Source organism: Aquarana catesbeiana, linkage group LG03 (genome assembly GCF_042186555.1).
Source record: "Aquarana catesbeiana isolate 2022-GZ linkage group LG03, ASM4218655v1, whole genome shotgun sequence".
In the NCBI taxonomy this organism is placed as follows: Eukaryota; Metazoa; Chordata; class Amphibia; order Anura; family Ranidae; genus Aquarana; species Aquarana catesbeiana.
Genome location: NC_133326.1, coordinates 681400467 through 681456877, shown reverse-complemented (window position 1 = coordinate 681456877; position 56411 = coordinate 681400467). Strand labels below are relative to the sequence as shown.

General features: G+C 43.0%; 1 protein-coding gene across 1 annotated transcript; it reads right to left on the bottom strand.

Moving 5' to 3' along the window:
- Positions 1–7882: 7882 nt before the first annotated feature.
- LOC141134113 (extracellular calcium-sensing receptor-like) lies at positions 7883–52696 on the bottom strand. Its single transcript, XM_073623698.1, has 8 exons — positions 52604–52696; positions 51856–52083; positions 36668–36765; positions 32570–32861; positions 29670–30494; positions 19163–19258; positions 12417–12540; positions 7883–8826 (listed from the first exon to the last, which is right to left on the bottom strand). The coding sequence occupies exons 1-8, from the start codon at positions 52694–52696 to the stop codon at positions 7883–7885; spliced, it is 2700 nt and encodes an 899-aa protein (XP_073479799.1).
- Between the last annotated feature and the right edge of the window lie 3715 nt (positions 52697–56411).

Sequence of the window (56411 nt, the reverse complement as noted above, 5' to 3'; positions counted from 1 at the left end):
TCACCCTGTTGCTGCCACACACGCTTGATGCCATCTGAACCAAATAAGTTTATCTTGGTCTCATCAGACCACAGGACATGGTTCCTGTAATCCATGTCCTTAGTCTGCTTGTCTTCAGCAAACTGTTTGTGGGCTTTTTTTGCATCATCTTTAGAAGAGGCTTCCTTCTGGGATGACAGCCATGCAGACCAATTTTATGCAGTGTGCTGTGTATGGTCTGAGCACTGTCAGGCTGACCCCCCCCACCCCTTCAATCTTTGCAGCAATGCTGGCAGCACTCATACGTCTATTTCTCAAAGACAACCTCTGGATATGATGCTGAGCACGTGCACTCAACTTCTTTGGTCGACCATGGCAAGGCCTGTTCTGAGTGGAACCTGTCCTGTTAAACTGCTGTATGGTCTTGACCACCGTGCTACAGCTCAGTTTCAGGGTCTTGGCAATCTTCTTATAGCCTAGGCCATCTTTATGTAGAGCAACAATTCTTTTTTTCAGATCCTCAGAGAGTTCTTTGCCACGAGGTGCCATGTTGAACTTCCAGTGACCAGTATGAGAGAGTGAGAGTTATAACACCAAATTTAACACACCTGCTCCCCATTCACACCTGAGACCTTGTAACACGAATGAGTCACGTGACACCGGGGAGGGAAAATGGCTAATTGGGCCCAATTTGGACATTTTCACTTAGGGGTGTACTCACTTTTGTTGCCAGCGGTTTAGACATTAATGGCTGTGTGTTGAGTTGTTTTGAGGGGACAGCAAATTTACACTGTTATACAAGCTGTACACTCACTACTTTACATTGTAGCAAAGTGTCATTTCTTTAGTGTTGTCACAGAAAAATACATAATAAAATATTTACAAAAATGTGAGGTGTGCACACTTTTGTGAGATACTGTATATATATATATATATATATATATATATATATATATATATATATATATATATACATATACATATACATATACATATACAGGGGGTCCCCTAGTTACAAGCATCCGACTTACAAACGACTCCTACTTACAAAGGAGGGAGACAACAGGAAGTGAGAGGAAATCTACCCCTAGGAAGGGGAATTCACTCCTGTAAGAGCTATTATGGGGAAAGGGTACCTCCACTGATGCTTTATCACCAAGGCTTGTTTCCACAACAACCCAAAATTTTCAAAATCCATTTGTCATTGGGACAGAAAGTGAGGTGAAATCTTCTGAACAGGGGCACAGACAGCAAAACAAATGTTACAGGGGTGTTAACCCTTCCCTATGCTATCCAAAAAGCTTAAAAATCGTTTTTTTGGCTGAAGCTACACCTAAAAAATGTACCTGTTCTGACTTACAAACAGATTCAACTTAAGAACAAACCTACAGTCCCTAACTTGTTTGTGACCCGGGACCCCCTGTGTATATATATATATATATATATATATATATATATATATATATATATATATATATATATATTTGTAAGAAAGAAAAAAGTTTGTGAAAATTCCAGCAAGCTAAATACACAGTTGACATGCATATGCAGCATGTGCACTATTTTACCTTTCCATATATTTTAATACTGTTCAGCCAGTTTTTTTTGAATGTCACATGTCCTTGTTCAGTTCTGCAGCTTTTTTTATGTCGCCTGCCCTCTCACAGGACAACTAATGTATCATTGCATCAAGCAGGTCCCTGATGTGCTCTCTTCCTGCTTAAATCTGCCCAAGCACATCTATCTGCAGCTGCCAGTGCCTGAAAAATCTTAGACTCAAAGCCTGAGTAGCCTAAAGGTTCATCTACTCAGCTCTGCAAACAGTCAACTTTCCCCAGCAGAACAGTGAAAGTGGTTGTAAACCTCTAAAATGAAAAATGAACAAAGCATATCCTTTCTATAGTATGTACTTGCCTCAATACAAAGTGCAGGGTGTCATTTCTGTCTGCTCTATCACTCCTCTTTCATCTGATTCATTCTGAATGATACACCACAGAATCTCAGGAGATCCCCCCCCCCCCAGCACACAGAGGGTGATTGACAGCCTCAGCTATGCATGTTTCCCTGTGAGACCGTGTAGAGGGAGAGTGTCAATTTCCTCCACTCAGGTCTCAGATCACACTCAGCTCTATGCTCTATGCTGTGCACTGTGTGGCATCAGATCCCACCCCCTGCCTTATGGAGCAAAAACATGCTGTGTAAATTCTGTTCTTTGAATGGTTGTGGAGAGGAGCTGGCTGCAGATAAACAGGTACACTGTAGGAGGATTTGAGATTTCATCTCTGTGTATCACCTGAGGCCAGTCACTTCACTGGGTATATGCAAGCCTTTACAACCACCTTAACATATGAAGAGGAGCCCATGGCACTGGTCCCACTGGCTAAACAGCTTGTCTGCCCTGTGGGAGCCATCTGTGATGGTAGGAAGCAGGGAGGATGGCTGGAGCACGCATGGAACGCAGCTGCATCTGACGTCACCGGAGATGATGTGATGCATTTCTGAGCATGCGCACTGTAGATGGAAAGAACAGGCATGCTCCTTTTTCAAGCTAAGGGATTGCAGGGGCAAGCATGCCTTATATAGTCCACCATCTAGTGGAAATAGTGGGGGATGACAGGAAATGGAAGCAATAATGAAAAAAGGGGGGAGAGGTAGTACAAGTTGGATGCCATCTAGTGAATAAACTATAAAATGTTGACAGCTATTGTAATGGAGTAGTAAATTGCCTGCCGTTGGCTTGCTATAGTTTTTGGCTTGGATAGTTCCTTTGTCATGATTGATAAGGGATAGTGATGGGCGCAAATTTTGCACCATCGTATGCTTTAACATCGTATGCTAACTTAGCGATAGGTCTATGGGAGTCCAAGTACATCTGGAATAACAATCCCTTTGCCAAAAACCTAGTGTTTTTTGGGCGCTATATTGACAACATCATAATCATTTGAGATGGCTCCCCAGACCTCATCACAGACCTTGTACAACACTGAAATGATAATCCTTTTGGACTGTCATTTAGCTTTGTCCGAGATCGCGACAAATTAGCTTTTCCTGATCTTGAAGTCATTCATGACAAAGGAACTATCAAAGCCAAAAACTATAACAAAGCCAACGGCAGGTTGCGATCGCGACAGATTTGTACCAATACCAAGGATTACATTGAACAAAGTGCCTTACTTACCACTAACTTAATAGACAAGGGTTACCCCAATACCCTAGTTCAGGAAGCGCAGACCTTTTACCTTCACGGTAAACCTGCAAGTAATGAAAGGGAAGCTTTTGACAATTCGACTCGATTTGTGACAAAGTTCCATCACAAATATTGGAATATGGAACATATTCTTGAGAAACACTGGAATATACTTACAGAGGACCCATATCTCAAAACTGTCTTTCCCACCAAACCTCGCGTCACATATTGTACAGCCCCCAACTTAAAGAAACAAGATTGCCCCAAGTAAATGACCCCCCAAAAAACCACTTAGCTCACTCAATTATGTCTCATCCCCCTCATAGGCATGTTCCAATGCAAAAAGGCTCTCTGCAAAACATGCACCTTTGTTACCCATAGGAAAAAAAACATTTCTACCAAAGGCAAAACGTACAAATTCAGCGACTATTCGCCCTCTCAGAACACGATTTGATGCCGACTAGTTGAAGAGGGATTAGACCAACACAGTACCCCTCGCCATTTCACACAGTGTCACCAAAAATCCACCAAATGCCTTGACGTTTGGGTGGTAGAACAGATCCCAAAGAGTCTCCCAGAAGCAGAGAGGTTTCATCGACTCTGTGAAAGTGATACATTTTGGATATACTCTCTTGATACCCTCTCGCCAGGAGCGTGCTCGGATGAGGGTCTGGTATGGATTTTTGGGTGGACCCCCACGCCATTTTTTTAAAAATGTTGGCGCGGGGTTCCCCTTAAAATCAGGTCTGGTATGGATTTTGAGGGGGACCCCTACGCCATTTTTTTAAAAATTTTGGTTCAGGTTTCCCCTTAATATTTCATACCAGGCCCTTTGGGGGGACCCCCATGCCATTTTTTTTAATGACTTTTATCTGTATTGCTGAGACCAGACAATTCACAAGTAATTTTAAATGACTTTTTTTCCTTTAGAAATGTCATTTTGTGCAGGGACTGTTCTAAACACGGAAAAAATATGCCACTTTACAGGCATACTATAGACACCCCCCAGGTATGAAATTTAAAGGAATATTTCACTTTTATTGTTTCACTTTAAGCATTATTAAAATCACTGCTCCTGGAAAAATGAACGTTTTTAAAACTTTTTTTTCCATTGATACATGTCCCCTGGGGCAGGACCCAGGTCCCCAAACACTTTTTATGACAATACCAAGCATATAAGCCTTTAAAATTAGCGCTTTTGATTTCTCCCATAGACTTTTAAGGGGTGTTCCGCAACTTTCGAATTTGCCGCAAACACTCAAACTTGTTCGCTTATCGGCGAACAGGCGAACACTCGACTCGAACATCGGGCTCATTCCTATCTGCCACGAGATGCAATGCCACTTGCCACCCAGAGCCTGCCGCCAAATGCAGTGTGTCACTTGCCCCCCGCAGAGGTTCATGCTGGGACCTGTAGTTCTTCACTTTTGGGGGTCACATCCCCAAAAGTAAAGGACTACAAGTCCCAGCATGAACCCCTGATATCATTAAGGATGAAGAGCACTGGTGTAGGAAACCAAGTGATTTGGAACAGATTCACAATAGTGATGATTTTTTGGGGGGGCAACAAAGGGGAAAGACTGAAACAACATTTCTTTACAGACTTTTATTGAAAGACCTTCTTGATTGAAATTGTTTATAGATACAGAGTATTTAATATTATAATTTACAGTTGAGATTGTTCATAGACAAATTGTACATACATAGTGTGATACATATGATGAATGGTTGTAATGGAAATTATATTTAAATTGTTTGTAGTATTATGTATAACGAGTAAGGATGGGCTCAAGCGTGTTTGCAACTGCATGTGTGTAGCCCGCAAGGAAGTCGGCACTGCACAGCGCTTATCACAGGCAGTGAGACAATTTCCTGATCTGCGGCTGCAGAGATCTGGAAATGTCTCATTGCTTGAGATAAGTGCTGTGCAGTGCTGACTTCCTGGCGGGCTACGCATGTGCGGTTGCGAACACTCCTGACCCCATCCTTAATAACGAGCACTGGGAATTGTGATTCTTAAGGGCTTTGGCACTAATTGCTCTATATTCAGAACATAACTAGTGTATATTTATACATATTTATATATAATATATATGTTTATATTATATTTATATAGTGTATATATATATGTGTGTGTGTATATATATATATATATACACATACAGACAGGTCCATAAATATTGGGACATCGACACAATTCTAATCTTTTTGGCTCTATACACCACCACGATGGATTTGAAATGAAACAAACAAGATGCACTTTAACTGCAGACTTTCAGCTTTAATTTGAGGGTATTTACATCCAAATCAGGTGAACGGTGTAGGAATTACAACAGTTTGTATATGTGCCTCCCACTTTTTAAGGGACCAAAAGTAATGGGACAATTGGCTGCTCAGCTGTTCCACGGTCAGGTGTGTGCTATTCCCTCATTATCCCAATAACAAGGAGCAGATAAAAGGTCCAGAGTTCATTTCAAGTGTGCTATTTGCATTTGGAATCTGTTGCTGTCAACTCTCAATATAAGATCCAAAGAGCTGTCACTATCAGTGAAGCAAGCCATCATTAGGCTGAAAAAACAAAACAAACCCATCAGAGAGCTAGCAAAAACATTAGGTGTGGCCAAATCAACTGTTTGAAACCTCCTTAAAAAGAAAGAACGCACCGGTGAGCTCAGCAACACCAAAAGACTTGGAAGACCACGGAAAACAACTGTGGTGGATAACCGAAGAATTCTTTCCCTGGTGAAGAAAACACCCTTCACAACAGTTGGCCAGATCAAGAACACTCTCCAGGTGGTAGGTGTATGTGTATCAAAGTCAACAATCAATAGAAGACTTCACCAGAGTGAATACAGAGGGTTCACCACAAGATGTAAACCATTGGTAAACCTCAAAAACAGAAAGGCCAGATTAGAGTTTGCCAAACATCAAAAAAAGCCTTCACAGTTCTGGAACAACATCCTATGGACAGATGAGACCAAGATCAACTTGTACCTTGAGTGATGGGAAGAGAAGAGTATGGAGAAGGAAATGAACTGCTCATGATCCAAAGCATACCACCTCATCAGTGAAGCATGGTGGTGGTAGTGTCATGGCGTGGGCATGTATGGCTGCCAATGGAACTGGTTCTCTTGTATTTATTGATGATGTGACTGCTGACATAAGCAGCAGGATGAATTCTAAAGTGTGTCGGGCAAAATGATCTGCTCATATTCAGCAGAATGCTTCAGAACTCATTGGACGGCTCTTCACAATGCAGATGGACAATGACCCGAAGCATACTGCGAAAGTAAAGAGTTTTTTAAGGGAAAGAAGTGGAATGTTATGCAATGGCCAAGTCAATCACCTGACCTGAATCCGATTGAGCATGCATTTCACTTGCTGAAAACAAAACTGAAGGGAAAATGCCCCAAGAACAAGCAGGAACTGAAGACAGTTGCAGTAGAGGCCTGGCAGAGCACCACCAGGGATGAAACCCAGCGTCTGGTGATGTCTATGCGTTCCAGACTTCAGGCTTTAATTGATTGCAAAGGATTTGCAACCAAGTATTAAAAAGTGAATGTTTGATGGATGATTGTTAATCTGTCCCATTACTTTTGGTCCCTTAAAAAATGGGAGGCACATATATAAACTGTTGTAATTCCTACACCGTTCACCTGATTTGGATGTAAATACCCTCAAATTAAATCTGAAAGTCTGCAGTTAAAGCACATCTTGTTCGTTTCATTTCAAATCCATTGTGGTGGTGTATAGACCCAAAAAGATTAGAATTGTGTCGATGTCCCAATATTTATGGACCTGACTGTATATATATTGTGTATATTGCACTTGATTAGAGCAGCATTTGGTGTTTGGAACAGCAGGATAGTGAAAAAAAACAACTTTTATTTTAAAGAGATTTTCCATCACTTCCTGTCCTGTCAGTTTCTTCTTCTGAGTAGAAAAGACCCCAAAATGGATATAGACAGCTGTAAAAACCTAACAGAGGCTCTAGGCCTTCCCTGCTCTATTCAAAACAAAATAAAAAGCTTTAGGCTGTGTTGGGATTTCATAACCAAATGTAGATACATCTCTAGATTTCTTCAGACTCCCACAGACTCCCTTCATTTATGACAGGGGATGTTTTGCCTTTCTTTGAGCCAAAATTGTGAAAGGTTAAAATAGATGGACATTTTACTTTTCTAAGTGGTATTAAAGGAGAAGTATGGCCAAAGATTTTTTGGCCATACTTCTGCTATGGATCACAGGAGTGCGGTGCGTTCTGCACTCCTGTGATCCATTTTTAGCCGACAGCAGGCTGAAGCCTGCTGTCAGCTGAAGTCACAGAGCCGGCCCAGGCTCTAAAAAGATCCTGATCATATGGTCGGGAGCCACCCAGAAGCCTGGACTGGCAGCTGGCTCAGCCTCTCAACGATCTGCTGAGAGGCTGAGCCAGCCCCTCACGACCCCTCCACAGCCCATTGTGCCAGTGATAGCTGGAAGAGAGAGCAGTGAGCCGGAGTTTGACAGTCCCGGCTCTCTGCTCAGAGTGGAGGGGGAGAAGTGAGCGATCATTGGTGTTTAATTGCTCAGTTCTCACTGCAGAGCCGACAGGGGACAAATGCAGCTTCGGATCGCATTCACTTATATATTTATGACTGTTTGTTTTCTTTAAACCCCAAACTTCTCTTTTAACTTAACAGATTCAATACAACCCAACTAAAAAAAAAAGACCAGTCACTGATGCAATGTACATATTTTGGAAGCTGTTGGGGTGTTAGCCCTATCTTTCCTCATTAGCATTTCCCTGGAGTTCATGTGTGGTCTAAACAATATGATGAAACATTTAGGAAGGAACATGCAGAAGACTAGAGCCCAGCTGGAAGCCAATATGGCAAAGATCTCCATTGCCACTGTGTATTTGCCCTGAGCACTGAGGGTTGCTGGGATATAAGATATCCAGACACTCAGGAAGGCCAGCATACTGAATGTGATAAACTGGGCCTCGTTAAAGCTGTCAGGAAGTCTCCGAGCCAGGAAAGCAACCATAAAACTTATAGTGGCCAGAAGAAATAGGTAACCCAACATGGTCCAAAAAGCAAAAGTAGAGCCCTCATTGCACTCAGTAATAATGAGTTCTGGGTAAACATGAGTGTTGTACTGTGGATATAGTGGAGCTAGAGACAGCCAAGTAATGCACAAGATGACCTGTACTAAGAAACAAAGTGTTGTAATTGCATAGGCCACCCGGATATTAGTCCATTTTTTCAGCCTACTTAATGGTTTGACAGCCAAGAAAGCAAGCAACACCATGATTGTCTTGGCCAAGATACACGATATGCAGAGAACAAAAGTCAAGCCAAATGTAGTCTGACGTAACAGACAGCTTTCCCTGTTGGGGGACCCAATGAAAATCAAGGCGCTGAGAAAGCACAGTGTTAAAGATCCAAGAAGAAGGCAACTTAGAGAATAATTGCTGGCTTTAACTATGGCACTATGCTTGTTCTTTGTGAAAATTTTTAGAATCATGGTTGGAACAAAAGAGGACCCAATGCTGATGATCGCCAAAGAAAGTCCAAGAAGATCATCATAAGAAAGGTAATCTATACTCTTTTGAAGACATTTTGTTTTCTGATGGTCTGGCCACTTATCCCAAGGACACTTGTAGCACTCAAAAGAATCTGCAACATGAAACAAAAGAGCATGTGTCATTTGGACTGACAGTGTACTTTAGTGTTTTGTTACTGGTCTCTATACATTGTGACAGATTAAAACCTTGTGAAAAATGAATTGATTAACTTTTCACAAGAACAGCACTGTGTTTCCAATACAGTTGCTGTTAAAAAAAACTCTAAAAAAAACTCTAAAAAAAAAAAAAAACTCTAAAATTAAAAAAAATATAAAGGGGGTAGCTTACCCTTTTTTTACTTTCAAAAGTTTTATTTATTTATGGTAGAGCAGAATTTTAACAACATGTGGGCCTCGCAGTGCCAAGTATGGAAGTACAAAATACAAATATGTAGTTCAAGAGAATAAACCTTCAATATTTATAGCAATCCAGCAATCACATTATGTAGGATGTACCACTAAAATAAAACGTGGTAACCTATAAAGTGGTAGGGCTTTAACTTATAGTAACATAAACATATGAAAGAAGGTATCATCTTGGTAATATAATTCACATATAGGCAGGCCTAGTACATACCAAGAGTTACGCCAAAATAACATTACTAGCACATGCGACCCAAAATCACATAAACTAAAAAAAACCCGAAAGAACTGCACAATAGATGAAAGAAAAGAAAGAAGGGAAAAAGAAATAGTAGACAAGAGGAAAGAGAGACCTCTAAGGGAAGAGCTAGATCTAGGTTAATTGAGTGGGTTAGGCCGGGGAAGAGGAGCTCAGGGACCCTACTACATTAATAGTCTGAGAAAGAGGACTATGGATATACGTTGCCCAAGGTTCCCAAGTTCTTTCAAAGACAGACTGACGATCAATAATAATACTTGCACCTTTTTCATGAATCATAATCTATGATACTTTATGCTTCAACCTTCTAAAGGACACTGAGGGTGTCTTCCATGCTCCAGCTATAACAGTCTTAGCAGCTAATGAAACAAAGTACACCAGGCGCTTTAATGGATGAGGCCACCCGGATGGGAAATCATTGAGCAGTGCCAAACACAGTCAACTTCTGGAGCATCTAAAACACCCTATTCCGAAAATCCCTAAGCCGAGGACACTCCCACCACATGTGCAAAATAGAACCTCTTAGTTTGCAATTGCAGAAACATTCTGCGGGAGTCGTAGCATACATCCTGGCTAGGCGAGCAGGGACCAAATACCATCTGGACAGAATTTTAAGACTAGCTTCTATTAGTGAAACATTCATGACCCCCTTGTAGGAGATCTGGGGTCTGGAGTCCAGATCAACCTCAACATTAAGGTCCCTTTCCTAAGCCAGCATGTATGGCTGTTTCTGAAAGGGGGTGAGCAGTGACCTATACACCCTAGCTATACCACCTCTTGTACCCTGGTCATTAGTAGACCATTATTCATAATCTGTCACTGAGGGGGGTTCTCCGGAGGGCCCGATAGATCGTAAAAAGTTGGATATTTGAAAAAAGCAGAATGTCTCAGAAGAGGGCATCTCTAAGACCGAACGACAATGAGATAAGGTGAATGGCCCACAGTGAGTGAAAAAGTGACCGATGAGGTACAGACCTTTGTCTGTCCACCATTTAAATGCCTTAATATCTATACCTGTAAGAAAATTGGGATTATGAAATATGTGTGCCAATGGGGAATATTCGGAAATCAACAGAGGATTGGGCTTCAATCGGTCCCAGAGAGCCAAAGAATGAGATAGTGTAGGTGATTGAATTAAGGTTCTATCTTTAGGGGATCAATTGTATAGGACAAAACGGCCTGATGCTCCAATTGTACACAGTCTGGTCTCTTGTGGCGGGAATAAACAATGGATAATTGCATCAATTGTGCTGCCTTGTAATAGGCGTAGAAATCAGGAACGCCTAAACCCCCTTTGGATCTAGGTGTATACAAAGTGGAGCAAGCCAATCTAGGACCCTTGGGACTCCAGATAAATTTCAACACTTTGGTTTGAGGGTGCAGGAGATCCGTCATAGAAACGGCAACCGGCAGGGACCGAAAACAATACATGCGTTTAGGTAATAGGGTAATTTTGACTGCGTGAATCCTACCCAGCCACGAGAGATCATAAAGGGTCCAACTAGAAAGCAAGCGCTCCAAACGTTTATAGCAAAAGGATAATTAGCCACATATAACAATGCATAAGAGGGAGAAAGATTACCTCCTAGGTATGGGAGGGCATCAGCCTGAAGGAATATTAATGTTCATAGCAGAGGACTTTGTCTCGATTACCCTGAGCAAAGATACCCTACCGAAATCACGTAGTATTCAGAGTATATTCGGAATCGAGGTACAGTAAGGGAGCCTGGTTACCCATTTGGAGACCACACAAAAGGTGACAGGTATAAAGATAGATCATGTAAAACCGAAGTATCTAACTAAAAACTATTTTAGCTGTCGCAGTCACAGATCTCGTGGTCGGCGGCGGGCGAGAGCGGCTCGTTGGCCATACGATGAGTGGGGGACCAGGAGCTGTGACAGCCTAATGTGCCCAGGATGTGTGCCTCTGGGGTCACTTACAGAGTGTTCCACGGCCGGCCGGGTGAGTAGCTCAAGCCTTAATTGGCCATCTTGGGTCCCGCGCACATGCGCACTCCACCTTACCCTTTTTTATGTTTGGCGGGTCGCCTTCTTTTTCTCTGTGTGCCTTTTTTTCTTTTTGGACTGCCTTACTATGTCTATAAAGGCTTATGCCCTGTACACACAATAGGATTTTCCGACAACAAAACCGTCGATTTTTTTACGAAGGATGTTGGCTCAAACTTGTCTTGCATACACATGGTCACACAAATGTTGTGGGAAATTCCGAATGTCAAGAACGCGGTGACGTACAACACGTACGATGAGCCGAGAAAAATTAAGTTCAATAGCCAGTGTGGCTCTTCTGCTTGATTCTGAGCATGCGTAGACTTTTGCGCATCGTACTTATGTACACACGCTTGGAATTTCCTGCAACAAGTTTTGTTGTCGGAAAATCTGAGAACCTGCTCTCAAACATTTGTTGGCGGAAATTCTGACAACAAATGTTCTATGGAGCATATACACGGTCGGACTTTCCGACAACAAGCTCACATCCAACATTTGTTGTCGGAAAATCCCATCGTGTGTACAGGGCATTAGTGTTGTCACCCTAGCACAAACAGTAAAAGCTGACATGTCAGCGCTCAGTGGGCTGGCACGTGTTCATTTTGATTGACACCATTGCCAGACACTTTTCAGTGCAACCACAGCACCAAGATCACCCCCAGCTCAGCTGACTTGAGTTGGTCATCCCTGATAATATAGTTGGTCAAGAAAACCCCATGAAAGCCCTACTTAGTAACAAGGAATCAAAAGTATTATACAGTACAAGCAGCTGATTCATCATGGGCGCCTTTTTTGGATTTTCCCTATAATTTTTTTGTGACTGACAACATGAAACCTGTGTTGTTTTAACTCATCACAAGTCTATGGGATATGAAGCAATTGTAGCTGGTGCTGCATGCAGCCAGATTCCCAGAGATATAAGATAATGTTAACAAGGAGCCTTTTTTTAAATTAATTTTGACAGAAATAGGTAGGGATAGATGACAGCGATCCAATACCAGAGGTGAAACTTACCTGACTGGTTGGAAATCTCTCCTTGTGCACAAGGGACACATTGAAGGCAGCAGGGTGGTCCTCTAGGTTTGGAAGCCTTCCGAAATCCTGGAGGACAACTTTGACTGCAGACAGAGATGGGGACCTGCAATTAAAGTGAGCATTTAAAGTTGAGTTTCAGCTAAAGTAATTTGAGAGATTGTATAAGTATTTGAATCTCTGTCATATTTTATTGCTGTCTGCAACCCAATTTCGGAGATTTTTCATTACTTCCTATCTTTTTGATGTTTGCCAAATAGTAGGCTGAAATCACCTGGAGGTGGAAATGCTTTTTTTTAGCAGAATTGGAAAAGCGTAGAAACTGGTGTGTTTGGATTGCTTCTGTCCAGACTTCCCCTCATGCCACGTACACAGGAGCGGAATTTCCAACAGAAAGAGTCCGATGGGAGCTTTTCATCGTATATTCCAACCGCGTGTATGCCCCATCTGACTTTTTCCGTCGAAAATTCATACAGGCTTAGATAGAGAACATGTTCTATATTTTTCCAACGGAACAAATTACTATCAGTACAAGGAAAAACACCCCCTAAATGGGACTTTGACAGACCACCAACTCTATGATAACAAAATATCTTTAATAACATAAGATAAAAAGACGTAAAGACGTCTACACAATGCATGAATACATTACATGAAAAACAGAACAAAAAATGCACAAATACAGATCATCATATCATATGTACTCTCCAAGGGGTGGTGTACCCTGATACTCAACGCGTTTCCAGAATTCTGATACCTTCATCAGGGGTTGAGTATATTTACATATGTATAAATTCCGATGGAATGATTCTATGTTCAAAGAGCATCAAGTAGAATGTTCCATGGATGCCAGACCATAATGATGGAAGAATTATAGGTGTACTCTGTTTCCAGCATCAGTGAATGTTGTTCAGAACTGCTTAGGAAGGATGGTCGTTAGAGCTTTTAGTATGGGCTACATAACGGGTGGATGGATATCCAGACGTCCCTATGTGAATGTGTCCTGTGGGTGCCCTAAGGGCACTGACAGACGGGAGGCACGCCATATACTGGACTTGGACACCCACAGGACACATCCACATAGGGACGTCTGGACATTCATCATTCATTATGTAGCCCATACTAAAAGCTCTAACGACCATCCGTCCTATGCAGTTCTGAACAACATTCACTGATGCTGGAAACAGAGTACACCTATAACTCTTCCATCATTATGGTCTGGCGTCCATGGAACATTCTACTTTATTTAATCGCCTTCGATGCTCTTTGAACATAGAATCATTCCATCAGAATTTATACATATGTAAATATACTCAACTCTCAACCCCTGATGAAGGTATCAGAATACTGGAAACGCATCGGGTATCAGGGTACATCACCCCTTGGAGAGTACATATGATATGATGATCTGCATTTTTTGTTCTGTTTTTCATGTAATGTATTCATGCATTGTGTAGACGTCTTTACGTCTTTTTATCTTATATTATTAAAGATATTTTTTTATCATAGAGTTCGTGGTCTGTCAAAGTCCCATTTATGCAGTGTTTTTCCTTGTTCTATCACACCAGGGATGGGACCACCACACTCTACATTTGACATGGTGGAGGTCTCTCTTTTCTCTAATTACTATCGGAAAAACTGCTTGTCTGTATGCTGTTCCGACGCACCAAAAACGGCGCATGCTCTGAAGCAAGTACAAGACGGAAGCTATTGGCTACTGGCTATTGAACTTCCGTTTTCTAGTCCCGTCATACGTGTTGTACGTCACCGCATTCTGGACGGTCAGAATTTGGTGTGACCGTGTGTATGCAAGACAGCTTGAGCGGAATTCCGTCGGAGCTCCGTCGGAAAAACCTTCAGAGTTTATTCCGATGGCAAAACCGGTCATGTGTACAGGGCATCACTTTCTGTCTGGGTAGCAGCAGACAAGACAGAAAGTAAGGAGAAATCTCCAAATTAGCTCAAAGTGAAAGGAGATTGAAGCCCTTTTCACGTTATCCAAAAGTCATGAGACTGACTGTCATGGACTCTCAAGCCAATAGTTTATTCACAGTAAGTATTGTCATGCCTCCTATTATTTATTTACATAAAGGGAGTTTTTCAACTTATCCATTAAGCTTGCCTTTCATTGGAGTGCTGCACTCATGCCCCTATTTCATGGACTTCCAGTCTGTGATTAAAACATATCCAATATAGATTCCACAATGTGGCCTATGTAGGGTGATATCTCTGATTTGACATGCTGCATAAGGAAGTATGCAAACCAGGTAACTGAGTTTAGATTGTAAGCTCCATGAGGAGGGGCCCTCCTATTCCTTCTGTGCTGAACTGTATTGTAATTGTACTGTCCCCTTTTTTATTGTAAAGCGCTGGGTGAACTGTTGACGCTATATAAATCCTGTATAATTATAATAATAGTAGGATTTCCAATGAAATCTGCACACGCATAACAGGAGATCTCATACATGGACTGCAAAGCAGTTCAAAATGACCTTTTACCGGTCCACAGAGTGCATTTATGCCTGTTTAGTGAGCAGAGATGACCGCTCCATTAGGTGCGCAGGGTCAGCCCCCCCAATCCATATGACCGGCCCTTAATCTACATGCAGGGCGCCGGACGCATGGATTTCAATGTTTTTTCTCTAATTGGCTTCAAAAAAGGGTGTGCTTCGGGAACAGAGCACTGCTCCCTGAGCCCACACAGTTGTGTGACATTAGCAAATTAATATTCGCTAATGTCTTCCTGCTCCTCCTCCCGGCCAATCAGGAAACAGGTCCTGAGACTCTATTTGGCCAGGGAGTCTTAGAAGAAGAGAAGCACTGGCCTGAATCTTCCCTTGACAAGCTGCAGCAGGTGGAGGGGCGGAGGGGCAGCTTGCAGGAGCCCTAACCCGGATCCAGCACCACCTCCTAAGGTAAGGGCATGGATGGCCGCCTTCCTGTCTGACCCGTCTGGGTGGAGGGGTGCTAGTGCGAGTGAGGGGGCCAGGGGCAGCTTCCAGGAGCCCGCACCACCTCTGATCATGACCCACCGTCCGATCGCTGCCTTCCTATCCGTCTCCCATGGGGGGGTTTGTGGTTGGCGGTTGTGCGCAGTGAGGGGGGCAGGCTTGTTTGCTGCCACCCCCCAAATATTAAGCACCAGCCTCCACTGTTGGTGAGGAACATTTGATCTGCATTGTCCTTATTCACTACAACTTTGAGTTCAGGTAATTCAGGGGCTCATCGCACATATACAAAAATTTATTTTAATAGCAATTTATAAAACCAGAAACATTTCCAAGAAACATATTTTAAAACTTTGCACTTGCCTTGAAATCAAGAATATTTGGCAAGTAAGGGAACTGTGCACAAGTATGCACAGAAATCGCCAATACATTAAATTACTCATATTTTAAAACTTGGTAGTTGGTCATAAATGAATTATAATGGTCACACCTGGCTCTCTCCATCCACCCAGAAAATTGCACTTTTGTTAATAGTGAACATTTGACTAGGGGGTGCCACAGTGTCATAGCTGCCAATCTTAAGGTGGTATATCATGCCATCTGAGTCCAGCCAGGGCCGGATTAACATAGGGGCTGGTGGAGCTGCAGCTCCAGGCCCCTCCCTCAATATAGGCCCATGGCAGTGGCTTATGAATATCTGTGTGCCTTCCTGAAGGAAGAGGAGCCCTCTGTGCACACATGGAGGAGACAAGTGTTAGTCACTGCAGCCGAGTCCTGTCTCTGTCGATGCTTGACTCCTATCACAGGATCTGTTACACTCACACAGATCCTCAGTGTCTGGGAGCTGTCTGGGGAAGGGGCGCTGATGTCCTAACCAGCAGGAGCCCGGGAGGAAGGACATCTCCCATGCTGTTGAGATAAGGTTAGTACATTTGTTAGGGAGGTGTTTTATTGTGCTAGGGGAAAGACTGCTGCTTCCCCCCATGTAATGTGCTCTCTTGTGCCCAGTGCCCACCATGTCATGTGCATTGCAGTGCCCCCATGTAATGTGCTGTGCCCACCATGTCATGTGCATTGCAGTGCCCCCATGTAATGTGCTGTGCCCACTATGTCATGTGCATTGCAGTGCCCCCCATGTAATGTGCTGTGCCCACCATGTCATGTCATGTGCATTGCAGTGCCCCCATGTAATGTGCTGTGCCCACTATGTCATGTCATGTGCATTGCAGTGCCCCCCCATGTAATGTGCTGTGCCCACTATGTCATGTGCTGTGCATTGCGGTGCCCCCCATGTAATGTGCTGTGCCCACTATGTCATGTGCTGTGCATTGCAGTGCCCCCCATGTAATGTGCTGTGCCAACTATGTCATGTGCTGTGCATTGCAGTGCCCCCCATGTAATGTGCTGTGCCCAGTATGTAATTTGCTGTGCATTGCAGTGCTCACTATGTAATGTACAGTGCCCACCATGTCATGTGCTGTACATTGCAGTGCCCACCATGTCATGTGCTGTACATTGCAGTGCCCACCATGTCATGTGCTGTACATTGCAGTGCCCACCATGTAATGTGCTGTGCCAACTATGTCATGTGCTGTGCATTGCAGTGCCCCCATGTAATGTGCTGTGCCCAGTATGTAATTTGCTGTGCATTGCAGTGCTCACTATGTAATGTACAGTGCCCACCATGTCATGTGCTGTACATTGCAGTGCCGCCATGTCATGTGCTGTACATTGCAGTGCCCACCATGTCATGTACTATACATTGCAGTGCCCACCATGTCATGTGCTGTACATTGCAGTGCCCACCATGTAATGTGCAGTGTCCACCATGTAATGTGCTGTGCCATACAGTGATCCCACCAAGTAATGTACAGTGCCCACCATGTAATGTGCTGTGCCATGCAGTGATCCCACCAAGTAATGTACAGTGCCCACCATGTAATGTGATGTGCCATGCAGTGCCCACCATGTCATGTGCAGTTCCCACCATGTCATGTGCTGTGCCCACCCTGCCATGTGTTGTGCCCAGCATGTAGTGTGTTGTGCCCACTGTGCAATGTGCTGGGCTGTTCAGCAGTGCCCACCATGTCATGTGCAGTTCCTAACATGTAATGTGCAGTTGCATTGCCCACCATGAAATGTGCTATGCCATGCAGTGCCCACCATGTAATGTGTTGTGCCATTCAGTGCCCACCATGTAATGCGCTGTGCCCACCACGTCATGTGCTGTGCCATGCAGTGCCCACCATGTAATGCGCTGTACCCACCATGTAATGTGCTGTGCAGTGCCCACCATGTAAATTACTGTGCAGTGCCCACCCTGTCGTGCTGTGCTGTGCCCACCATGTCATGTGCTGCGCCATGCAGTGCTTACCATGTAATGTGCTGTACCCAGCATGTAATGTGCTGTACATTGTCCACCATGGCATGTGCCGTGCAGTACCCACAATGGAATGCGCTATGCAGGGCTCACCATGTCATGTGCGGTGTCCACCAATGAATGTGCTGTGCTCACAATGTAATGTGCTGTGCTGTGTCATGCAGTGCCCACCATATCATGTGGTGTCATGCAGTGCCCACCATGCCATGTGCAGTACCCACCATATAATATGCTGTGCCCACCATATAATGTGCTGTGCAGTGCCCACTTGTAATGTGCAGTGCCCACCATGCAGAGGCGGCTCTAGGCTTTGTGAGGCCTTAGGCAAAACTTACACATGAGGCCCCACGGACTGGGACGCTCCATGATGAGGCCACTATTCCTCAGGCTGCGGGCACTATCTGATTTGTCCATCAGCTCCTAAGCCACAGAGTCCCAGTGGGGGTAGGCGGAGCCGCCGGCTTCAACTTCAGTGATTGAGAACAGGCAAATTAGGAGGCCGCGAGGCCCCTGTGAGTGCGAGGCCTTAGGCGACCGCCTAATTTGCCTAATTAGAGAGCCGCCTCTGCCACCATGTAATGTGCTCAGCTGTGCCCACCATGTCATGTGCTGTGCCCACCATATAAGGTCCTGTGCCCACCGTGTGCATGTGCTGTGTTGTGCCCACCATGCAATGTGCTGTGTTGTGCAGTACCAACCATGTCATGTGCTGTGCCCACCATATAATGTACTGTGCCTACCTTGTAATGTGCTGTATTGGGCAGTGCCAACAGTGTAATGTGCTTCGCCCGCCATGTAATGTGCTATGCTTCGCCCACCATTAAATGTGCTGTATCCATGTATCCACCATGTAATGTGTAGTGCCAACCATGTAATGTACTGTGCTATCCCCCCCCCCCCGTGTAATGTACTATGCTGTGCCCCCCACAGACTCACCCCCTCACCCTCACCCCCTCTCTCTCTCTCTTTCACCCCCTCTCTCTCTCTCATCCCCTCTCTTTCACCCTGTTCTCTCTCTCACCCCCTTCATCCCCCATTCTCTCTCTCTCGCCCCTTCAACCCCCTTTTTCCTACCACCCTCTCTCTCTTTCACCCTCTCTCTATTCCCCTTTTTCTCACCCCCTCTCTCTCGTCCCCATCTCTCTCATTCAGTGCCTTTCTCTCTCTTTTCCCCTCCCTCTCATCCCCTCTTTTTCAGCCCCCTATCTCGCTATCACCCCCCCCTCTCTCTCTCTCTCTCTCTCAAACACTCTCTCAAACCCCTCTCTCTCTTTAATTTAATTCAACAAAAAATTGTTTGCATTTTCATTTTATTTATTTTCATAAAAAGGCCCACCAAAATCCTTAGCACCAGGCCTATGTTGCTCTTAATCTGGCCCTGAGTCCAGCTGCCAGTTTACGATGTCATATAATGCTGGTGGGTCTCCATTTTCATCAAAGTAAAGCTCTTCGCCATTGTTTAGAGTGAGGCTGGCCTTCTTCATGTAGTACAAGAGCTGTAAAGTAGAAAAGTTTTACAATTTACTGCCTGAAATGTTTTCCCAAATTAAATAAAGGGATTTTATGGTCACCAGTTATAACCTTTTTTAAGTTGGGCATAAAACCAGTAAGGCACCAAACCTCTACTGAGTTGTAAATGCTCTCTATGTCCATATTGTGGATTTATCTACAGTACACTTGCGGTTCTAGCACTCAGCACTAGGGATGAGCCGAACACCCCCTGGTTCGGTTCGCATCCAAAACATGCGAACAGGCAAAAAACGTGGTCGAACACCGTTAAAGTCTATGGGACACGAACATGCATAATCAAAAGTGCTCATTTTAAAGGCTTATATGCAAGTTATTGTCATAAAAAGTGTTCTTGGGACCGCGGTCCTGCCCCAGGGGACATGTATCAATGCAAAAAGAAGTTTTAAAAATGGACGTTTTTTCGGGAGCAGTGATTTTAATAATGCTTAAAGTGAAACAATAAAAGTGTAATATTCATTTAAATTTCATACCTGGGGGGTGTCTATAGTATGCCTGTAAAGGGGCGCATGCTTCCCATGTTTAGAACAGTCTAACAGCAAAACTACATTTCTAAAGGAAAAAAGTAATTTAAAACTACTATCGCTAGTGCCGGCTATAATGAATTGTGGGTCTGGCAATACACATAAAAGTTCATTGATAAAAACAGCATAGAATTTCCCCACAGGGGAACCCGAACCAATATTTTTAAAAAAATGGCGTGGGGGTCCCCCTCAAAATCCATACCAGACCCTTATCCGAGCACCCCGCCCGCAGACCCCCACAACCACCGGGCAAGGGTTGTGGGGATAAGGCCCTTCTCTCCATCAACATGGGGACAAGGTGCTTTGGGGGGCTACCCCAAAGCACCCTCCCAATGTTGAGGGCATGTGGCCTGGTACGGTTCAGGAGGGGGGCCCTCTCTCGTCCCCCCTCTTTTCCCGCAGCTTGCCAGATTGTGTGCTCGGATAAGGGTCTACTGTGGATTTTTGGGGGGCCCACATGCCATTTTTTTTTTAAATTTGGCACAGGGTTCCTCTTAAAATCGGACCCCCCACGCCATTTTTTAAAAAATTTTGGTTCGGGGTTCCCCTGTGGGGAAATTCCTTGTCATTTTTATCAATGAACTTTTATGTGTATTGCTGGACCGACAATTCATTATAGCCGGCGCTAGCGATAGTAGTTTTACATGACTTTTTTTCCTTTAGAAATGTAATTTGCTGTCAGACTGTTCTAAACACGGGAAACATGCGCCCCTTTACAGGCATACTACAGACACCCCCCCAGGTCCGAAATTTAACCGGTTCAATACCGGGCATTTTCACCCCCTTCCTTCCCAGACCAATTTTTAGTTTTCAGCGATGTCGCATTTTAAACGACAATTGCGCGGTCGTGCGGCATTGTACCCAAACAAAATTGACGTCCTTTTTTCCCCACAAATAGAGCTTTCTTTTGGTGGTATTTGATCACCTCTGCAGTTTTTATTTTATGCGCTATAAACAAAAGAAGAGCGACAATTTTGAAAAAAACACACAGTTTTTGCTATAATAAATATCCCAATTTTTTAAAAAAAAAACTAATTTTTTCCTCAGTTTCGGCCGATACATATTCTTCTACATATTTTTGGTAAAAAAAATCGCAATAAGCGTATATTGATTGGTTTGCGCAAAAGTTATAGCGTCTATAAAATACGGGATAGATTTATGGCATTTAAAAAAAAAAAAAAATTATTTATTTTTTTTTTACTAGTAATAGCGGTGATCGCGATTTTTTTTCGTGACTGCAACATTATGGCGGACACATCGGACACTTTTGACACATTTTTGGGACCATTCACATTTATACAGCGATCAATGCTATAAAATTGCATTGATTACTGTGTAAATGTGACAGGCAGTGAAGGGGTTAACCACTAGGGGGCAGGGAGGGGTTAAATGTGTTTCCTAGGGAATGCTTCTAACTGTAGGGGACGCACAAGGGGAGGAGACTGATCGGTGTCCCTCTGTTCTGGGAACACAGATCGGTCTCCTCTGAGCTGACAGGACGTGGATCTGTGTGTTTACACACACAGATCCACGGTCCGGCCCGGTTAATGGGCAATCGCGGGTGCCCGGCGGACATTGCGGCCGCGGGGACGCGCACCGGGTCTTGAGCAACGCGGCGGGCGCATGCGCGCGCGCCCCCTAGGCGGCCGGGAACCCGAGGCCGTCATATGACGTCCACGCAGGATGGGAGATCCCATCTGTGGACGTCATTTGACTATAGGCCGGTGCTGAAGTTGTTAAAGGAATATTACACTTTTATTGTTTCACTTTAAGCATTGTTAAAATCACTGCTCCCGAAAAAACGGCCGTTTTTAAAAAATTTTCTTGCATTGCTACATGTCCCCTGGGACAGGACCCAGGTCCCCAAACACTTTTTATGACAATACCGTGCATATAAGCCTTTAAAATTAGCACTTTTGATTTCTCCCATAGACTTTTAAAGGGTGTTCCGTGGCTTTCGAATTTGCTGCGAACACCCCAAATTGTTCATTGTTCAAGGAACGGGCGAACAGCCAATGTTCGAGTCGAACTCATGTTCGACCCGAACATAAAGCCCATCCCTACTCAGCACCAAGACAGGAATTAGAAGAAATTCTCCAAATATGGACACCATCTAACTCATCCAACTCTGGTTATAATCCTTCCAAAGCTGCTAACAATGTTTTTGATGTCTGTCTCATTTGGGGAAATCTCCTCCCACTTCCTGTTCTTTCTGATACTCATGACACAAAGAAAGGAGAAAGATTCCCATTGAGGACATATTAAAACTTTACAGAACTTCTTATATTTTGTCACTTTATCTTTAACTTAAAAAAAACAAACATAGTGTAAATTAGAGTTATAATTAAATAAGTTATGAGATTTAATTAGATAGGATGGTGCAAAGCATCTGTAAGCCTTGTGAGTTGTGTACTCCATCTTATCTGTGATAAATGGGTCTTTAAATTAAATTTGTACTGGAAAGTTGATTAGGTCTGTGCAAATCATTTAAAGTCTGTTCTACCACTGGTTTGTCAATTCATTTTTAAAACTGAAGGAACACGCTTGACTATAAGGTGAGCAGCAAAAGAGCCATATATTATAAAAGAGTGATCCAATGACTGGATTCCATAATAGATATAAGAAGCCAGGAGTGATTCAGCCCAGGGGGCCCACCCATACCATAGATATCTGCCTGAGTGGTTCACTCAGCTGGAGTCAAACCGAAGGGATTCTGACTGGTTGCTGTAGCTTACTGCACAAATTAGAACAGTATGCATGGGGACTAGGGATGAGCTTCGAGTTAGAGTCGAACGTAAGTAACTTCGGCCATTCGACTGTTCGTCGAATTACGAACATTCAAGTGGCGCCCCATGGCCACAATTCACTGCGACATTGCAGTGCATTGCTGGCTGATGATTGGCCATGCATGCACTATGACCCACATGCTTTGGCCAATCACACCGCCGTCAGCGAAGAGAGCCATAATTGGCCACAGGCAGGGTGCCTGTGGCCAATTATGGCTCAGGGGGTTAAGTACACGCCCCGCACTATATAAGGCCGCCTGCACCTCGGCCGTGTGTAGTGTGTTGGTGGCGTTTGTTAAAGAGAGAGACAGAGACATTTCATTTAGTTTCAGCAGGCAGGCAATTCCTTCCTGGTGTTCTGTTGCTAATATACTTCAGGCAGGCAGGCAAGACAGTTAGATAGCTGCAGTGTATTGTGTATATATATATATATATATATATATATGCATCCCGGTTTTGTATATATATATATATATATATATATATATATATATATATATATATATATATATATACATACACTGTATACAGTTTAGCTTCATTTCACTGCAAACCTTTCCTGGTGTATTGTGTCTAATATACTTCAGCCAGGCAGGTGACTCACTGAGCTCAGTGCATTTAATAGCTATATATACAGGCTTGTATATATATATAGTCTAGCCAAGCCTATACCTGACTAGGCCATTGCCTGAGTACGCATTCAAAGACACTTTCAGGCAGGCAGACGACTCACTGAGCTCAGTGCATTTAATAGATATATACACAGGCTTGTATATATATAGTCTAGCCAAGCCTATACCTGACTAGGCAATTGCCTGAGTGGGTGTTCAAAGACACTTTCAGCCAGGCAGGTGACTCACTGAGCTCAGTGCATTTAATAGATATATATATATATACAGGCTTTTATATTTATATATATATATATATATATATATATATATATATATATATATATATATATATATATATATATAAATATATAGTCTAGCCAAGCCTATACCTGACTAGCCCATTGCCTGATTGCATGTTCAAAGACACTTTCAGCCAGGCAGGCGACTCACTGAGCTCAGTGCATTTAATAAATATATATGCAGGCTTATATATATATATATACATATATATATATAGTCTAGCCAAGCCTATACCTTACTGTAGGCCATTCCTGGTGTACTGTTTTTAGTAAACTTTAGGCTTTGTTTTGCTAATCTAATTGTACAGTATGTCTGGAAGGCCACCAAGGAGAGGCAGACACTCACAGGCCACTACAAGAGGGCAAGCAGGCTCTGTGTCTACAGCAAACAGTGCTGGTCGTGGACACAGTGCATCCTCAGCACATGGCCATGGGGGACGCTTGTCATTTTTTTCGGGAGCTGATCGTGTTGAGCCACAACATGCAGAAGAGTTGGTAGAGTGGATGACCAAGCCGTCCTCATCCTCCTCATCCTCTCTCACCCAGGCTCAGGGTACTTTATCTGCCAAAGCAGCTGCCAAAGCGACCTCTTCCCTTGGCTCAATGGCATCAGTCACTCCTTTCCTAGCCCCACCTGTCCTGAGGAGTCCCCCAAACTGTTTGACCACAGTGTTGAATACATGCTGCAGGAGGATGCGCAGCGTTTTGAGGGCTCCGGTGATGGTATACAGCTTGAGGAAGGCAGTTACTTGAGCCCAGAGAGAGGGGGTGCCAAGAAGGACAGCAAACTGGCAGTCATGTTGCCCCAGCTGCAGCATACTGCCAGGTTTGCTCCAGTGACGAGGAGGGAGGGGATGATGAGGTCACTGACTCTACATGGGTGCCTGATAGGAGAGACGAGGAGGAGGCACATCTCCAAAGAGGCAGGATGCCCTCCAGGGGCCAGCTTAAGGGCAGCCAACCGACTGCATCACACCACAGAGCTCCGCATGTGCAGGGCGCTGCTGTCTCTGCGCGTTATTCCAAAAGTTCTTTGGTGTGGGCCTTTTTTGAGACGTGTGCAGCAGATCACACTGTTGCTATTTGCAACATATGTCTGAAGCGTATCTTACCTGGCCAAAACAGCAGCAGCTTGGGCACCACATGCTTGAGCAGACGTATGTCGACCTGCCATGCAGTCCGTTGGCAAGCATACATAAAAGACCCATGCCAAAGAACAAAGCGGACCTCTCCTTGCTCCTCATCAGCTGGGATCTCCAACCCCACTATACCTTCAGTCCTCTCAGAAACCTGCACTGAGAGGAATGAAGGTGTAGAATTAGGGGTGTCACTGCCAAGTACGTGCGGGCAATCTGCTATTGGTACACCAACGTCCGATTGTACCAGGCAAATTTCCCTGCCCCAGCTGCTGCACCGCCGAAAGACGTTCGCTCCCAGCCATCCACATGCCCAGTGGTTGAATGCTAGCTTGGCTAAATTGCTAGCACTTCAACTGCTGCCTTTTCAGTTGATAGACTCTGCCCCCTTCTGTGAGTTTGTGGAATGTGCGGTTCCTCAGTGGCAGGTTCCCAAATGCCACTTTTTCTCACAGAAGGCAATTCCAGCTCTCTACCGGCATGTGGAAGGCAATGTCTTGGCCTTGCTGGACAGGGCGGTCAGCGGTAAGGTGCATATTACCGCTGACTCATGGTCAAGCAGGCATGGACAAGAACGTTACCTATCTTTCACGGCCCACTGGGTGACTCTGCTGGAAGCTGGGAAGGATGCAGGACAGGGTGCAGTAGTGTTGGAGGTTGTTCCGCCACCACACCTCCAAAATGCTACTAGTGGTGATTCTGACACACCTCTCTCCTCCACCCCCTCCTCTTCTTCTTCTTCCTCCATGGCCTCTTCCTATGCTGATTTGTCCTCGGAACCAGCGGTGCTCCATAGGCGTTCAAGGGGCAATGCAAGTAGGCAGGCAAAAAGATGCCATGCGGTGCTTGAGCTGGTGTGCTTGGGGGACAGGAGCCACACAGGGGCAGAGATTCTGTCAGCTCTGCAGGGGCAGGCTCAGAGGTGGTTGACGCCATGCCAGCTTAAGGCAGGAATGGTGGTTTGCAACAATGGCACCAACCTCCTCTCTGCCCTCCGACAGGGACAACTGACCCATGTGCCCTTTTTGGCTCACGTCCTTAACTTGGTGGTGCAGGGGTTCTTGGGCAGGTACCTGGGCTTGCAGGATGTCCTGAGGCAGGCCAGGAAAGTCTGTGTGCATTTCCACTGGTCATATAATGCCAGTGCTTGGCTGGCTGACCTCCAAAAGGAATTTAACCTGCCCAAGAACCGCCTAGTCTGTGACATGCCCACCAGGTGGAACTCAATGTTGGCCATGCTGCAGCGGCTGCACACGCAGCAGAGGGCCATCAATGAGTACCTGTGCGACTATGGCACCAGGACAGGGTCAGGGGAGCTTGGTTTATTTTCCCCATGCCAGTGGACTATGATCAGGGATGCATGCACTGTCCTGTCACCATTTGAGGAGGCCATGAGGATGGTGAGCAGTGACAGTGCATGCATCAGTGACACTGTCCCTCTTGTCCACCTGTTGCACAGGGCACTTGAGGCAGAACAGAGGGAGGAAGAGGAGGACTTCCTTACCTCTCAAAGCCCCCTTTATCCAGACAGTGTTCCTGCGTGCCCGCCAATCACAAAGAAAGAGGAGGAGGAGGAGCAGGATTGTGTCAGCATGGGGGTGGAGCCTGGCACTCAGCATCAGCAGCAGTCTTCAAGGGATCATTTACAGTCCCAAGAAACCCATGAACTTGTACGTGGCTGCGGATCATGTCGTCCTTAGTGACCCAGAGGACTTCGGACCGAATGCCTCAGCAAACCTACGTTGCATGGCCTCCCTGATCCTGCAAAGCCTGCGGAAGGATCCTCGTATTCGTGGTATCAAGAAGAGGGATCATTACTGGCTGGCAACCCTCCTTGATCCACGTTACAAGGGTAAGGTTGTGGACCTTATCTTGTCATCGCAGAGGGAGCAGAGGATGAAACATCTTCGAGAGGCCTTGCAGAAAGGTTTGTGCAACGCGTTTCCAGAGCCTGGGAGGTTACAAATTCCTGGTCCTGGACAACGTGTTGCTGAGGCTTTGGTCAGTCACAGAAGGAGCGGTGGAGAAGGTAGCCATCTGACCGATGCGTTCAGACAATTTTTTAGCCCGCAGCCCAAGGTATGATCAGTTCCAGCAACCATCGCCAGTGTCTGATTTACATGGTGCATGAATACCTAGAGGCAAGATCAGACTTGGACACGTTTCCTACCGAAAATCCTCTGGATTACTGGGTCTTGAGGATGGATCACTGACCAGAGCTTGCACAGTATGCAATTAAGCTACTAGCCTGTCCTGCATCCAGCGTTCTTTCGGAACGCACATTCAGTGCTGCTGGAGGCTTTGTAACTGATCACAGGGTGCGTCTGTCCACCAAATCGGACGATCGGCTGACCTTCATAAAAATGAATCAGTCTTGGATCACCAGCTACCAAGCACCTGATGCTGATGTAACTGAATACTTTTTTTTGAAATGTCAGATCCCTTCAAGACTGCCTATGCTGATGCTGAGTGACTATCCTGTTATGCTGAGTGACTATCCTCTTCCTCCTCAATTTTCATGCTGATAGTTTGTAAAAACATTTTTGTTTCTGGGCACCGCCACCAGTGGCTAAGGCCCAATTTTTCTGCCCCTGTTTATCAGGGGCGTATAATTACAATTTTTGATGCAATACATTGCAGCAGGGCTCATTCCTGCGCTAAACTATAGTATCTGTGAGGGGTTGCAGTGTTGTGGCACCAGTGGCTAAAGACCAATTTTTCTGCCCCTGTTTAACAGGGGCGTATAATTACAATTTTTGATGCAATACTTTGCAGCAGGGCTCATTCCTGCGCTCCAACTAGAGTATCTGTGAGGGGTTGCAGTGTTGTTCCACCAGCACCAGTGCCTAAGGCCCAATTTTTCAGCCCCTGTTTAACAGGGACATATAATTACAATTTTTAATGCAATACTTTGCAGCAGGGCTCATTCCCGAGCTCCAGCTATAGTATCTGTGAGGGGTTGCAGTGTTGTGGCACCAGTGGCTAAGGCCCAATTTTTCTGCCTCTGTTTAACAGGAGCATGTGATTACAATTTTTGCTGCAATACTTTGCAGCAGGGCTCATTCATTCACTCCAACTAGAGTTTCTGTCAGGAGTTGCAGTGTTTTGGCACCAGCACCTGTGCCTAAGGCCCAATTCTTCTGCCCCTGTTCAACAGGGGCATGTAATTACAATTCTTGATCTAATATTTCACAGCAGGGCCCGTTCCTGCGCCCACCAAGAGTAACTGTGAGGGCTTACAGTGTTGTGGCAACACCAACACCTAAGGCCCAAATTTCTGCAGAGTATATAGGGCAGGCCCTTACTTTCAAATATCCAACTTACAAACGACTCCTACTTTCAAACAGAAGGAGACAACAGGAAGTGAGAGGAAATCTACCCCTAGGAAGGGAAATTCTCTCCTGTAAGAGTTAATATGGGAAAAAGGTGTCTCCTCCACTGATTTATCACCAGTCCTTGTTTCCCTTAAAAACCCCGAATTTTCAATATCCAATTGTGATATTCATATCCATTGGGACAGAAAGTGAGGTGAAATCTTTTGAAGAGGTGCACAGGCAGCAAAACAAAGGTGACAGGGTGATAACCCTTCCCTATGTTTTCCAAAAAGCTTAAAAATAGATTTTTTGGCTGGAGCTACACTTTAAAAATGTACCAGTTCAAAATTACAAACAGATTCTACTTAAGAACAAAGTGGCTGGTAATAGGCTGGGGGGGGGGGTACCCATGCCTTTTTTCTCAATGATTATCATCCATATTGCCAGGACCAGACATTACATTAAAACCGCAAACAGTTTTAAATGACTTTTATTCCTTTACAAATGTCATTTTGTGCAGGGACAGTTCTAAACACGGGAAACACGCGCCACTTTACAGGCATACTATAGACACCCCCCAGGCACGATATTTTAAGGAATATTTAACTTTTTTTTTCACTTTAAGTATCATTAAAATCACTGCTCCCGAAAAAACGTCAGTTTTTGAAACTTTTTTTGCATTAATACATGTACCCTGGGGCAGGGCCCTGGGTCCCCAAACCCTTTTTAGGACAATAACTAGCATATTAGCCTTTAAAATTCACATTTTTTTATTTCTCACGTTCGAGTCCCATAGATTTTAACGGGGTTTGAAAGTTCGTGTGAACTATCGGTCCTTTCGCAAGTTCTGGTGCGAACCGAACCGGGGGGTGTTCGGCTCATCCCTAATGGGGACATTTAAAGTGGTTGTTAACTCACTTTTGCTCATTTACACTATCCGTTCTGTATGCTAATAGAGTGCCCCCCTGTCTCTGTGTTTCATTAAAAAAATACCTCCTTCACCGTATTTCCACGGCGGCTCCTGGCGCTCATGTAACCAGCTGTTCCTCCTCTCTTCCCATCTTGCAGAAGCTGGGGGTGGGGCTGAGGTTTCCCCGCTGATGTCAGCGGGATGCGAGGAGGAGAGGAGGCACAGCTGGTCACATGATCACCGGGAACCACCATGAGATACAGTGAAGGAGGTATTTTTTTAATGAAACACAGAGACAGCAGGGCACTCTATTAGCATACAGAAAGGATAGTATTCCAATGTGTATGTTATTCCTGCAGCAGGAGGGGAATGGGGCGGCACTGTCACTAGGTGAAACGCTGAGAAGGGGGGGGGAAAGAGAAGACAGACACAGGATAGCGGACTGCGGCTAACAGAGGCACGCAAATAGACCACAATGTCAGGGGCTCAGAAGCCATGATTATAATGGTCTGTTTGCATAGGGGAGAAACTGGCAGGATCAGCCAGGTTTTTTAGGTGTTACAGGGGTCCAAATTATACAGCACAAGCACTGTGCTGTATAAAATGCTTTAAAGGAAAAGGATCTAACAAAACACTTTCAATTGCATATTTAAAAGACCAAATGGGGCAAATAAGAGTTAATTTTCAGGGTTTGCATACACTTTATGTTACCATATATCACCATGAATCACTGAATTACAGTAATCTAGGAACAGCAAAGCATTTTTAAAGAAAGATGCCTTTTTTTACTGTAATATTACCTGCCATGGCTTGACGTTCCTAATATGTGCACAACTTGCATTAGGAAATGGTCCTGCACCTGGTCTACAGCTTTCAAGATCTATTAATGCTTGAGCTAAAATATGCACTGCTTTGTAGACATTGTATGGATTTCTCAAACTGGATACATCATGGTAGCCATTCTGCGTTCCTTTGAGAGACTCTCTCCCTGTGCACACATTGCCCAGTACTGTGGAGTAGTTTCCATCAGTAGTCTTAAATTCGCAATTAAACATTACCTCCCAACGCAGCTTCAACCAATTGCTTCCTATCCCATTGAAAAGGTGAAAATTGGTCAGGAAATCTTCAAATCCTGGAATCACTCCACTGTAGAGAGCCAATCCAACTGTGCCAGAGAAAATTTTATAAACATCTTCTGTGGCATATAATGGTGATGTTGACCAACCTTCACTGGCAATGAATGTTTTCCCATAAATCTTCTGCTTCAACATCTCTTGCACAACTGGAATCAAGTCAAGTATTGTGGAGAAGACAATGACAACTCTGGCTGAAGACTGCTGAATGACCCTAACTATGTGGAGAGCATTGCGATCAGGTTGACTTACAAGAATGCTTACAGTGAAGGCAATGCAAGCCCCGGCCTTGGTGATCTCCTGCTTGACCACATTAATGCCCTGCTGGCCATAATCATTGTCCACAGCCACCAAACCTACCCATGTCCAACCAAAATATAACACAAGCTTGGCCAGTCCTTGAGACTGAAACACATCACTAGGAACAGTTCTGAAGAAAGATGGAAACTTGTTTCTTTCACTTAATATTCGACTTGTTGCTAAATGGCTGATCTAAATGAAAGACAGATTTGTTGTTATTTATTTACCAGACACAAAAATGTATTGGCATCATGGTCAATCGGTTATTACTCTAGCTTTGCAAGTCTGGATTCCGGGTTTAAAACTCTCCAAGGACACATGGATATTATATATTCTTTCCATTGTTTTTTTGGTGTTCTACTTTACACAAAAAATATAGTAGTTGGTTAATTAAAAATTCACCATATTGCCCCTTGTTTTTGTACAGTACATACATTATGACAGAGACTAATGTAAATGGTGGTATGTACTTTGAAAGTGTTATGTAATATCTGCACTATATAAATACAGGAAATGATAACTGTTGTGATATCATAACTACTCTCTGTCATAGAGAGGGAGATGACATATGCCTCTTGTGTGCAAGACACACATGCACACACACATTTAACGTTTTCCTTCCCTCCTTTTACTGAGATGTTTTAAAACATGAATCCCAAAACTCTTCAGCTCATCTAACCCTTCATAAAGGTTCAGCGTGTTCATGGATCCACAAACGTGTTTTAAATGTAAATTGAATGTCGCATCAAAAGATTCATCACATCATTCAAAGCATCAGCTACTGATGCAAACCTGAACACTACTTTTCGCTTATACCCCCTTAGGTAGTAACCATGCCACATCAGGTGACTGTCCTGCCTATTTCCTATACAGGCAGTCCCCGAGTTATGAGCACCCGAGTTACGAACGACTCCTACTTACGAACGCCCTCAAATCCCAGCCACTTGTGCTCCACGCTGGTCCTGGATACTTCTGGACACATCCCATACTGCAGTACTACATGTACTGCATGGCCAGAAGAGCCCCAGATAACATAACTGGCGCCTGGAACATCCCACATCCATGCACAGGCAGATGTTACGCTTACGAATGCAGTGTTCCGACCGGAAGTTACACTTACAAATGCAGTGTTGCAACTTACGAACAAACCTACAGTCCCTATTGTGTTCGTAACTCGGGGACTTCCTGTACAGTGAACCATACTCACTTCATCACCCTGCACAAAAATTATTTTATGGCGGTGTTGGAGACAAGGAACCATGACATCTGTTTACAAATTTTACAGTGATTTGAAAAAAGGTAATGGAATCAACAAGTTCCAATATTATTCTATCAATGGATCTCTAGGAGTTTTTTTAGAGGGTGTATGCTTTGCCATGTAACATCCTAACACAGTCTCTCATCAGCTCCTTCTTACATCTTTCAGATACTCCAAGTAAAACACATACCTGGTCTGTGTTCCCCCATGAAGTGCACTCACTTCTTCATCACATTGCAAGGCCTAGTTGTCTTACAGCCCCGAAGAATGGGTCTTCTCTCTTTGACTGTCTCAGTAGATACCAGAAACCAGTGTCCTTTCTCCAGATTAGGGAAATATTTCCTCCAGTCACAACACAAGACCTCACACACTATGGTACTACTAGACTGTTGCACTTACTCACATGCTTTGTTTATAAGTACTAAAAGTATAACTAAAGGCAAAACTTTATTCGATTTGAATAGAGTGGTGAAGGGTTAGAACTATGGTCAGATTGTTTTTGCTTCTGTGTCCCCATTAGGGAAATTTACTCTCTCTAATTGTGCTGATCACCAATGTCATTAGATAAAGAGAGAGGGGTTAATCTAAAATGTTGAGTTGCCACTAGTACAAGAATAGAGGGGACATCTTTCAATGGGAACACTAGTTTCTGTGATAACTAAGAGAGGATTTTCATCACATTGAGAACATACCAAATTCTATCACTTAATGTTGAGTCTACAGAACAGGAATTAAAGATAAAGCTTCCTAGTGAGACACATATGGTAAAAAACTGGCATCAATTTTAACAGTTCACTACTCAAAATACAATTTTTTTGGTACTTTAGATATACTTAAAGTACTCAAGAGGCAGTTACTATGAATTATTTTATTGACCATGGTAAGTATGTTCAGAAAATGATACCAGTGTATACTTTAAGGCCTTGCTAAACTATAATTTTCAAAATGACCAGAATGATATGGTTGGTAAATCTTACGAGTAAATGCCTCCATTCATGATTTGCCTTACCTGAGGGTACCGGAACAGTCCCAGAACATGTGCTAGGAGAACAGAGTTGGAGGAGAGCGCTGCTCCAATAATAGCACTACCAGGAATATTTTCAAGACATCTATAGTTGGCAATGGCTGTGTTTGATCCAGTCAGTATCTGCAAAGCACCATCCAAGTCATACTGAATAACATCACAAGAGTCATATACTTGGAAGCCCAAAGTTGTGTTGGGTAGAAGATTGGGGTTATTGTTGATCTCTTCCACTGCAAATATCAGTGCTTGGATCTGTTGATAGCTGTCAACATGAAATCTTCAAAACCAAAAAATACAAAAAAAGAGAAAATGTTTAAAAGGGATTTATAATTTTTTAAACAAATTTTGTCATTTGTTTTTGCTGTTTATTATTATTATTATTAATATTATTATATAATAAAAAAAAATAATAATATAAAATGTATTTAAAAATATTTTAAACCAGTAAATCGGACACATTAGATATTGAAAATGTATTTAATTTAAACCACTTACAGCAGCACAACTTTTGGTGCACAAAAAAAAAGAAGAAAAATAATAATAATAATAAATAACACATCTTGCTGAATGTCTCAGAGGACAGACGCTAGCAGCGACAGGAGGTTAGTAATTTGATTTTTTTTAAAACATCCAGGTATTTTCTATCTTTAGAAAAATAGTATTTTCATCCTAGGTTTCTTAGTCCTGAGGTTGATGTACAGAAGCTTACTACAATAGACTAAACCTGTAAACACTGGTTTTCATGGGGACAAGACATTACGGAAATTCTCTCCAACAGAGAGGTATAGATTCTAACTCTTCCCCAGTTTACCAAAAAAAGAAAACAAAAACCATTCTTATTAGTTGTGTATCCATTAGAGAGCTTTCCCTCAGCTCCTGCTACAGTGATAGGCAACTGAATTTTAGGAAAGTTTTGGGACACAGACATCAATAGAAACCTTGCACAAGGTTCTAACTCTTCCCCATCCAATTCAAAATTAAAAGAAAAAGCTTTACTTGGAGTTAAGATAATAATAAATAATACTACATTTTATTTATAGTGCCCTTTTCATCAAAAGATCTCAAAGTGCTACAGGTTAAAGATATGACCAAGTCAAGGTCAACTTCAGCAAAAACTAGTAATACATTTCATATTTCTTGCTGATTTCAGAAAAGCCCACCTACGTTGTACAGGGCACCTTTGGAGGTCTCGTAGTGAAGGAAACTTTTTGATAAACCCATTCCAAATGGAGTGGGACAACAAATCCAAACATGACATCTCCAGGTTGTGACGTTCCTTCCAGGTTTGATGAAGTAGTTAATATGCATCTCTTATTCATAGGACATGCATCTGTAATGAGGTTCAGTAAAGCTAGAGGCCAGACTGCTGCAAATAAGTCTATCATTTTCCTCCAATATCTGAAAAGACACAATATCGCAATAACTGTCTGCTCATAATACATTGTCAATCAGCAATGTTGTCCTATGTTGTGTTATCTTTGTGCATAGGTAAAGCCCAGCTGCAGATGATAAGCCTGGTTTTCACAATTTTTTTATGCATTTATTTATAAGATCAGTTTTTACATAGAATGTGGAAGGTTAAGAAGTATACAGTAAAAAACAATGAGTACATCATGGTCAGGCAAATACATAGAATGCACCATGTATAAACAGGGACTTGTAAAGAATGGGTTTTCATACAACAAGTAAGAGCAGTATGAAATTATCACTGTACATTTACAAAACCTATTATTGAAGAGAGCCAGTGGGGAATGTCGTTCTATATGCCAGGTCAACCTCTAGTGCATGAAACCATAAAATAGGTATGTCTTGAATTAATCAGAACATCCAAGGTGGGACACATATTTGGACCAACATTAAGATCAGGTCATCTGAACTGGAAATAATATTTGAGGATAAAAAGACAATGCAAAAGTGGCAAAAAAACAGGGAAGTAAAATAGAAGGGAGAAAGAGAGGGGGGAATAGGGTTTATAAAAGGTTCAGTGCTACTATCCATTCAGTCCAACATTAATAGAGCTCATGGGTGCCCGATCTACAGTTGCACAGCTGTGAATAATTGTCCATAGAAGTGATCCACACATATATATATATATATATATATCAGGCCTCATGTACCAATCGGCCTCTCAGGTACAGTATCTCACAAAAGTGAGTACACCCCTCACATTTTTGTAAATATTTTATTATACCTTTTCATGTGACAACACTGAAGAAATTACACTTTGCTACAATGTAAAGTAGTGAGTGTACAGCTTGTATAACAGTGTAAAGTTGCTGTTCCCTCAAAATAACTCAACACACAGCCATTAATGTCTAAACCGCTGGCAACAAAAGTGAGTACACCCCTAAGTGAAAATGTCCAAATTGGCCCCAGTTAGCTATTTTCCCTCCCCGGTGTCATGTGACTCGTTAGTGTTACAAGGTCTCAGGTGTGAGTGGGGAGCAGGTGTGTTAAATTTGGTGTTATCTCTCTCACTCTCCTTTACTGGTCACTGGAAGTTCAACATGGCACCTCATGGCAAAGAACTCTCTGAGGATCTGAAAAAAAGAATTATTGCTCTACATAAAGATGGCCTTGGCTATAAGAAGATTGCCAAGACCCTGAAACTGAGCTGCAGCATGGTGGCCAAGACTTATACAGCGGTTAAAAGGACAGGTTCCACTCAGAACAGGCCTCACCATGATTGAACAAAGAAGTGGAGTGCACGTGCTCAGCGTCATATCCAGAGGTTGCCTTTGGGAAATAGATGTATGAGAGCTGCCAGCATTGCTGCAGAGATTAAATGGGTGGGGGAGGTCAGCCTGTCAGTGCTCAGACCATACATCGCACACTGCATCAGTTTGGTCTGCATGACTTTCGTCCCAGAAGGAAGCCTCTTCTAAAGATGATGCACAAGAAAGCTGTAAAGATTTTGCTGAAGACCAGCAAACTAAGGACTTGGATTATTGGAACCATGTCCTGTGGTCTGATGAGACCAAGATAAACGTATTTGGTTCAGATGGTGTAGGGCGTGTGTGGCGGCAACCAGGTGAGTACAAAGACAAGTCTGTCTTGTCTACAGTCAAGCATGGTGGTGGGGGTGTCATTGTCTGGGGCTGCATGAGTGCTGCTGGCACTGGGGAGCTACAGTTCATTGAGGGAACCATGAATGCCAACATGTACTGTGACACACTGAAGCAGAGCATGATCCCCTCTCTATGGAGACTGGGCCGCAGGGCAGTATTCCAACATGATAATGACCCCAGGCACACCTCCAAGACGACCACTGTCTTGCTAAAGAAGCTGAGGGTAAAGGTGATGGACTGGCCAAGCATGTCTCCAGACCTAAACCCTATTGAGCATCTGTGGGGCATCCTCAAATGGAAGATGGAGGAGCGCAAGGTCTCTAACATCCACTAGCTCCAAGATGTAGTCATGGAGGAGTGGAAGAGGACTCCAGTGGCAACCTGTGAAGCTCTGTTTAACTCCATGCCCAAGAGGGTTTAAGGCAGTGCCGGAAAATAATGGTGGCCACACAAAATATTGACACTTTGGGCCCAATTTAGACATTTTCACTTAGGGGTGTACTTGCCAGCGGTTTAGACATTAATGGCTGTGTGTTGAGTTATTTTGAGGGGACAGCAAATTTACACTGTTATACAAGCTGTACACTCACTACTTTACATTGTAGCAAAGTGTAATTTCTTCAGTGTTGTCACAAGAAAAGATATAATAAACTATTTACACAAATGTGAGGGGTGTACTCACTTTTGTGAGATACTGTATTTCTAGGGCACTCAAAGAATTTATCCCAAAAAATTGGAACAAAGGAGTAAACTTTCAAAACACAATATTGCATCTTTATTTCCACATCTTTCCATACAATATTTTCATCATATATGGTAGGACTTGAGCAGAGTAAAAATGACACTTCATATAGTGGAAGGAAACTCAAGTGTTAAAGAAATTGGAAAGAGGTTTAAAAGGTTTTAAAAACCCTTTTCCATGACTGCTATAATTTTTTATCAGTTGAACACTATCTGCCATGCCATGAGCTCCACTGCATCCACGACCAGCAGAGAGAGACGTCTGGCTACAGACTGTAGATTTGGACCTAGAAGAAGACTGGGAAAAGATGGCAGTGGTGACAAAATAGAAAATCTTGCCAGAGGGGGACACATTGGTAGTGTGACTTCTCGCTAGAAAGAGTATGAGAATTAACATGAAACATAGTTATAATTATTTCAATCTAAACTTCAGGCATACTCCACAAAAATATTTGCCCCCACTCCTCTTAACTAATCCCTCAGTTACATCTGTGAAAAACGTAAAGCTCTGTTTACTTACCTAAATCGATGGTCCTAGTGATGTGATGGGTCTCAAGTGTTCTTTCCACTGGATTGCAGAGAAAGAGGGTTTGTGTACAGTGACTTGCTGCCTACTGCAATGGATACGTCCAATTAGCTGTTCACTGGCAGGTCCTCACATGGTCTGGAAAACTCCAGTAGTAATGAGGAGGGCAGAAACAAGACTGGTCAATGATGAGCATGGACTGCAAAGATGGATTACTGGTTGTCACTGCCAGAGGAATAGCTGAAGTAGATCATGTTGAGTAAAAAAACTGAGGATCTTAAAAAAAAAAAAATAGGGCAAAAAAATGGGCAATTGTGGGGAATTGTGGGTCCGTGGGCTTCTGATTTTACCTGAAAATTGATTTAAGAGGTGATTGCTGGTCATGATAACCACTTGCTGCCCGCCCAAGGGCTGAGAGGCTGAGACAGCCGCTCCCCGCCCTTCCACAGCTCAGTGCTCCAATGAGCTTGGAGGAGCAGAGAGGAGAGCTGCTGATTGACAGGCAGCTGCTCTCTGCTCAGGGGAGGTGAGAGAGCCATCGGCAGTGTTTGGTGGCTCGGTTCTCAGTGGAGAGGCGGCGGGGGACAGATGCAGCATCCACCTAGGTAAGTATGATTGGCCAATAAAAATAAAAAAAACATACTTCTCTTTTAAGGCAAATGATGACCAGGGAGTGAATTCAAAGCTTTGTGATGTCATTGGTTAAGAAGGAGCATATTTTGGAGATGTTTCAGATGTTGAGGCAGCAAGATTAGGACAGTGATTGGATGTAGGGCCAAAAGGAGAGTTCAGTGGTCAAGGTTACACCTAGCACCCATGTATGGGGAGGCGAACTGACAGTTGTGGCATCTGTCTCGACAGAGAAGTCAGGGGAAGGGGCACGTGGAGGAGGAAATATTATGAGCTTGGTTTTTGATAGATTGAGTGTGAGGAAGCAGCATGATAGCCACACTAATATGCCAGTTATTAAAATGACATCCAGTAACAAAAATTTTGTATATTGCAACTCACCAATTCTCAGATGTGGTGTCTTTATTAGTTTTCCTTTTCTATTTTTTTTTCTCCTTTATATTCACCTGGTGATCCAGCCAGTATGTCTGCTATTTTTCAACAGACTAAGCTGTCCAGACAAAGTGTCACTTAGAGGGTTGAAACAAACCATTCCCCTTGAGTTCATTTTCAATGTGTTAGTCAATCCCCTCTAAATCTGCTAGTTTATCACTACTACTGTCTCTCCTCCATCCAAAGTGAAGACACCATAAAACATGTAGCGTGTTAATGGCTAGGTCAGTGTTTCTCAACTCCAGTCCTCAAGGCGCCCCAACAGGTCATGTTTTCAGGCTTCCCATTATTTTGCAAAGGTGATTTGATCAGTTTCACTGCCTTGGTAATTACCACAACTGTTTCATCTGAGGGAAATCCTAAAAACATGACCTGTTGGGGCGCCTTGAGGACTGGAGTTGAGAAACACTGGGCTAGATCATCAGGTGAAAATAAAGGAAAAAAAACTCTAATGAAAAAACTAATGGATCACATTTAAGGATTAGTAAACTGCATTATATTACAATTTTTTTTTGGGGGTTTAATGCCTCTTTAACCGCTTGCCGACCAGCGTGCCGTGTTACGTCCGCAGAATAGCACTGGTAGGCAAAAGGGCGTACAGGTACGTCCCCTTTAAAAAAAAGTGTTGCGCCCGTGCCCGCGCCTGCCGCAGTTTCCTTGACCGTGACCGTGGGTCCCACGGACTCGATGTCCACTGGATGCCCGCGATCGTGTCACAGAGAGGAAGAACGGGGAGATGCTTTTGTAAACAAAGCATTTCCCCATTCTGCCTAGTGACAGGACAGAGATCACTGCTCTCTGTCATCAGGATCAGTGATCACTGTGATGTGTGTTGAAGTCCAGCTCCCTCACAGTTAGAATCACTCCCTAGGACACACTTAATCCCTTCACCGCCCCCAGCAGTTAACCCCTTCCATGCCAGTGTCATTTACACAGTAATCAATGCATTTTTATTGCACTGATCGCTGTATAAATGACAATGGTCCCAAAATAGTGTCAAAATTGTCCGATCTGTCCGCCATAATGTCGCAGTCCCGATAAAAATTGCAGATCGCCGCCATTACTTATAAAAACGAATTTTAAATAAAAATGCCATAAAACTATCCCCTATTTTGTAGACGCTATAAATTTTATGCAAACCAATCAATATATGCTTGTTTTTTTTTTTCAAAAATATGTAGAAGAATACATATTGGCCTAAACTGAGGAAACAAAAATTTTTTTTATATATTTTTGGGGGGTATTTATTATAGCGAAAAGTAAAAAAATAATGCATTTTTTTCAAAATTGTCGCTCTTTTTTTGTCTATAGCGCAAAAAATAAAAACCACGGAGGCGATTAAATACCACCAAAAGAAAGCTCTATTTGTGGGAAAAAAGGACGTCAATTTTGTTTGGGTGCAATGTCGCACGACCGCGCAATTGTCAGTTAAAGCGACGCAGTGCCGAATCGCAAAAAGTGCTCTGGTCAGGAAGGGGGTAAAATCCTCCGGGGCTGAAGTGGTTAAGCATCATATGAATCCTCAGTCTATAACTATAAAGAGAACATTTGCAAAAAAAAGTCCTACATATTTTTATAGGAAGTGTAACTACTTACATAAAAGGATACTCAATTCTCAGAAGGTTTATATCAGTACTAAGAGGAACTGGATTGTCATAGACAGATTACAGTAATGCTCTTCAGGACAGGACTATGGAGAACACACAACAATTTTAACACAAGAGAGGTTAGTGGCAATAATACTGATGTGTGTTGTGTTGTCATAGTTCTGCTTCTCTTCTGTTATCAATTAATGTTCCTAGTACAATACAGCGGAATGAGTTGCCTGTGATTTCTCACTTATATAACAATATAAGAAGGCAGATTGCTTAAGGGAATGACTAAAATCAGGGCACAGGGTTTCCTTGGAGGATTAATTTGATTTAATTAAATCAAATTAAATCAATTACAGTACATATACAGCTTCCCACAAATGCAGCAAAAAAACCCAAAAAACTGTACATATATATTTATATAATACATATTATATATATAATATAAATCTTCAGGGGTGTTAGCGAATATGATAATATAAATTCCATTATTTTATATAAATTGATTTGAGATTTCGATGAGCCCCCACTTGCAGATCCTATCAACTACAAGACCAGGGTTGTGGGGAAGAGGCCCTTGTCTTCATCAACAAGGGCACATGGTGCTCTACAAAAGGGTCAGTCCTGGCAAGGTACTCTCCCCCTCCCACATAAAGGGTATGTGACCTGGTATGGTTCAGGTTCAGGAGGAGAGGCCCACGCTTAAAGCGGAGTTCCTCTCAAAAGGAGAATCTCCGCTTGTTTGTACCCTCCCCTCCTCCTTTGCCACATTTGGCACTATTTGGGAGGGGGTACCTGGTTTTGACAGGTACCTGCTTCCACTTCTAGGTAATATCGCTGTGGGGAACATGTCCAGCCCCTCCTGCTTCACACACAGGTCCCAGAAGACTGCTGGAGCATTCTCAAAGCGCAGCACAAGTCATGAATGTGCAGTAGGAAACCGGCTGAGAAGTCGGAAGGCTTAACTGCTGGTTTCCCTTAGTGAAGATGCCGGCACCTGCACCCGAAGCCGATCAAAGAAACGCCTCGGGTGCCAACATCATGGGATCCCTGGACAGGTAAGTGTCCTTGTATTATATTTAGTGCCCTTATATTATATTTCATGTTTTTGGGGGAGGCTGGAGCTCCTCTTTAACACCCTCTTTCCTGACCACACAATCTGCATGCTAAAATAAGGGTATGGATTGGGGGGTGGGGGCACTTTTTGTTGTCTTGTTTTTTTTGCATGGAGGTTGGTTTCCCCTTTAAATTAATACCAGACACAAAGAGTCTGGTATGGAGGGGGGGGGGGTGCAAGCTGTTTTTTTTTTTATGGAGATTACTCTAAAGTCTATGCCAGACCTAAAGCTAAACCCTCCAATCCTTTTCAGCCAAAGAAGCTGCCATCATGTCCTTTGTTTGATGTGCAACTGCCATGACGCTGCACATGTGATCAGTTATGACACCAATCATTTGATAGTTTGACAGTTTTGTTGAAAACACAACAAATGTGACAGTTAGAAATCCTGGAAAACTTTAAACGGGGTTTAAATGGGTTTAGCTCTGTTTTAAAGGACCTTGTATACATTTTCTAGGAGGGAGGATGGAACCACATTCTATTTTTTTAACACTTTCTCCACTGTGTTTTACATTTACCAGTCAGGTAGAAATCCCCAGCTGACAGTTGAATGTACCGGGCAGGGATAAGGCATTGGTTGTCAGGATACCAGCGGGTCCCGGCTCCCTAACATCCAGGAGGAAGCTGTTAGAGCCCTTGCACACTGGGGCGGTTTGCAGGCGCTATTGCGCTAATAATAGCGCCTGCAAACCGCCCCGAAAGTGCCGCTACTTTCATTCCAGTGTGCAAGCCCCGAGGGCTTGCACACTGGAGCGATGCGCTGGCAGGACGGTAAAAAAAGTCCTGCTAGCAGCATCTTCGGAGCGGTGAAGGAGCGGTGTGTATACCGCTCCTTTACCGCTCCTGCCCATTGAAATCAATGGGACGGCGCGGCTATACCGCCGGCAAAGCTCCTCTGCAGAGGCGCTTTGCGGTGGTATTTAACCCTTTCTGGGCCGCTAGCGGGGGGTAAAACCGCCCCGCTAGCGGCCGCATACCGACGGTAAAACGCCGCTAATAATAGCGGCGTTTTACCGCCGACGCCGCCCCCCGCCCCAGTGTGCAAGGGCTCTTACATTTAGCAGTGGTAATAATACTTCTTCCAAGCTGTTTGACTTCACACTGCTGGAGATTTGTTGGCCAAACACCCATTAATAGGGCCGTTTGCACATGAATCTCCATACCATAGACTGTTCAAAGTACAGAGGTCTCCTTCAAATAATTTCCACTGCTGGTCAAATGTTCTTAGCCCATGGGTGCTCAACCTGTGACCCTCCAGCTGTTGTGGAACTACAAGTCCCATGAAGCATTGCAAGGCTGACAGTTACAAGCCTGACTCCCAAAGGCAGAGGCATAATAGGACTTAGACTTAGCCTATAGTGTAAGGCTAATTTCTCTATGGGTGAATGCAGTGGTGGCGTGTCCATAAGGGCGCATGGGCGCCGCCCCCCTCTCTCCAGCCACCCCTCTATGACCAATAGATAGATTCATGCATTGCATGAACCTATGTATGGCCGCCGCTGCCACCCCCTATTCAGGCACCTGGCCCCTTTTCGGGTGCCAGGCGCCTGAATTACAGCAGCAGGGTTTTTTTTTGAAGCACCTGATTAGAGCCATAGGCTCTAATAGGCATCAAAAAAGGTGACCTGCGAGCACCATGCAGGGCACTTGTAGGTCACTCAGTTGTGTTAGAAAAGCGAAAGAATATTCGCTTTCCTAACACTAAACTGCCTCTCCGCCAAATAGGTGCTCTGATCTGTTACCCGTCACCTGATTGGCTGAAACGACAGGCACTGTGATTGGATGCCTATCAGGTGTCCAATCATAGCAGAGGACAGGAAGACATCGAGGAGCTGTCCCACTGCCACTGAGACAGGATAAGTACAGACGGCGGGCGTGGGGGCACACTGGCAACATTTGATATGACCCAGTGGCTGCATTTGATGGCACTGTGGGAGTGTTTGATGGGCACAGTGGCGGCGCTTGATGGCACAGTGGCTGCGTTTGGCACAGTGGCTGTGATTGATGGTACAGTGAGGCTGCAATTGACGGGGGTTTTTTTCAGAATTTTTCAGTTTGTTTGCGCCCCCCCCAAAAAATTTTTGAGCACCAGCCGCCACTGGTGAATGTTCACTGTCATGGTCGGATGTTTCTATAGCTTTTTTTCTTTGGATCAAATGTTGGGAAACTTTACATTTTCCCCGCGAAAGGCAACAAAGTTACTTTTACACACATTACAAACATTACAGATATTATTTGTTACACTTGCACAAACTCTGGGACATTAGCAAAGTGAATTTTTAATAAATAGACCCCTGAAAAGAGGCTTCTCTTTGTTCACTTTTTCACTGTTAAACATACTGTTGGGAGTATTTTTTATATCTATTTGATAAGTGCAAAAAATTCCCTTTGATCCTGCAAGAAATCTTCTGAACTGATAACTTCATTTATTCCTCGCTTCTGCTGATTACTATTAATTACATTGTTCCCAGCTATTTATGTGAGCCCCCTATGTTATGGATAAGAGGAGCGAGGAGGTGTTCTGTAGTCCTAACAAACCTCCTGTCTTAGGGTGACAACACTTCACTTCTATAGATACAGTAAGTAAGCATTGTCACCTTCAAACAGGAAGCCTGAAAAAAGAAAACAAATGCAACCACCAACCACCGGTAAGCTGCAATATATTTAATTTTTTGTTCTGGGGTTTAAATACAATTTTCAGTAATAGTTTGTACACCCAAAATAGCCAAAAAACATTTCTGATTTATATATATATATATATATATATATATATATACTATATATATATGTATATTTACAAGCCACTATAACACATTATAATACAGACACATATTATTGTTATACAGGATTTATATAGCACCAACAGTTTGCACAGCGCTTTACTTGTCATATTAAATGTAATCTTTATTTTTACTTTTTGAATTAGCTTTTTTATTTAAATAACACAAAGTATAAATAGCCATTGTATGTAAGTCTGTTTAGCTTCCTAGAGTCCCATTCCAAGCACCCATCTGACCTCCTCCACTGACCCACTACTCTCGAGTGCCAACATCTGAAATGTCCATCCTAGCTTGCTATTCAAAATATAACTTGAAGACACACCACACTCTTAAACAGCCTGTGTGCTGAATCAGGGAATGAAGAAAGGCCTCAGCCAAGGCTCCCCTCCAGGTCATGCCCCCAAAGTTTTTTACCCTGCCCACAGGGCTAATGCAGCGTACACACGAGCGGACTTTTCCACCGGACAGCTTTAAATCTTTCTGACAAACTCGAGTCCGGTCGAAAAATCCGCTCGTCTGTATCCTAGTCCGACAGACGAAAACCCACGCTAGGGCAGCTATTGGCTACTGGCTATCAACTTCCTTATTTTAGTCCGGTCGTACGTCATCAGGTACGAATCCGTCGAACTTTGGTGTGATCATGTGTAGGCAAGTCCGTTCGTTCAAAAAGTCCGTCGGAAGTCCGTCAAAAGTCCGTCGCAAAGTCCGTCGGACCAGTCCGGTCGAAAAGTCCGCCCGTGTGTACGCGGCCTTAGTCATAGAGGTCTATGGTGTCCTTTTATGAAAGTGCGGTAAAATACCGCTTTTCAGTTCTCAGGCATTCTCAGAGGAGATCGCTCTCCTCTGAGTGCCTGTTTATGAAAGTGTGTAGATCGCTTCTCATGTTGAGTTGAGGAGCGATCTACAAACGCCGGGAACTCCTGAGAATGGCTCCTCTCACTGTAATCTCGTGTGATATAGCGGGATTACAGTATGAGGAACCATAAAATACAAAAGTTTAACACAAATCAGCACATATTATTCCCCAACATATTAATAAAATAATAAAGATAAATTCCCCCTACACAATATACATTAACCTAATTATAAAAAAAACATTGTTTTTATCAATATTTAAAGATCATACATGTTCCTATTTAAATGTGAATGGTGTATAGTAAATGAATGTAATGCACATATGTAATGCAGCTATACACCATTCATATAAATGCAAAATACATTTATAATCATTAAAAAAATAATTTTAATAAAGTATACAAGTATAAATATTTATTAATAAATTAAAATAAAATATATTTCATTATAGATAAACATAAAAATTGATAAACTGGTGCGATGCGAGAACACTGCGAATCCACTGCGGGTTCCCGCATCGCACCGACTCGCATGTCAGTTCACACTGCCATATGCGAATCGCTGGGGAGTGTCAATACATTGTTAAGGACACCCCCAGATCAGCTTGCATGTCGCACTGCGAACTGACAGTTCGGACATGAATCGGATCGCATATGTGTGAACACACATGCGATCCGATTCGGGTCCAGAACAGAAAAAAGGGTCCTGTGCGTGTTTGCACCGAATGCGGTGCGATATCAGCCATACTATCTGTACAGCTGATATCGCACCGCACAGACATCACATGTAATGTGAATGGCAGTGTGCTGCAAATAACATGCGATGCCTGTGCGATGTCCGGCATCACACAAGTGTGAACTGGGCCTAAAAGTTAACACCCCCAAATCAGTTCGCATATCGCAGTGCGATCTGCAAACTCGGACAGTAATCGAATCGCATGGGTGTGAACACCCATGCAATCCGATTCTGCTGTGGACCAGAAAAAAGGGTCCTGTAAGAGTTTGGTCCGAGGGCAATGCAAATTTAGCAATACTATCTGTATGGCTGAAATCGCATCGCACAGAGATCGGATGTGATTTTGCACTGCGGTGTGAATCACATCCGATCTCGGACACCGCAGCAGTGGGAACTGGCCCTAAATCATATTGCATTTGCACCAAAATGGTACAGGACCCTTTATTTGGTCCGCACTGGAATCGGATCGCATGGGTGTGAACACCCATGCGATCCGATTCCTGCACCATTACATAGTTCGCACTGCGATCTGTGAAATGATCTGGGGGTGTCAATAACTTTACATTGACACCCGCAGTGGTGCGCAGATGTCAATGTAGGTGCGATGTGAAAACCCGCACAGGAATCACGCTGGTTCACGCATCGCACAAGTGTGAACCCAGCCAGAGACGTGAACATCTAAAAAAAAAAAATATATATATATATATATCTATATATAGATACATATATATATATATATGTAGCTATATATAGCTATATATATATATATATATATATATATAGATGTATATTTATATATATATATATATATATATATATATATATATATATATATATATATATATATATATATATATATATATATATATATATATATATATATATATATATATATATATATATATATGTATGTATATATATATATATAGTATATATATATATACTATATATATATCATATATATATATATATATATATATGTATATATATATATATATATATATATATACATACACATATATATATATATATATATATATATATATATATATATATATATATATATATATATATAATATATATATACTACACTATAAATTCCTATCCTGCTGGTTTTGGGGTGTGTAATGGTGGGGAAGGTGTGCTCTGACTGTTTGGTGAAAGAAAGAAGTCAAAAGACTTCTTTCTTTCTCCAGAATATCAGCCAGTTTCAGGCTTCTCACTCTGATTCTCCACTTCTGAAATGGTGAATCAGAAAGTGAGAATTCTGTCACAGATCGCCAGTGAGGTGTGGAGATCGCACCTTCATAAACTGTCCGTTTCTGTGAATTCTCACTGTGCTGAGATAATCAGCGGAGAACATGTTCTCCGCTGATTATCTCAGTTTCATAAACTGGTAAAGCGCTGAGATCAGCGGTGAGACTCGGGATCGCCGCTGATCTCAGTTTCATAAAAGGACACCTATGTCACTGAGCCCTAACTGTCAGTGATTATTTATTAGGCTGGGGCCTGGATGGTCTACATATTCAAGATACCAACTTTCAATTGCTCAGGACTATCAATCAATGCAAGAGTAACATTTGTTGGATGTAAGAAATAATTTATAATTTTTGTAGAGTAAAAAAGATGCAATAAAGAAGAGTCTGCATGTCTACAATCACTTGGGCTACAGTCTTTTGTGTTACCCCTCTAGATCTCTTTTGTACGCATTTACTAATATTTTTACAGTTGATCCCAAAACTAAGATGGCATTTAGTTACCAATACCAAATTTAATATATTCAGATGTTTAAATCTGAATTTCAGTTTTTTTTTTGGGGTGGTTTGGGTTCCCAAATGACTTCTGCAAACCATGTGTGCTCCATAGAACCAATTAGATGGTGTTTAAGAGTTCTATCCCCTCTTGGATAATAGGGAGGCTCCTCCCAAAGTTCCCCACTCTTTACTGTGGCTGAAAAGGGGAAGAGAAGTGTAGGGAGAGATTGTTACTGTTGAGCATCAACAACATCATTTTACAGAAGTGGACTACAATGAGCAACAGTTATTGTTGGCTTTTTTTGTTCTATTTTTTGTTAAAATAAAAAAATTAAAAAGTCACAGCTAGTTCCTTAAATGTACCAGCGGCTTGTCTGTCTGCATCTCTGATGGTCAGTGGTGATCAGTGGCGATCAGTGGCTGGCTGAATCAATTGGAACAATAACCCCCCATCCTTCAACACTGGTGGTCAGTAGCTAGAAACAATAATAATGACCCCTCCCCCTACAAATCATTGTTTACTTTCCTAAGCTCCTGTGAAAAGCTCTCTCTTTCAGTCAGGCTGAGACAGTAGTTCTACCGTAGGACAGAAATCACTCTGTCTAACAGTTCCAGCTTCTTTCAGTGCTGGGTGCTAGAATGCAGAGAGTGTTAAAACATCCTCACAGCAGTGTCCTCCTAGGCCCCCTCAAATCAGAGCACTTAGAGCTCTTACACATCAGTGTCCTCAGAGCCTCATTACATCAGTGTTCTTAGAACCCCTTCACATCAGTGTCCTTAGAGCCCCTCACATCAGTGTCCTCAGAGCCCCTTCACACCAGTGTCCTCACCAGCGGCGTTTTGCCGGCGGTATCGCAGCGCTGCCCCATTGATTTCAATGGGGAGCAGCGGTGGGGGAGCGGTGAGTTCACCGCTCCCTCACTGCTCCAAAGAAGCTGCTGGCAGGACTTTGTGTGACGCCCTGCCAGTGCACCACTCCAGTGTGAAAGCCCTCAGGCTTTCACACTGGAGTGAATGGAGCCTCTTTTTTCAGGTGCTATAAAGGCGCTATTTTTAGCGCTGTAGCGCCTGAAAAACACTGGCAGTGTGAAAGGGGTCTAATTTAAATATGTCTAAAACGGAAGCTTTAAAAATTTCACTCCCACTCTCAACCATGACCTAACTCCGCATGAACTTCCCTTTCCAGTGGAAAACACGAGGCATCTCATACATAGGTAATTACAGTCCCAGCCAAACTTTGCACACTTAACTTCAGTCTGCTTCTAACGAAGATCCGCAAGGCGCTAGAATCTTGGAGTTCATCCTCCTTACCTTGATTCGGTCAGATCAATACCATAAAGATGGATATTCTCCCAAAGCTGCTCTATCACTTCCAGACTGTCCCCATCTCCCTTCTCAAATCATTTTTCTGTACTCCTTGCACCCTCTTCATTTGCTTTATATGGAACAGCGGATTCTCACTTCTACGTTATAAACTTTTGACTTACGCTAAATCGCAGGGTGGAGTTGGCCTCCATGACTTTGAATTGTATCACTCGGCAGCCCTGATATCTCGAATGCTGGAATGGTTCCCTCACCCACTACCCAATCAGGTAGAACAAGATATATCCCCATTTGACCTACGAGCACTGCCGTAGGGGGTTCAAACATAATTTTCAGAAGCTGCAAGATGCCTCACCCCTGACCCAGGCTATCCTCCGTGCCTGGTATCAAGCTGGTTTCATTAATCATTTGTCTTCTGATCCTTCCCTGTTGTCCCCACTGTTCGATAACCTAGATCTTCCTCAAGGAGTTGTCACCCCCTTGTTGATCCCATACCAAAGATCAACCTGGAGTGTCGCCAACATTTTTCTATGGTCACCACTTGGGGTTTTGAACCTCCCGCATAAAGGGATTGCCTATGGGGGATTGGTTAACTGACTCACACCTGTTATCCTTTTACAAAAGATTACATTCCTCCATTTTCATAAAGCATTAATTTTACAGAGTTCAAAAGACTGCTCTTTCAGACAGATTCCTAGACATACACTCTCCATTTTTATAAACTCCTTTAGACCTCCTGCCACGATCAGCTACCAACTTACACTAGAGAACTCGGTCAAGAGCTTACGGAATCTAATTGGCTGCAATCCTACCTATTTACACACAAATCTACCATATCTAGTTATGCACAGGAGAAAACATTTTAAGATCCTTTCACGATGGTATAGGGACCCATTGACTCTCAACCAAATCTTTCCCTCTACTCCTGCCACATGCTGGCATTGTGGTCATGCGAGAGGCTCTTATCTACATATCTGGTGGGACTGCCCATGCATTAAACAATTTTGGTCCATGGTCTTTGCAATCTACAGCGGGATCTATGGCTAATCTCTGCAACCCTCTCCAAAAATTGAGTTGCTCTCCATGTTACCAGGCTCTATCTAATCTCAAAAGAAGAGTATTTTACGGTTCTTTTCTTGCTAGACAAATTATCCCTCAATTTTGGAAGTCTTCCAAGACTCCCAACATTACCCTTTGGATTGCGACCGTTAAAGATATTATGAGGATAGAAGAAATAATAGCCTTAGATTTTGATTATTTTGATAAATACAAAACCCTCTGATATGTTTGGATTCATTTTTCCTACTCAGACGCCATTCACAAATTTCTACCGAGCTCTGTTGCGGTCCCCTCACCCAACTCGAGAGACGGTTGAAGATGAAGACAACTTTTTGAGTCATAGTCTCCCCCCTATGGGGTTTTCCTCCTTTTTTTTCTTTTTTTTTTACCCCACTGCACAGTTTGACTATCCATTGTTAGTCGAGCCTTGTCCCTCAGGATCCTCTCTCAGCCCCTCTATTTCCTCTCTACCCTAATCTCTTTCTTGTCTTTTCGTCCAAGATATACTTACTCTTTACTCTTCTTTTTCTTCTTTCTTACAGATATAAGATGCCTCAGAAATTATATTTCACTAAGATATAAGTTGCCTCGGGCTTCTATACCCAAAGGAGTGCACTTGTGCCTTTGTTTGCATTATGAGACTTTATTTTTGAGTCCTGCTTATTGTATTCCACCACATTTTATCTAATATTAGTTTATGAGAAACTGTTCATGCCATCTTTGTGTATTTCTGAGGCCTCATACAAATGTATGTTTACACAAGTATGCTTACTTGATTATGTGTTTTTTTTATTCACATACGGACTTATGTCCCTGTTTTATGTTTCTGTCGATCTATAAACTTCAAAACGCAATAAAACCTATTTGCCTTTAAAATAAGGGTGTTTTGATTTGCTAATCAGATGGATGTGCTTGTGGGTACTAACAGAATTTTTGGGGTGGCTATAGCACACCCAAGCACTCAGTTTCAAGTGGAACCAAGGGCGTATGTCACACCAGCCTTACCCTGGATACACCACTGCCAACCACTGCATCAATTTAGTACCAGTGGCACCTGGTTTGCCATGTATCAGCCCTCCACTTCTTCATGCTGAAAAAGTAACTGTTTTACTGCAGCATGACAAAAAGACATCTATTAAGCTTCCTAAACCTGACTATAGACATTAAAGTGGTTGTAAACCTTTATTTTTTTTTGTAAATTAAAATAACAAACATGTCTATACTTACCTGCTCTGTGCAATGGTTTTGCATAGAGCAGCTCTGATCCTCCTCTTCTGGGGTCCCCCACCAGCGCAGCAGGCCCCTCCTCTTTGGTGGGTGCCCCCATGGAAAGCTGCTTTCCATGGGGGCACCCCTGCATTCTCGTTCCCGAGTCCTACTGCTGGGTCCATTGACACAGGCAGCAGGACTCAGCTCTGTACCCCACTCCCATGTCACAGCATTTGATTGGCAGCAGCGGGAGCCAATGGAGAAAGATATCGGTGGCAGCCGCTGCTGTCACGCACATCTGATCCAGCACATTGCTGGATCAGATCGGGCTCAGGTAAAAAAAAAGGGGGGGCTAGGTGGGAGCTGCAGCACAGAAGGTTTTTCACCTTAATGAATAGAATGGATTAAGGTGAAAAACCTTAAGGTTTTAGAACCACTTTAAAGCCTTGTGCACACTGGGGATTTACTCAGCTCTTCTGAACACCTTTTCTCCTGGCAGGGAAAAAACAGCATAAAAAACATTCTGAAAGCAAACGTTTGGGTATGCTGAGCCCTGACACCGTGGTCAGTTTACGTGCTTTCGTCATCCGCTCTCTCCTCTGTCCTCCTCTGTGTCTACTCCATCCTCTCCCCCCTCCCCTCCCTGCCTGTTAGCTCTGTGTCCGTGCCTGCCTCCTCCCCTCCTGCTGCTCAAGTTACTGTACATTTTTTACACCATTCTCTCTGTTTATTCATGGAAAGTGCTCCTGTGTCTGTGCCTTATAAAAATAATGTACCTGTTTACAGATCAGCGCCATGGATTTACCAGAAGCATAGACAGGTATTGTAAGACTTAGTGGGAGGGTCTTGGGACGTATAGTTATAATTCGAAAACTTTACTTAATAAAACAGTGTCATGAATATGAACCCTCAAATAATTAAAGCATACAATTTGATGTACTGAAGTGGTAAGTGAAGGCAGTCAACCCTGGCATACAGTAATTCAATTAGAAACATTATTTTTCAGGCAAAAATAGAAGTGCTTGGTCTAGGTGCCTTCACAAAACCCATAGATAAGAACAAATTGTTGGTCAATACAGGTGAAATCATTCAAATAAGATAACGGTCTTCATTTTTTATGAACATGCAGTATATGAGCAAACATTTTTTTTCTTTTAAACATTTTTTTATTGATTTTAGGTAGACAGGAGCAGGATGCAGTGATAAATGTAACAAGATAAGCTGACAGGATATTGCATAAAATTGAACAAACGTTGTACAATGTGGTAAAACAAATAATTGCTAGGTTCAGATGGCCTAGAAACAGAGCAAAGAGATCTTGTATAGTCAATTAGTTACTGGTGACATAGGCCAAGGGCTAGGGGCAGATAGGTATGAAAATATGTTTTTCATAGGTAGTGATGTAGATCAGGGAAGGTCAGATGCTGGCATCTCATGTAAAAAGCTTTACCTTACTATCTCTAGCAGCCCACATTAAGGCACTTGAGTCGATGGTGAAGATTTGATCTGACGGGGCTGCAATGTCAAAACTGCCAACTTTGGCCTGTCTTATGGAGCCTCCTGGGCTCAGCTGCCAGTTGATAATGTCATAGGCTGCTGGTGGGCCTCCATTCTCATCAAAGTAAAGTTCCCTTCCATAACTCAGCTTCACTCTGACTTTCTTCACATAGTGGAGGAGCTAAAGAGGTGAAAAAATAAGAAACATAATAGAAGATTTTCAAAAAGGATGATAATTTGATCCAAATAATTATGATTTTTAAGCCTGCAAGCAAAGGAAGTCTTTAGAAGTCCATTCATCTCTGATCCTCCTCAGATCAAACATGTGTAATCTTGGCATTACAATTAAGTTATTCCATGTTTGAAAGGCACTTTTTACAGACACCACCTTAATTTTAGAAAACTGTACATAACCACAAATAGGTTCTGCTAGAATGAATATGGAGTTTACTTAAAATAGATCTTGCATCAAAGCTCAAATTCCAGTTATTTGAACTTATTTGATAGACTCCTGCCCTCCCATGTAAAAATGTTTCATTACACATAAGAAAAAAACACCCATGAGCAAAAAAATAAAAAGTATGCTTTTCCTTCAGTCTGGTGCCTAGGTAAGAGTAAGGTAACAGGTCTTCTAGTGAAATTCTGGGAAGGATGAAGAGCCTAAACCTCCCGGGAAGAAGCTCCTGCAACATCACTCATACCCAGGCATTGTGGGCAGAAGTTGGAGTGCAAGGCAAGTATGTTTTTCTAGGAATAAGTTCTCTGTTAATGTCTGATGACCACAACTGAAGCATGCTTTGCCTTTAGCAATCACTGTTCAAGGATGCTTCATATGTATGCACTGTACTTGGAGGCCTTCAAGAGTTAAGCACCCAATTATCAGACCTTAACAGAATACGATTCCCCAATGAAGGCATACTAGGGACCATGCAGTTGTCAAGAAGAGCAGCCAAGGTTATTACTGCATAAAATGAGAGCTAAGCAACCAAGCCAAAACGCTAAACAGGGTCAGAGCCAATAAAATCCATAATCAAGGCAGGAGGCATTTTAGCAAGATGAGGTCATGCAATCGATCAAATGCAGGGAGTCCAACAGGTCAAAGGTAGTAGCAGCAGAATAAGGGGTAGAAAACAATAGAAGGTAATGGGCTCTACACAGATCGAAAATGGGTAGGAACTAGGAATTAAATAGGCTAAGGTTTAAAGCCAAACATGCAATAATTTTGGGATCCAGTCAGATGCCTAACTGGCAGCTGACTCAGCCTCTCACAGTGCTGCTGAAAGGCTGAGTCAGCCATTCCTGCCCTCTTACCCAGGCTGGCTCTCCAGGGGCGCTGGAGGGGCAGAGCAGACAACGGTGACTGACAGGTCCAAGCAGACCAAGATTTGAGCGATCAGTGGTCACCTGATCGTTCAGTTCTCGGGCTTAGAGCTGGTGGGGGACAGTTGAAGCATCACACCAATGCTGCAGTAGGGAGGTGAGTAAAAATGCTTGTTTTTTAACACTTTGCCTTTAATAGTTTAAATGGGTTACCTAAATGTGCCCAACCCAACGTGTTTCATCACCACAGACATCACCAGAAGGATTGGCCATCAAATGCATCGGGTTGGGCCAACAAGAGTGACACAATCACGCCAGCAGGGACCCAGAAGTTAGATGAACAACATGAAGAAGGAATTAGGAAGCCTATATTCTGACAATGTATGTCGCTCGTTTTTTATGATTTGCTTGTGAGTATGTTTTAATCTTTACATTAAATTGATTTTAATCAAATACTACACCATGAGAAACTTCTCGATTTTCTTTTAACCTGGATGGATTGCTTTTGGAGTGTGTATATGGAGAGCTGTTGTCTGGAGGTCTGATGATTCCCTACCACTTGGAATATATACAAAGTTTGTTTGGTCATCCGTTATAGGTGGTCAAACATTCCGGTAAGGTGCAATAATTAGAGCACGTACTGCGTGGTGGATGGTTATCTCACTTCTCTTGCAGGCAAGTTAATTTGGAAGATTTTCTGAAAATTGCTGTAATTTTTAAATAGACCTTTTTTCTAGTTGGATTTGTCACATATTTGGACTTTATGTACATCTTTATGTATTTGATTTTTCACATGGTTTTTCACCTCTGTGGCGTGTTGCTCTCCTCTTAAATTGACTTATCTATTTTCACAATGTTTTTTTCTACACTTTTTTATGTATTGTCTGTTTGTTTTTTATGTATTAAAAACTTTAAGTGTCGGCAGCTATTTTTTGTTTAGTTTGAACGCAAAGCTTTTTTCTGTTTAACTAAAACAGCATTTGATAAAAAATACATTGGATGGAAGGTTGTATAAATTGATAAAGGTTATAATACTGTTTTTTTATATTGCCCTGCCCATGTTCCCCCATTTCTAGAGGCAACTAAAGGTGCTGGAGGCCTTCAGCTGCCTTGTAAATAGATGTCTGGGCCTCTGGTGTGTTGTTGCGCCTGTACAGAGAAAAATGCAATTTTCAGGTAAGCCTACTCTCTGTTTGCGCATTGCTATATACAGTATGTCCCATGGTTGGGAAACTCTGATAGTTTAGAGTTAGGGACCACATTTATTAGAAGAGCCTTGATCCAGTAGTGTCCATTGCACATATATTTGCAAATGTATCAGCTCAAACATCTGTAATTTTTTTTTCATGTGACAACACTGAAGAAATGACACTTTGCTACAATGTAAAGTAGTGAGTGTACAGCTTGTATAACAGTGTAAATTAGCTGTCCTCTCAAAACAACTCAACACACAGCCATTAATGTCTAAACCGCTGGCAACAAAAGTGAGTACACCCCTAAGTGAAAATGTCCAAATTGGGCCCAATTAGCCATTTTCCATCCCCGGTGTCATGTGACTCATTGGTGTCACAAGGTCTCAGGTGTGAATGGGGAGGAGGTGTGTTAAATTTGGTGTTATCGCTCTCACTCTCTCATACTAGTCACTGGAAGTTCCGCACCTCATGGCAAAGAACTCTCTGAGGATCTGAAAAAAAGAATTGTTGCTCTACATAAAGATGGCCTAGGCTATAAGAAGATTGCCACAACCCTGAAACTGAGCTGCAGCATTGTGGCCAAGATCGTACAACAGTTTAACAGGACAGGTTCCACTCAGAACAGGCCTCGCCATGGTCGACCAAAAGTTGAGAGGATCCTCTGAAGAAGTCACGTGACGTGACGATACGCGTTAGGAGCACGGGACGCTGCCACACACTAGCTGGATGTGACAAGCTCAGCGCTCGTGGATGTTTTACCCCCCAGCTGTTTTTTAAATGTAAGTGCATGATATTTTGTTACTCTTTTAATAAAATATATGGTATACGGGATTACGCTATGTGCAGTTTCTGTTTTTATACCGCACAACATAACTCTGCATAATGGGCGGTGAGGAACTGGAAGCGGGGAGAGTTTTTGGAAGATCCAGAGCCTGGGATTATACGAGCTCGGCGCTCGTGGGTTGAGGCGTGCGCTCATTGCCTAAAAGTGAGTGCAACCCCCCCTCCCCCTCTCCCACTTCATCTTCCCCCCCCACCTGTGTCCTTCACATCAAATGGAATTATACTATATGCCGCTCATTTTTTGTCTCTGCATATGATATACTGCATCACCAATCAACGCCATCTGCTGTACCTGTGGATTTCCCCATCTGCTGTTCCTCCACTACATATGCTGTATACCTTACAGCTGTAAGGTAAGGGGCCTGGGAACACGGAGGTGCCCCCACTTGTTAGTACACTTTCCTTCCCCCCCTGGTCCACCATCAGTACTTTATCTGCATCCAGAAGTGTCACATTTGGTGGTGGGACTGGTGTCACTTTATTTTGCTCTTTTCTCTTTTTGGATTACAATTTTTTTTTTTTTTTTCGCCAAGTGTTGGCGTGTCACCAACATCAACTACTGGGACTATTTAATGGACTTTTACAAATAATTTTATATTTTTTATTCACATTTTTTCTTTCTTTCTTATTGTTAATAATTATTCACTTGTGTACTTATGTCATCAGTTGATCATAATATTAGCACATATATATACACGTCTCAAGTTATTTCATTTGATAAGTTTTCGTGATATTTGATACACTTTGGATTTATGCACTCCTTGAAGCGGATTCACATACCCTTTTACACTGCTTGCTGGTATATACCTTCATTCCATTACTTTTTATATATATTTTTTTGTTTGATTATAGCACTTCTGTTATGCACCACCTATTGATATCTGTTTGTGCTTAGATTTCACCTCTTTATTTATATATTTGCATCTGTGAGTCCTTTTTCACATAATTTACTCATATATTTAGGTCATTTGTTACCTTTGTATTCATTATAGTTTAGCTCCCCTCCCGCTTCCCCCGCCTCCCCCCCCCCCTCTTCTATCACAGCACAACCGCCACCCCCTTATTTTACTATATCCAGAGGTTGTCTTTAGAAAATAGATGTATGAGTGCTGCCAGCATTGCTGCAGAGGTGTGGGGGGTCAGCCTGTCAGTG

Coding starts and splice junctions, on each gene's coding strand:
- LOC141134113 (XM_073623698.1), bottom strand. CDS start 52,696: ATGCTTCAGTTGTGGTCATCAGACATTAACAGAGAACTTATTCCTAGA. Junction 52,084..52,603: donor CTTCTGCCCACAATGCCTGG/GTATGAGTGATG, acceptor TCACCTCTTTAG/CTCCTCCACTATGTGAAGAA. Junction 8,827..12,416: donor AGAGATTTCCAACCAGTCAG/GTAAGTTTCACC, acceptor TTCATGTTGCAG/ATTCTTTTGAGTGCTACAAG.